General features: G+C 45.0%; 1 protein-coding gene across 1 annotated transcript; it reads left to right on the forward strand.

Moving 5' to 3' along the window:
* Nucleotides 1-22,132: 22,132 nt before the first annotated feature.
* On the forward strand, nucleotides 22,133-55,161 carry LOC147016730 (small glutamine-rich tetratricopeptide repeat-containing protein alpha-like). The gene is made up of 11 exons (XM_085847904.1): nucleotides 22,133-22,294; nucleotides 25,542-25,647; nucleotides 25,829-25,938; nucleotides 26,238-26,328; nucleotides 26,455-26,554; nucleotides 29,761-29,865; nucleotides 29,968-30,103; nucleotides 42,682-42,744; nucleotides 50,102-50,139; nucleotides 53,102-53,206; nucleotides 54,658-55,161. Exons 1-11 carry the CDS (start codon nucleotides 22,289-22,291, stop codon nucleotides 54,785-54,787), a joined length of 990 nt encoding a protein of 329 aa, XP_085704030.1. The 5' UTR covers nucleotides 22,133-22,288; the 3' UTR covers nucleotides 54,788-55,161.
* The last annotated feature ends 16,928 nt before the right edge of the window (nucleotides 55,162-72,089 follow it).

Raw genomic sequence — 72,089 nt, forward strand, 5'->3', positions numbered from 1 at the left:
TATTTTTTTTTTTAATCCTCAAAAATCTTCTCTGAAGTGGCTGAACAGATCGAGGAGAAACTTTACACGTATGACTGCCTATCCATGAGGAACAAAAGGTTCACAACAAAAGGTTCATCGGTCACATGATTTGGCAGCCATATTGGATTTACCCGAAACATATAAAAATCTTCTCCAGAAAGGCTGGATAGATCGAGGGGAAACTTCACACAAATGTTTCGCAAGCCATGGGTGTACAAGTTTGTTCATGAATAATTGATAGGTCACATGGTTTGGCAGCCATATTGGATTGAAGAAAAATATTAAATAATGTTTTCTCTGGAACCCCTAAATCAATCAACATGAAACTTCACAATTATGATCGAGTGATGATGTAAAATACACGTTTTAAATTTCAACTTGATCGGACATGTGGTCTGGCAGTAAGAATTATTTAATTTGTTGATCTAGGTTCCTTTTGATTTCCTGTTTTTTTGAAAAAGGCTCACTTTGCTGTGCCTGGATGGGTTTGAGGGTAGAGAAATAGCAGCTGAAATGTGAATCCTTTCCAGGTTCCTCCTGATGACTTCATCTTTGCTTTTTGATTGTTCGGGTTCCTTCTGATGATTCCAATTGCAGGAGTGCACCTATTTGGTCTTCCATTTGATTTGAATTGAATTTATTTTCATCCCATTCAAAATTTAATTGAATAATACTGAAAAACGTCATGGGTCAGGGTCAGGTGTCCAATCAAAGTGGGTTGCATCAAAGCAGGACGTCTTGGTACCCGGTCATCACTACCAGAAATTATAAAGTGGCAGTTCTAGTTATGTCTCTTATTAATTACGAAATAGACCAGTACACAAACACCACGGAAAATACACTCCACAAAACAAGTTCTGGCAAGGGTCTGCAATCTCTGATTGCTCTTTCTTGTTTCTCATGTTTAAAAGAGAGTCCGTTTATTGTATTAGAAAATTTATAAACATGGAACACAATGACCTTGTTATGAAAGACCTCACAATGCTTGACGTATTTGCAATCTGCTGTTGCAGAAGGTCCCCATGCTGTCTCCCTCCTCCCTCCAGCCCCCTGCCAAAAGTGATGTAAAATTGAGAAAAACAAATAAACCCTTTGCTCAACTGCTGAACATGTATAACATCTGAATGAATATTAAAACGGACAGCATGCTGGTGGCTTAATGTTGACACCAGACTGCCACACCAGAGGTGGCCTTGAATCCAGCCAAAGGAAAGACAATTACGAATTTGGATTCTAAATTATGACAAAAGACCACGTTTCAAAAATATCTTGTCAGTTTCAGATTTGTAGGTAAAAACCAAGTAGGTTCTGTTCGTATCTAAAGAAAGGAGGTAATCTGCCTGCCCTCCTGATCTGGTGTACACGTAATTGCCAATCCATGCTATCTGTGGTTAACTCTTCATGCCCCTACAGGAAGCTGGGATGCGCACTGAAATTCCTACCTACAAAAAGGCAGTGCCTCCCCTCACACCCTCTAAAAACCCTGCTCACCAACTACAGCATGTTTTAAAAAAATGAACATGAATATTTTTTATTCTGGGATTTGTCATTCATGTGTCTTTAAGCTGTTTTCAGAGAGCAATAAAATGAAGAATTTGAGTGGGCTAGCAGAATAGCCTCGACCTCGTCTCTGGGCTGTCGAGCCTGTGTTCGAATCCTGACCCAGCTATAAACTGTCATCCCGGTGTTTTGCATGTGCAGCGATTCATCAGTGTGTGCCGTCTCTCGGATGGATGTTAAACTGGGCATCCCATCTAACAGCATTAGTTTGTGGACGCTGAAGATCCCACTGTGTCCTTCGTGAAGAGTCGGTGGGAATATCAACAGCACCCTGAACAAATTACAAATTCATGCTCGAACCTCCAAGGGGCACTGCATCAGTGGCACAGCTGCGCCCACGGAAATTTTGCTCTCCGCAGCAATGCGCTGCATACCAAAGAAGAAGAAGGGTTTGGAGACAGTTTTTGTTGGACCTTCGAGGTAACACAGGTAACCGACGTTGCCGGACTGACCCTGGCTGCAGACACCCCTGCCAGCTGTTTTGGACCATTAGCCTGATTCGTCGTTGGCTACCTGGGCATTTGGTCAATTTAATAAGAATTTTTTTTTAGATCCTCGTGGAGGATCTCTAAGTCTAACTCACGTTGTTGTTCTTCTGCTTCTTCTTGTGGACTTTTTCGTTTCACAGCCTACAGTTTTCATCGAAACTTCCTGAAACTTGGCATATATATATATATATATATATATATATATATATATATATATATATATATATATATATAAAAAAATACCCTGTGCAGACAGGAACCACCTCCGATTTTGAAAAAAAAGTTATGACGTCAAAATATCTCCGCCAATTGAAATCGCCGAAACTAGGCAAGCTTTTTGAATTCTGTTTGCAGGAATCGAACAGGGCATTAGCAGGGATGAATTACCGCACATGATTCATCACTATGACGTCATATCAATTTTTATGACGTCATTCCTATTTTTTGACATTTTTTGTTTCACAACCCAGCGTTTTCATCGGATCTTCGTGAAACTTGCCATGTATATGCAGAAAGCCCACGCGGAGGCAGTAACTATCTCCGATTTTGGAAATTCTTTCGGCAAAAAAGTTGACATCATAATATCGCCGCAAATGGAAATCGCCTATACCATTATCTCCGAAACTAGGCAAGCTGTTTGAATTTTGTTTGCGGGAATCAATCCGGGCATTAGCACGGATAATTAAATTTATCGCAAACCTGATACATCACAATGACGTCATATTCGTTTTTATGACGTCATCATTAAGAGGACGAGGATCTTAGCTCATTTGAGATTTTTTTTTATTTTTTATTTTATTACCAGATTACTCCATTTTGCTTTGATTACATTTCGATTGGCGAATCCAGCGTCAATTATGGTGGCATTGTGATGGAAAATACGCGATCAAGTATCAAAAAGCATATACTCGCAATGATTATACTCCACTGAAATATGACAAAGATGTTGCTTATGTTATCGAGTTTCATGACCGGACGTTCATTTGGCTTAGGACGTGTTTATTGTTCAAAAATTCAGACCAATTGCAAGGAGAATGCTTGAGGCCACTCCATTTATATTGCCATTGCATCTGTCCTTGGACGGTTCGTGTTGCTCTGTGTCTCGTTGTGTGCTCGTGAGTGCCACGGCAAGTGTGGTAATGGCAGATGGAATAAATGACTCACCTGGCCAGCCATTTGTCACGAAGAGCACAACGATGAATTATGATTTCTTCTTTTATAAACGCTCGGTGCAAGCTTATGGAGAGAATGCGATATCGATTGATTATGCTGTAATGTCCGATGGTATTCATGAGTGAAAATCGATCTATCGATTATGCGATAATATTCTGAGCCGGATAATGAAGTTCATCAAAATCCATACAGAACCAATTTTGGAAACAAGATTAAATAAAGGAGAAAGAGGCAAGTACATGTTGGGTCTTCAAATTGTCAATGAGAAATCATGTTGCAAAGCTATTGCTCATAAAACAATTATTATATATATATATATATATATATATATATATATATATACATACACATACATACATACATTACACAACTTCGCAGCGAGAGCTGTCGGGCTTTGTGTCAGGATTATGCAAATAACACTGAACAACAAAAATTTTTTACTGGAGATGTGTAAAGTGATTTAGACTAATTTGGGTACGCTGATTTCAAAAATCATAACCGTTTTGCTGTATCACGTCAGGATTTTCAGTAACAGAAATATTCCCATTGCCTAGAAGTCAGGATTTCAATGAAATTTACAAAAATTCATTTATTCATTTATTTCATCATGAATGCTTCAAAATTATAGAAATTACAGAAAAACTCCACTAGAATGTAATTAAAAATGCTTTAGGCATTTGGCTTTGCGTTTGTGCTGCTCTGTGTCAGTTTCACGATGCAGGAACCAGCAGAAATCGCCCATCATGTTCGGGTTGTGCCGCCCTTGGTAACGCGTCTCCATGAGTGAAATCTCTTGGTGGAATCGCTCACCGTGCTCGTCCGAGACTGCTCCCAAGTTGTCAGGGAAGAAGTTCAGGTGCTGGTGTAGGAAATGGATTTTCAGGGACATCCTGGAGCCAAGTTTCCTGAATGACTCCAGCAGCTGCTGCACTATTTCTTCATAGTTGTCCGCGCACTCGTTCCCCAAGAAGTTGTCCGTCACAGCTTTGAAGCTCCTCCACGCTGCCAGCTCTTTGGGGTTTAGAGTTGTGGGAAAAGTTTCGTCCTTCATAATCTGTCGGATTTGCGGTCCAACAAAGACACCAGCCTTGATCTTGGCCTCCAACAAGGTGTTGCCAAACTTTTCCTTGAGGTATAAAAACCCACGCCCATTCAGATCCATTGCCCGTACAAAACTTTTCATCAAGCCGAGCTTTATGTGGAGTGGTGGAAGGAAAACCTTGGCTGGGTCGACAAGGGCGACATGCTTCACATTGTGTCGACCAGGTACATGCTCTTTTCGCTCTTCCCAATCTTTCTTCGTCCAGTGATTCTTGTCGTCTCTGCTATCCCAGAGACAAAGGAAGCACATGTATTTCGTGTAGCCTGACTGCAGCCCTAACAACAGCGCCACCACTTTCAAGTCTCCGCAGATGTGCCAGTTGAAGTCATTGTACTTGATGGAATCAAGCAGCTGCCGCATAGTCTCATAGGTCTCTGTCATGCCGAACGCGTGAGGCAGTGGGACTGATGGTTTCTCGTTGTCATTGTGGAGCAAAACAGCCTTCAAGCTGTTCTTCCCCGAGTCGATGAAGAGGCGCCAGTCTGCAGGATCGTGATCACACCCAAGTTCTTTCAACAGACCGTTGATGTCACTGCAGAATGTCATCGTGTCTTCCATCTCAAAGAACTCAGCCATGTCTCTGTGACGTGCTCTGAACAAGGATATCTTGGTGTTAGGTTCCAGTAGATTCCACTGCTGCAGCCTTGATCCAAGCAGCTCTGCCTTCGCCTTTGACAGCGAGAGATCTCTTACAAGATCATTTAAGTCTCCCTGGTTCAGAAGGTGTGATTCTTGAGTGTCGGGTTCAAAAGGTTCATCATCACCATCCTCTTCACCACTGCTTACAGCTATGTTCTGATCAGCTGGAGGTGTTGGAACGGGGTTCTCGTCATCATGAGGCACAGGTTTACGAGCAGAGACGCAGTCAGCGTACTTGATGTGACCTTTATTCTTCTTGTTGAAGCCGGCGATGCTTGTGCAGCAGAAATAACAATCATCATGATGATTCTGCGGCTCACGCCATATCATGGGCACCGCAAATGGCATGCTCGCGCGCTTGCCCACCAACCACTGAGTCATGGTTGTGTGACAGCTTGTGCAGCAGATGTGTGGTGCCCAGCTCTGTTCTTGGTCCCCCACCTTACACCCGAAGTAGTGAAAGTAGGCGGCCTTCATTTTCACTGCTGTAGATATACTTCGCTGTTGATCTTTTTGGTATACCGACCACAGACATAACAGAAGTTGTCAGGATGATTGGTACAGGAACGCCTACTCATCTTTATCTGAAAGAAAGAAATATAACACAAGTTAACAACAATTGTACGAAATAGACATGTTAAAGACATATGTAAATTTCATTGAAATCCTGACTTCTAGGCAATGGGAATATTTCTGTTCCTGAAAATCCTGACGTGATACAGCAAAACGGTTATGATTTTTGAAATCAGTGTACCCAAATTGGTCTTAATCACTTTACACATCTCCAGTAAAAAAAAATTTTTGAAATTTGTTGTTCAGTGTAATTGGAATAAGCCACGAAGGATGAGTGACTTGGTGGTTGAGTGGATAAAGCCATACATGGTACGTTAGCGTTACTGGTTTGCGTTCGATTCCTGTAGCTGATCATCGGGAAATTTCTGTGACGTGGGGCAGATTGTGGAGAACTATCCAGGATTGTTTGATTCTTAGTCACGGTAATGTTGCCATCTTGTCTTGAGTGTACCGATGCTCTCTCAAGAGTGTGGGCATCCACCACTCAACCACCACAATGAAGAGGAGTTAATGAAGAGACAAAGGAGAGGAGATGAGGCTAACATTCTCTCAATACCTTGCACGATTGCCCGACCGCGCCACCAGTACGGTTTTGGGGGATGCTCCACTGGGCGATACCTCCCTGACAGCTGGCGCATCGTCTTTTGCTTCGTGGCACTTCATGCAGCTTGCGTGGGTCCAGAGAACAAGACGTGACCATCAGGCACAAAGGGAGGGACTTGGGTGGAGTTATTCGCGCCCCATTCTGCACGATGATAAAGTATTACGGGCTGCGTGTGAGTCCGCCATTGTACACGTGATCAGCGCGCGGATCCGCCCGCCATCGAGCATGCCCCGTACAGTGCGTGCAGGTCTGCCATTGTACACGTGGTCAGCGCGCGGGTACGCCCGCCATCGAGCATGCCCCGTACAGTGTGCGCAGGTCCACCATTGTACATGTGGTCAGCGCGCGGATCCGCCCGCCATCGAGCATGCCCCGTACAGTGCGTGCAGGTCTGGCATTGTACACGTGGTCCGCGTGCGGGTACGCCCGCCATCGAGCATGCCCCGTACAGTGTGCGCGGGTCCACCATTGTACATGTGGTCAGCGCGCGGGTCCATCGAGCATGGTGTTCGTGGTTATCAGAGGTGGTGGGATGCACGGTGCCAGGGAATTTAGGGAAAGGATTGGATATAATTATTAGATGGAGATTTGGAAATGGGTTGGAAAGGGCGTGGCTGCGTGCGCTTTGCAAGTTGCCAGCATTTAAGGTGCCATTTCTTCCATCTCCTCAGTACGTGTTCAGTGCAGCGTGGGCGTCGTATTGGGTGCGCTTTCTGTCCAGTGGGTGGAAATTACCGCTGCACGTGCGTTTGACAGGCTGTGATTTCTGCAGGGGGGTGTCTGGTGTAATGCCTGTTTGGCCTTCGCTGAGGACCAATCTCACATGTCGCTGGGATTAACGCACTGTCCCATTGTCCCCCTAGACAAAAGGGAAGGGTCTGTCTGAACGTATATTAGTGGAATAACTGTCTGGGGACCGCTGTATGATAGTTGCTATTGCTTTTGAGGGATGTGGTTCCTCGAACCGCAGAGATATATATATATATATATATATATATATATATATATATATATATATATATATATATATATATATATATATATATATATATATATATATATATATTGCCTGATGAAGCCAGCTGCGAAGCTGGCGAAACGTTGCTTGATAAAGCGTCTAGTCTCACTTTTTTGCTCAAATTAGCGGAGTCAATCTAGTTTTTTTACTTTTGGTTGGAAGCGCTTTCTTCTTCTTTAAAAATGTGTCATCCCAAACGCCCCATTCTTATCCAACATATACTGTATGTGTGTGTATATATATATATACATATATATATATATATATATATATATATACACATATATATATATACATATATATATATATATATACATATATATATATACATATATATACATATATATATATATATATATACATACACAAATATTTATGGATCTACTGATCCGGGTCACAAGGGGCTTCTCGGACCCACTTCCCGACCTTTGATCCTGAAGCGCACAAGCCGCAGATTACTCCACGGCACAACAACTTGCTAGGCAACTACGGATGCCATTTGAGAGGACTAATATCCAATTCCTGCATTACCTTTCCGGATAATTATTCCCCCAGATAGGGAACCATGCTCTCAATGCCCCACTACTGTCAATCAAGAATGGCCGAGCAATACCATAAATGGGACATTAGCTAATGACTAACCATAGTGAAAAAGTGGGGCACAACTCCCATCCAGTATTTACACACTTGTGTCTTACCAATGGAGAAAAGATGACCAGGCAGTTTAGAAAGTTTATAAAAACCAAAAGCACACATATTTACAGGCAAAACAGTTCACAAGAGAAAAGACCTGACACCTAACACACAAGCCCCTTCGTCAGTCAACTTAATATGACTATGTACATAGGTGCCTCAGTTACTCCAGAAAATTAGACAAGAGGGACAGACAAAAAGAGATGACGAAGGTGGGGCTTGTTGGCGACCGACCCTTCACTCGCTCACCAGACATAAGACTGCAAGCTTACGTTTGTCCCACCATGAAACAGGGAGGGGGAAATTGAAGAGGCGGTGATGATGTGCGCCATTGTAGAGAGAAATGCATGTGAATACTTGTGTTGCAACAGAGGAAATTGTGAATACGAGTCAGTAACCTAGCCTGAACCGGTCGAGGGTGCAATCGTTGAATGCTATCATGCGTTCGAATTGAATGAATTATAAATAGGGATATAAAGAGAAAGAGGGTACGAGTCAGTGTGTCAGCCGGCGTGTCCAGGGAAAAAAAAAAACTCTGCAGCTGGTCAGCACTTGCTACACAGAACCAGCCTGTTCATTCCCACAGTGGTTTGCTCTTGCAACGGCTTGCTCTCGAGAGTTCAGCTTGATTCTTCGATGTTCCCTGGTCGCATACTAGCCCCGGTCATAGAATTCTCCTGCTTATAAAGACCCTGGTAGAGGCATGGTCTGGGGGCTGACAGCTCCTGATGCAGCTTCCTCAATGGTCTACTCTTGTTGCCAGGTGGCGCTCAATGTTCGAGCCCATGGTCCTGCAGCAGCGTTGACGGCCAATGCGTGCCGTCCCTCGAATGGACGTTAAAAGGGCGTCCCGTCTGCCAGCATTCGTTGGTGAACGTTAAAGATCCCATGGAGTTCTTCGCAAAGAGTAAGCAAACTATCGCCAGCATTGTGCACAAATTCCAAATTCCTGCCCTAACCAGCAGAGGGCACTGGTTGAAACTGATCATCTCTCCTGACCTAGTCAGCACATGCCCTCATCTCAGCGCGTGCGTGCCCTTAATTTACTGCATTAGCAGTACAGCCGCGCCCTCATCCAATGATGCTGCACCGCAACCTTGTGCTGCATATGAACAAAGAAGAATTTCTCCGAAAGTAGTTCATTTGCAGTTTTCTTTTACTGCTCCAGCAAATATAACTCTTTCTCACACCTCCACTCCAAACTCTCCTGTTCAACGTTGTTTCATTGAGTGAAATACCAAAACTACTTACTCAACCTCCTTCTTAATGCACATAAAACTTAAATTTGCTTTATTTGACTGATTCTGCACTGGCTTTTGAAATGAAACTAAAGCTCGAGTGCAGAAAGTGGAAAGTTTACGATGATGGAGTGATGGTAAATAGCTGGCGATTCTAAAGACAAATGAACAAGATTAGCAAAAAAAAATAAAAAAGAGGCAAATATTGTCAGTATGGATGAATAACAAAGTGATGGTGAGCCACCAGATTAAGAGACTGAATTTTAATTTTTCTTTGAAGTCTAGGCTCATGGAACAGCAGGAAGGTATTGTGGCTTTGGGAAGATAGGGAACATACGGACAGTAGGACAACAGGTGGACATAATAACCAAGGGAATTAATGATGAAAGAGAGAGAGAGAGGAGAGGGCAGGAACTGTGAGTAAAAGAGCTTGCATTGGGGAGGGTTTCTTGGATTAGATGAATAACATAAAAAGAGGAGATTTCATATGCAGAATCAAAAGGAACAAAGGAGTGGAGGTCAGCAGGGAGCTTGCATTTGAGGCGATTAACAAGCTACCAGTTACTGAATGAATGCATGCAACGTGATGGAGCTGGGAAAGGGCAAAAGAAAGGACATCGGGTACAAACCCAAATAAGATGTGTAAACCGAGGCAAAAAAACAGACATCTACATCGAGACATTTCTGAAGATGAGCACCATGGAACAGCACCCAAAAATGATACTGTGCAATAGGTACTTTAGATCCGAAAACCTTTTTTATGAACGCTAACCGGATCTTGTGCCTCACCCTCTTAATGCGCTCTTTTTCATAAGGAACCTCCCATCTACTTTCTCAACAACCCTCTCGAAGAGATTCAGTCGCTCAAACTCTTGGGTCTCACTCTCAGCCATGTTCTCTTTTGGGCAAGTCGCATTTCAAAATTGACCTCTAAAGCCTGACAACGACTGGGCATCCTCTGTGGTGCAAGATCCTTCCTTGACACACCTGAGCTCCTACACACCTACAAGGCTTTCATCCGCAGCATGGGTGCTGTGGAAACCAAGGCTTTCAAGATCATTGGAATCTCTCATGATGAAGCTGAGTCTATGGGCCTATCACTTTGCCATCACCAACAGGTTATATGGTCTCTGTCTTCTTCCGCCTCATTTCTGGTTTTGCACCCTCTGCCCTCTGTGGTTTGTTCCCCCCTCCCCCCCCCCCCCAGATATCTGAAGGACACATGCTTTCCACGAGCAACCCCCTCCTAGTGAAACTGCCAAAATCCAGAACCACTGCTCACCTCCACTCATTTATTACTCTCTTTTCCCACATGTGGAACCACCTTCCCCACTCTCTTCATTCTCATTCCTACATCCAGGTCTTCAAGTCAGCTGTTCACCATTATCAAGTCATCCCCCATCCAAAACCACGATATTTTCTACACCCATTAAACTGAACCCCACCCCTCCCAAAAATTTTGCTTGTGTATCCATCTTGTCCACCCCTTGCATTCTCCCCTAACCCTCATCGTTACCTGCACCCCTTGTTTGTCTGTCTCCATCTACTTCTTCTCTCCACCTTGCTTTTGGCGTTTCCCTTTCTCCTGCTGCTTCCTTTGTTATGTTGTGTCCTGAACTGTTCTGTGTACTCTCTCTTCCACGAGCATTCGCCGTGTATAATTTTTTTTAAAAAATAATAAACTCAATAATTAATCACACGATACACATGGCCCTCCGTATTCGCGTATTATGGGAATGCCTTCTCGGGGGTAACCTCGCATTATATAATCATCATTTCCCATAGTGCATGTATTAGAATAAGCATGAGGTAATTTAATTGTGATATGGGGATATGCGTCGTTACGTGTGTCGAAAGCTGACTTCCCTCCCACACGTGTGTGTCTAAAACCGTTTCTCCCTTTAAACCCTTTTTAATGATCCATCCATTGCAATCTGTCTTTTACGTTATGTACAGGTGAATCCGGCCTTGTAATGCCGAAGAGGCACTACTTTTGGCACCAAAACCCGAGCCTCGAACATTTGGAAAATGTTGAGAGGCTCGGGGAAGGGATTTCCCAATGATTTAGAGCTAAACCAGTGATTGGTGTGGGGAAAACAGGACAGTGTGATGACACAAGGCTGGGCATCCTGGGTGCCCATGTAAAGCCCATACACCCACAGTGGGGGCAACAGTCTGGTTGTCCAGAGGTTGCGTTGTGGTCTGGTTAGAGTGCAGTCCAGTATGCACGGCAAGGAGAGCCAAGCTGTGGGACCTATGCAATCGCTTTTTCCACCTCTTGCCTGCAAGAGAAACGGAGCTCCCATCGGTGCAACGTACACTGGACCCCTCTGAGCAGGCTACAGAGCTGTTGACTCTATACAGAGCATCACAGAACCCGTACTGGCCATAGTTGATATTTCCATGTTGTCCTCCTCATAGTCCATCTACTGTGGGCCTTTTCAGGAATTGTTTACTTTAGGCTCTTCCATCCGTACGAAACCGGGGGCACAGATTTCAGCATCGGTAAATAAGTTTGTATATCAAATGCTTGTGTGTTTCCTGTTCACCCTCCCCTCTTCCGTGAATACACACATGAATGAACTGGGTCTCGTTTGAATATTTTGAGTCACCACAATCGCAAAGCCTTACAGGCTTATAGTTACAAGTCCAAAAAGGACAGACTTGGCAGAATGACTGGCGTTCAAGTCCAAACCCCTCCCCAATCGAGTTTCTTCTCCATGGCTAGTCAATCATATGTACGAAGTTTCAAATCGATCTGGTAAGCCATTCTGGAGAATAAGATTTTTTTTTCCCAAAAAAATATGGCTCCAGATCACATCATAAATTTCTGAATCATCAGACTGATGACGTCATCAATTTCATTCTCTCAACAATTTCTGTATTGATTTCAATTATGATGTCATTATTAGGGCATCGCTGATGCCATTGTTATCAAACGATACTCGCTGGCAAATGTTTGGATCCTGCAGGGGTCCTTCTGGCATGCCCAGAACCGACAGGGTGCGATATGACACCAGCTCTGATGTACGCACAGATACTCGAACTGGTGCGGGCGAACCAGGTCTCCAAGCCTGCCACGTGTGGGGCAGTGGACAAGCATGTTGAGAGTAGGAGGGGGGTCAGACCACCGGTGGGGGTGGGGAAGGTGGGGCAGGAGGTTCTTGTGGCTGCGGGGTTGGTAAGAAAGAGGTGGTTTCGCTGCAGAGAGATTATAAAAAGGCAGACCAATGTGGGCCGGTATCAGTTTGAGCCCCAATTCGTGATTTTCAAAATTATGTAATCTGTCCCTGAATGCTCGGCGCTCATGCCCAGAAACCCCTAGTAAAGCGGTCCATTGGAGCAGCCAGATGTATTGTTGTGGGCCGGGTATCGGCGGCGAGCACGACCGCTAGATGGAGCAGTAGAGTCGGTTCCACCGAACACCCGGAATCTAGATCGTACCTTTCCGATAACTCCGAAGGTACGGGTCCCTTACAGAACCATGAATCGTCAATAATTCAACCGCGTGGGACAGGGTTATTTGCCAAACTTCAAAATACCTAGAGGCCCACGTGGCGAGCTACCGAGGAATTCACACCCTCGACGGAGCTCGAACGGGATTCTATCTATAAACACACACTTACCGATATAACTGTTCTACAAGGACCTGAATGCTGAGTGCAGTAAGCTTCGAGATGCGTAACAGTATATCATGTGTGCCAGATAGAAATTATAACATAAAATGGCTCACAGAGCTTTTAAATAATTTGAAAATACTTGGAACCATACATGCCAGAAAGGGGTGTGCCTCTGCATAATGGAAAGTTTGGAGAACATTCTGATCGACCCATCCAAAAAGTTGATATGTTGCAGTCCATATTACAAAAACTCCCGGCCATACGGGCCGTGAAATTCCCGAAGGTTCGTAGACAGGCACGTTCTAAACAAACTTTTGTGCTTCTTAACACCGATGGGAAGGTCATCTGGTACTTGTTGATGCACAGGTTAGAAGTTTAAAATGATTATTATATTTAATAATCATGTTTGGGAAAATGAAAAATAATCATGTTTGGGAAGAGGGGTGGGGGTGGGAGTGGGAGTTGTGTGGGCTGTGAGTGCCATTATAAATATTGTTTCTTGGTCGGTTCTAGGGCCACAATAAATACTATATTAGATTTTTGTATATATTGGTGAAAGGAGGATAGTCCATTCACGTGAGTGTATATATATATATATATATATATATATATATATATATATATATATATATATATATATATATATATATATATATATATATATATATATATATATATATATATACACACACACACACAGGGGGCTGCAAAAGTAGGTACACAGTAAAGATTATACCAGTATTATAATCGTGGTGCTAGGATTAATTTAATACTAGAATTCATTTAATTCATTAATATCATTATTACCATTTTTAATTTCATAATTTTTTTCTATAATACATCTTTTATTTGCAGGTAAAGTGGAAATTTAACGATGGGTAGTAATTTAACGGACGAGGAGCGTATTACTGTATATATATATATATATATATATTATAACCACTGCCAACACGAGCTAAATGTATTAACAGGAAATAGTACGAACCCGACTCCTCTCATCCATGGATATTTCCCATATTCCGATATTTCCATTTAGGAACAGAACAGGACTAGATGTAGAAAATCTTCATCTGCTCTGCCTTTCCTCTGTTCCTGGAAACAATCTATCCCAGGCAAATTAAAATGTCCCATAATCATTACTCTTCCCTGATCACATGCCTTTCTGAATTCTTCACATATCCATCTTTCCTGCTATTCCCTCACACCAGGAGCCCTCGGACCTTCAGAGGATCACCTTCGTGCTGTGGCTCTGACTTCAAGAAGAAGCAAATGATTCTCATCATCGACCCCACTGCAGTCCAACTATGGAAGAACGACAGACGATGGACTAGAGTGAATGTGCAAAGTCGTGCTTCTGGAGATTACATTTTTTTCATTAAGAAAAACAGAGATTCAGGCATTTTCAGCCATCTGAATCTCCTACCTCTACTTGCTGAAGACATTGAACTAAACTAGCTCCCACCTATCTGCATCTGCCCTTCATGCAACATTACAATCACCAACCATCACAACTCAGTTCTCTGCACAAGATGTAACAAATGGCTCAATCTCAAATGTACAAGCATATCTGCATACAAAGATTACAGCTCGCAATGGACATGCTGCTGTCCTATACACATCCCTGCAGTCATTCAGTTGACCCTACAAATCACAAACCAGTAAATTTCACCTGAACATTCTACAGCTCAACATAAACAGCATTCAAAACAAAATAACAGAACTCCAAAATTTCATCAACAAACACAAAATAGTCCATTGGGACCATACTCTGTACAGAGCGTTGGTGCTGCCGAAGCAGTCTCCTTGGCTATTGGGCACAATCCTGGACAGGTCGCCACTCTGACGCAGGATACTTGAATGACTCGGTCATCCCAGCAAGCTGGTACTCATTTTGCCGACCTCGGAAGGATGGCAGGCTGAGTCAACCCCCTGGTGAATTAATTCAGCGGGAAACGAGGCTTGAACTCAGGACCCTCGGATCCCAAGCCGCCACCCTAACCACTGAGCCAACACCAGGCTACAAACACAAAATAGACACAGCATTTATTCAAGACACTAAACTCAACAAGGCCTCCAATTCTCCTACATCTTTCCAAATCACTCTTTCATCAAAAAGGATCGACCAGGCAAAAGAGGTAGTGAAGGACTCCTCATGCTCATCCACAAAACCTTTACCCCACCATATCCAGCCCCAAGATGCAAGGGCTACACTAATTTCAGAACAATTAGACCATTTAAATATCCTTAATGATTACAACTCGGCCATGAGACACCCTCCTGCCACATCCCCTAATTTAACTCTCTACTCTCCAACACTCAAGGCTACCAGATCTTGGCCCACTAGTTCCAACGGATCACTTACCAATCATCATGATACATCAATTCAACCCCAAATCCATCTAGAAAGATCACAGAAGAACATATACCAACTTTAACTGGCCTATCATCACATAATACATAAAACAAGCTTTTACAAATTTTGACTTCCTTGCGTTCAATTCCATAGATGCAGAAATATAACATTTTAACAAAAATTACAGAAGCATCCAAAATTTTTATCCCAAAAGGCCACATTCTAAATTTCAATCTCAACTTCACAACAGAAATAAAACAATTCAATAAACAAATAAATATTCTCAAACAAAAGGCAAACCTCAACCTTCATGACCAACAGCAAATTAGTATTTTAAATACAATTACCACATTCATCAACAGCCAAAAACAGAAAAATTGGGAAAAAAAATCAGCAGCAGCCTCAACCATAAAACAAACAGGAGAAAATTCTGGCCGACTATATCAAACATACACAACTCAAGTACCAACCCACCCCCATCACACGAATTAGTAATCATTCAAGAGAGAACAATCCGAAACAAAAAGCAGCAATCAGACAACCTCATCAACCACGATGCTTCAATCAGTCATAAACCCACCATTCCCAGATTAATCACCAAAAGGCTAAGGAAATTGAAACTTTACAATGAAACTCCCACCACCTTTTACCATTTCATTAGTTACAAAGCCAAAAACCCAACTCTCCAGCACCAGACAACATCTCAAATATGCACCGAAAACATCCAGGTCCTTTTACCATTTATACAACAACTAAAATATACAACTACTCGTGGACACAAAATAAAGTTCCCTCTATATGGAAAAAAGCATTCATTAAACCAATAGTGAAACCAAAGAAACCTCCCAATAATGTTGCATCATATTGGCCTATTTCTCTCTTCTGAACCCCCCCCAAAAATACTGGAAAGCTCAACCAAACTAATATCTCCCCTTTTATTCCTCAAGCCCCATCACAGCATGGCTTTCATCCACTACACTCAACAACCACGTATCTCTTAGCATTAACAGTTAACACAATACATTCTAGCCAAATTCAACAAAAAAAAAAAACCCCTAATGAGAACTGTTCCTCATGGCAGCAGATATGAATAAAGCTTTTGACACCATACCCCGCCATATTCTGATAGATAAAAATCCTCAACACCAACATGCAAACCAACAATAAGAAATAGCCAACAAACTTTGTCCGGATCTCAAGCTCAAATAAACAATTACCGCACCCTCTCTTCCTTCGGACTTCAACCTAACAGGGTCCCACAGGGCTCATAGTGGCCATTTAAGATGTCAATATATGAACATTTAAGGGAGTTCTGAATACCGTTGGGAGTTGTGAATACGTCAGATGGATTTAGAACACCCCCCAAAAAACACCCAGTATAGACACTATGGGCTAAAAACCATTCTAAATCTGAAATCTGAATTGTCTCATGGTGGCCATTTTGGAAAACGTCCCCTATCAGCCATTCCCCATTGTTTTAAGAGATGTGTGGAAACTCATTTTAATGATAATGTCCCAAGGTACCTAAATCCATCTTCAAACTCAGTTCTCCACAAAATAGTTATGGGGTCCCAGGAAGGTAACCCCACTACTTCATTCGAGTAAGGATAAGGCAGAGGTTGTGGGCAAATTATTCTCGAATGTTACCAAGGACTGTAATAATGACACTGGCTTTAGGTCATATAAACAACAATTTGTGAAACAACAGAAAAACATCATCTCTGACTCTTCCTGTTAATTCCCCATCCCAAGACTACTCGCTTAATGCAGAAAACAAATAATAGTGCCCATGGTCCAGATAAGTTAACCGATGTAATGTTTGAACACATGAATGACAGTTATTCTCGAATTATACAACATGGTTTGGTCAACAGGCAAACTCCCCTCTGACTGGAAACATTCCATAATTATCCCAATCCTTAACGTTGGAAAGGACCAGCCAAATCCAACCTCCTATTGTCAAATTTGCTCTCACGTATGTCCTTTGTAAAATAATGGAGAAGATAGTCAATGAATGTCTAGTATATTTCGTAGAAAGAAATAATTACCTTTTGTACAAATTTGAAAGTGTATTTAGGAAAGGATATAGTACTCTGCCACAGGTATGCTAGAAAGAAGGTATGCTCTATTGCACAAAAAAAAACAAACAAACCTGTACAGTTGAAAATGTAATTGTCGAAGGACTGTTCCAGCATTCATTCCAAGTGCCTTTTTGGCACGAGGGATGTGGAGAACACCTGCTGCTAAGCTTCTACATGACCTAATTGTCTCAGGCAATAATCATTCAGCACCTGCAAAGTCGTGCACCCTTAGGTTTTAAAGGTGATACAAGGCATTCTGAGTAAACTTGAAGCAGTCTTTCTCTAAGACACCAGTGTGTGGATCATCCAAAAAAAAACCCACACTGGTTACATTCTTTAACAATTCATTCCAATGTCATACATTTAAGAAAAATGAGAGTAATTAAATCATTGGACACCTTCAAGGAGGGTCTTCCATTTGCCATGTTGCATGGCTCTTTAACGTGAGTAGAGGAACTATTTATCACCTTAAAAGACGTTATCAAGCCATTGGATCAACAAGAGATATGCCAAGAAGTGGACGTACCAGGATAACGAACGACTCCCACTCAGGACCGACACATTCGCATGTCCAATGTACGAAATCGGTTTCAAACTGCCAAGAATACTTCAAAGACACTCCATGTGCCTTGATGCAGTGATTACTGCCGGAGGCGAATACACCCGGTCTCCAGGTGAAAAGATTCACCACAACACAGCATTACATGATTCGGTTGCAATGAAAGGGACATGTAATTATTCAGCATTTATATCTGTCAGAGATTTGCACCTGATTTGTGTTCCATAATATCACGGAAATAAAATGCATCAACAACAGTCACGTGTTAGGTTTTTATGGCAGAGTATATATTGTGATGGATTTTGGGAACCCCCAGGGTGTCACATACCAAATCACAAAAAGAAATAGTGGAGTAATTTTATGGTAGTAATTTGTTTACATAAACCTAAGTCCAACGTTTAGTCTGGGGGGAAATATACGTTGTGCTTATAGCAAGGCTTGCCCCGTTGTCCTCTCTTTCTTTCTAAACTATTCTCAAACTCGAACGACAAACACCACTCAACATTCATCCACACCACAAGCTTTTGTACTTTTTAATAATTTTCTAAAATTTGTAGAATTTGTTTTTCATTTAAAAGTTCTGGGTTACGATGTGTAAATAAAGGTGGAAAAAGCCTGATTTAATGCAATTTAATTCCAGGCAATAAGCTAACAAAAGGTGAACATTTTGAAAAGGAGTGTAGTCTTTCTCGAGGCACTGTATATCGTGACGTTAAGGTGACCAATTCTATCAGGATAACAAACCCCCTCTCCGTATTTTCAGGAGAACTTTTTGCCATTGTAAATGTCGTTAAAATGGATGATAGATTTTGTTCCTCTAAGTGCAGTCATTTTTTTCCGATTCCTTGTCTGCTATAAAAGCTTTCAAATCCCTCCAGGTGTGATGTACAGGATGTCCTGTCACCCCTTGTAAAAAGTGTGACATTGTCTTTTATCATATTAGCCAACACCACTGAAGGGTTCTACAAATTATACCACGTACATTTGCAGTACTCTTTTCCTTTATACACACGTGCAAATACCACCTGTCGCTTTGCTGATGGGAATACGGAGGGCGGGGGAGAGAGAGGAGGTGGAGGGGGAAAGAGAGCAGAAGGAGGGAGCGAGGAGGGGTGGGGAAGCAAGAAAAGAGGGAGAGTGAGGAAGGGTGGAGAAAGGGAAGGCAGTGAGAGGTGAGAGGAAGGGAAGGCAGACGTGTGGTGGAGCGTTAATTCCGATTCACACTGTCTCATCAAAATGCTTCTGCATAGAATAACAGCGAAGATGGAAACAAAATAATGTCTGAAATCAATTTCCCCACGAAATACTATAAATACCGCCCAGAGACAAACACCACCCGGACATGTCTGGAAATAAACACAGTCCGGAGACAAACACCGCCCGGACGCGTCCGGAGACAAACACCGCCCATACGCGTCCGGAGCCAAGCTGTCCAGAGACAAACCCTGCCCAGACACGTCTAGAGACAAACACCATCCAGATATGTCTGTCCAGAGACAGAGAGAGCGACAGATAGAGAAAGAGAAACAGAAAGAGGTGTGGGAGGAGGGTGTTGCACTGTATTGGGAGGGGGTAGAGCAAGGGTGGGAAAAGGAGAAAGAGGGGTGGAGTAGTTAGCAGAGAGAATATGTTATGCTTTATGAACAATGCACACACATAAAACACACACACACGGAAATTTTTCTGGAATCAGCAGGTTAGAGACAGTTTGATTACCGAATAAAGCATAGAGCACGTACTGTATTCAACCAAAAACCTTGAGTGGCTTTCACTGAAAAACAACGTTGCATTTACTGTATATAGATGTTTCAGGGATGTGTTCACCAACATTAATTTCGTTCAGGATGACGGAGCACGAACCACTCGCTCAGGATGACGGAGCACGATCCACTCGCTCAGGATGACGGAGCATGAACCACTCGCTCAAGATGACGGAGCACGAACCACTCGCTCAAGATGACGGAGCACGAACCACTCGCTCAAGATGACGGAGCACGAACCACTCGCTCAAGATGACGGGGCACGAACCACTCGCTCAAGATGACGGAGCATTAACTACTTGCTCAAGATGACGGAGCACGAACCACTCGCTCAGGATGACGGAGCACGATCCACTCGCTCAGGATGACGGAGCACGAACCACTCGCTCAGGATGACGGAGCACGATCCACTCGCTCAGGATGACGGAGCATGAACCACTCGCTCAAGATGACGGAGCACGAACCACTCGCTCAAGATGACGGAGCACGAACCACTCGCTCAAGATGACGGGGCACGAACCACTCGCTCAAGATGACGGAGCATTAACTACTTGCTCAAGATGACGGAGCACGAACCACTCGCTCAGGATGACGGAGCACGATCCACTCGCTCAGGATGACGGAGCACGATCCACTCGCTCAGGATGACGGAGCACGATCCACTCGCTCAGGATGACGGAGCACGATCCACTCGCCCAGGATGACGGAGCACGAAGCACTTGCACAGGACGACGGAGCACGAACCACTCGCTCAGGATGACGGAGCACGAACCACTCACTCTGAATGATGGGGCATGGCAAAAGTTCCCACAGTGAGTGAACGATTCACTCAGAATGACATAGTGTGGTACCGCCCATCGACTGGAGGGTACTCGGCAAGTGGATTAAGCACTCAAGCAAGCACTCCAATGAAATGGTTGATAAGGAACAGCTGGAGAGGCTGTGGCTACATACCATATAGGATCCCTTTCACTTTAGAACCAGCCTTCATGCACCCACAGCAATTAAGGAAATAAAATGAATTTGTTCAAATATTGACTTTATCCACAAAAGAGTTGCTGTTTAATGTAGAACAACCCTGGAGACGGCAAAGTTTAATCACCCGTGAAATAAACATTGCAGATTATCTGCCATGTTGCCTGTTCATCTGTGCATCTGTTGGCGGTCCATGCAGACATTATAACCTTATTTTAAAACGTGCATTTTTCACCAGATTTGCTTTGATTCCTTGTAGAGCACCTCACAAAACCTCCAAAATATACACACAGATCTAGCAGATGCTATGGATAAGTCATCCCTCTGGGAAATAGGGCGTGAGGTCGAGCAGTGAATGCATTAAATCATATCTCTCAATGAAACTGGTTAATTTTGGCACATTCTTAAATCGTTTATTCACTCGATATAATTCTCTAAACAGGAGAAAAAATAAGTTTAACGCTTTGGAAATTACACATTTTCTTCTGTATATATGGAGGAGGGACCATGGCCTTGCTTCCTGAAAGTAAATCTGTATATCGGTTTAGTTTCAGACTTATTATTTCTTTAAATTATCAGATTTCACTCCGTATATTTCGACACTTATCTAGGCCGGACGATATCTGACGCTCAAAGCCGAAATAATATTTCCATGATATTCATTAATCAGTCCGTGAGAGTGGATCGTGGAAAATGGCATCATATAATGCATTAAAATCGCTTTAAGCTCCTAATTTGAAAACTGTAGCACTTACAAAAGCAATGTATGCAGCGATTCATAGCTATGATGAACAGGCATTTAATAATACGAGTGAGGAAAGTGGAAAAAAAAACCTTTATCGTTAAGAAATCGTTGCGGCCTGTTCCAAGTCAAGGCATGGTTGAGCAGGCCAAAAAACATGGCGGCTTCAGACCCCGGCGAGGTTACCAAGGATACGCGTTCAGACACCACAGAGAGTGGTTACCAAGGATACGCCTTCAGACACAACAGAGTGGTTACCAAGGATACGCATACGCCTTCAGACACCACAGAGAGTGGTGACCGCGCATGCACCTGATAAAGGATATAATTAAATAAGGCAGCTAATTATCTTCAAAAGGGGTGTTTTAATTAACCCAAACACCCAATTTTCACTGTTGCACTTCCTTGGAGTTTTCTTAGTACACATGCAAAGTTTCAGGCTGCAAGGTTTCATGGTTTTGGAATTAAAAGAACTGTCTCTCTCTGTTTCTGTTTCTGTCTCTGTGTCCCTCTCCCTCTCCCTCTCCCTCTCAAAACGGAGAATGGAGATCCATGATTAGTAATTCCTTCGCATATACCAAGACACTATTTGAAAATAAAGAAGAAATTGTGCTTAATGACAGCAGCTCAACTCTTGCTCGATTCCAACGCCGTCCGACCTGTTTGGCAGGTATATGTGGTGACTGGCACACACATGCGCAATGCAGTCGTTAAGTTACCTACAACCTCGATGTGGACTCCACCTCGTCTCCTCTACCTCAATCACGTGATGTGACGTGAGATTGTGAGGTGATGCGATTAAGGCGGTGAATAACCAAAACGCTGTTCAGTAGGCTGCGGTATTATTTCTTTCCCTTTATTGGATGCAAAAAAATTTTTGATTAAAAAACACAAAAATCGGTTCATAAACTTTAATGACGATGTAAACTTGATAACTGTTGAATTAACAATGGGTTGTAGAAGAACATCGTCGTAGTCACGTGGTTTAATGAATCACTTTGCGTTCTATTCGAGGCCTGCTCGGTTTGGGGGTTGAGGCCTAATCGGCCTCCTGCCCTTTGAAGGAGGACGGGAAAGGAGGAAGACGACATGTCGGTAAATTTAACGGGGGATGTAATTACACGTCTTGTTATGAACGTGGAGAGCGACGGGGCTCGATGGTTGTTTAGTGTCAGAATGTTATCGCCTGAAGTGAACCGTGTTCCATATGTTACACCTCGATGAACTTGTGAATGATTACGTGTGGAGCTCCACCTACACTAGTCCTGCGCTAGTTAGCTGTGGAGCAGCACTTTCCCACGTTAACTACTTACTAACACGATTAGGTGATTGTGCAGTGAGTGGGTAATAACCATTTAAACAATCCCCTCCAGGTATCTCTTGATGGGAAGAAGTTCTAACGGTTCTCGTTATCATTTCTGGATACCTGGTGTTGGCTCAGTGGTTAGGGTGGTGGCTTGGGATCCCCGGGTCCTGAGTGGGGGCCTGGTGTTGGCTCAGTGGTTAGGGTGGTGGCTTGGGTCCTGTGTTGGCTCAGTGGTTAGGGTGGCGGATTGGGATCCTATGGTCCTGAGTGGGTGTCTGGTGTTGACTCGGTGGTTGGGGTGGTGGCTTGGGATCCCCGGGTCCTGAGTGGGAGCCTGGTGTTGGCTCAGTGGTTAGGGTGGTGGCTTGGGATCCTAGGGTCCTAAGTGGGGGCCTGGTGTTGGCTCAGTGGTTAGGGTGGCGGATTGGGATTCCCGGGTCCTGAGTGGATGCCTGGTGTTGGCTCAGTGGTTAGGGTGGCGGCTTGGGATCTCCGGCTCCTGAGTGGGGGCCTGGTGTTGGCTCAGTGGTTAGGGTGGCGGCTTGGGATCCCCGGGTCCTGAGTGGGGGCCTGGTGTTGGCTCAGTGGTTAGGGTGGCGGCTTGGGATCCTAGGGTCCTGTGTTGGCTCAGTGGTTTGGGTGGCGGCTTGGGATCCTATGGTCCTGAGTGGGTGTCTGGTGTTGACTCGGTGGTTGGGGTGGTGGCTTGGGATCCCCGGGTCCTGAGTGGGAGCCTGGTGTTGGCTTAGTGGTTAGGGTGGTGGCTTGGGATCCTAGGGTCCTAAGTGGGGGCCTGGTGTTGGCTCGGTGCTTAGGGTGGCGGATTGGGATCCCCGGGTCCTGAGTGGGTGCCTGGTGTTGGCTCGGTGGTTAGGGTGGTGGCTTGGGATCCTAGGGTCCTGAGTGGGTACCTGGTGTTGGCTCAGTGGTTAGGGTGGCGGCTTGGGATCCTAGGGTCCTGCAGTGGCTGCCTGGTGTTGGCTCAGTGGTTAGGGTGGTGGCTTTGGATCCTTGGGTCATGAGTGGGTGCCTGGTGTTGGCTCAGTGGTTAAGGTGGCAGCTTGGGATCCTCGGGTCCTGAGTGGGTGCCTGGTGTTGGCTCAGTGTTTGGGTGGTGGCTTGGGATCCTAGGGTCGAGTGTGGATGCGTGGTGTTGGCTCAGTGGTTTGGGTGGTGGCTTGGGATCCTACGGTCCTGAGTGGGTGCCTGGTGTTGGCTCGGCAGTTAGGGTGGTGGCTTGGGATCCTAGGGTCCTGCATGGCTGCCTGGTGTTGGCTCAGTGGTTAGGGTGGTGGCTTTGGATCCTTGGGTCATGAGTGGGTGCCTGGTGTTGGCTCAGTGGTTAAGGTGGCAGCTTGGGATCCTCGGGTCCTGAGTGGGTGCCTGGTGTTGGCTCAGTGTTTGGGTGGTGGCTTGGGATCCTTGGGTCCTGAGTGGGTGCCTGGTGTTGGCTCAGCGGTTAGGGTGGTGGCTTGGGATCCTTGGGTCCTGTGTTGGCTCAGTGGTTTGGGTGGCGGCTTGGGATCCTCGGGTCCTGAGTGGGTGCCTGGTGTTGGCTCAGTGGTTAGGGTGGCGGCTTGGGATCCCCGGGTCCTGAGTGGGTGCCTGGTGTTGGCTCAGTGGTTAGGGTGGCGGCTTGGGATCCTATGGTCCTGAGTGGGTGCCTGGTGTTGGCTCGGCGGTTAGGGTGGTGGCTTGGGATCCTCGGGTCCTGAGTGGGTGCCTGGTGTTGGCTCAGTGGTTAGGGTGGCGGCTTGGGATCCCCGGGTCCTGAGTGGGTGCCTGGTGTTGGCTCAGCGGTTAGCGTGGTGGCTTGGGTCCTGTGTTGGCTCAGTGGTTTGGGTGGTGGCTTGGGATCCTAGGGTCCTGAGTGGGGGCCTGGTGTTGGCTCAGTGGTTAGGGTGGCGGCTTGGGATCCTAGGGTCCAGTGTGGATGCCTGGTGTTGGCTCAGTGGTTTGGGTGGTGGCTTGGGATCCTACGGTCCTGAGTGGGTGCCTGGTGTTGGCTCGGCAGTTAGGGTGGTGGCTTGGGATCCTAGGGTCCTGCATGGCTGCCTGGTGTTGGCTCAGTGGTTAGGGTGGTGGCTTTGGATCCTTGGGTCATGAGTGGGTGCCTGGTGTTGGCTCAGTGGTTAAGGTGGCAGCTTGGGATTCTCGGGTCCTGAGTGGGTGCCTGGTGTTGGCTCAGTGTTTGGGTGGTGGCTTGGGATCCTAGGGTCCTGAGTGGGTGCCTGGTGTTAGCTCGGTGCTTAGGGTGGCGGATTTGGATCCCCGGGTCCTGAGTGGGTGCCTGGTGTTGGCTCAGTGGTTAGGGTGGCGGATTGGGATTCCCGGGTCTTGAGTGGATGCCTGGTGTTGGCTCAGTGGTTAGGGTGGCGGCTTGGGATCTCCGGCTCCTGAGTGGGGGCCTGGTGTTGGCTCAGTGGTTAGGGTGTCGGCTTGGGATCCTTGGGTCCTCAGTGGGTGCCTGGTGTTGGCTCGGTGGTTAGGGTGGTGGCTTGGGATCCCCGGGTCCTGAGTGGGTGCCTGGTGTTGGCTCAGTGGTTAGGGTGGCGGCTTAGGATCCTAGGGTCCTGTGTTGGCTCAGTGGTTTGGGTGGTGGCTTTGGATCCTTGGGTCCTGAGTGGGTGCCTGGTGTTGGCTCAGTGGTTAGGGTGGTGGCTTGGAATGCTAGGGTCCTCAGTGGGTGCCTGTTGTTGGCTCGGTGGTTAGTGTGGTGGCTTGGGATCCTCGAGTCCTGAGTTCAAGCCCCGTTGGCTGCTGAATTCATACACCAGGGGGTTGACTCAGCCTCTCATCCTTCTGAGGTCGGCGAAATGAGTACCAGTTCCATTGTGTTTCCTGGTAGAGGGGCACTGCATCAGCGACCCAGTCGCGCTTCAAGAAATGATAGCTACCCCGGCAGCTAAGCTGCCATACGACCACCATTCCTGGGTGTCGGGATTGGTGATTGGTTACGAAATCTGGTTCAAACCTTTAGAGGACGTTTATTTTGTGGTTGAACGTGAGCTTCTGATATTCGTGTTTGTGTGTTAGGAGGGCAGGACAGACCTGAGACGGCTCGCCTTCTCCATCGTGACTTTTCTGAACGACCAACTGCATTCGGGGTCTCTGTCAGACGACGTGCAGGAAAGTCTGGAGGGTGAGCGCATTGTTTTCCAAAAGTCTTTTAAGTCTTGATGCCAAATCCGTACAACCTGCTTGGCACTCGTTGGCAATGCTGTTATGACCGCTGACCTGAATGCCAGACGTTTGGCCGATTGTTCTATAAACCCTTGCTCTATTTATTAATTAATTTTGTTTTCTCTCACCTGTACCCTAAGTGGCCACGCAATGTCTGGAAACGGCATTCGGAATTAGCATGCAAGACTCTCACCTCGCTACGCCCAGGTCTCTCGTTGACATCTTCTATGAAGGCACGGCTTCATTGCCGGTAAGTCGAGCAGTTTTATTCGTGGAGAACGGAATTGGCATTGTGAATATGTTTCCCCACAATGAATGCCAAGTGACCTTGAGTCCTGGATTTCCATCATGTGGGTTTGATGAAGAGTTCATCGCAATGTTCCCCAGAGAAGCAAAAAAAAATCGTACTACACCCCTAATCACTCGGCCCAGAATCTTTCACCCTCGTCTCCATCATCCTTGCCTCTGATGGATTGTTGGTAATTTTTTTTTTTGGCAATGTTGGCAGCACTTTGTACTACTTTGACGATCTTTATTTCTGGTTATTAGGAGCAACAAACTGCAACACAAGCTGATGAGAATCAGGCTGTGGAGCTGAGTACTGAACAAAGGGCTAACTCGGAGGAGCTGAAGAACCGAGGTCGGTTAAAGCGAAGTAGAGACTATTGACAATCCACACTTGTTTGAACAAAAATGTTATTTATATGGACAATGTGTAGTCTTTGTATTGTCTCTCGTCATCCATCGCTTTACATGTGCTCTTCAGGAAACCAACAGATGAAAAATGAAGCATTTGACAAAGCTGTGGAATGCTACTCGCAAGCAATTGCCATCGACAGAAGGAATGCTGTTTATTATTGTAACCGGTACTGCATTCCTTCCTTTGGGTTTGGGGTGGGAGTCTGGAGGTGGAATCGGTGTTGTTTGAGGGGTATAATTGCCTCCGCCACCAAAGATGGATGGAGGTTATGTTTTCACATTTGTTACTTACGAAATCTTTAGATTTCGTAAGTACATTGATGACTTCCGTTTCTGTTTGTTTGTGTGTTTGTGTGTTTGTTTGTTTGTTTGTAGGCACGATAACTCGAGAACGGAAGGAGCTACCAATGTCAAATTACACCACGTGATTCGCGAGGGTGATTGCTAGCGCTGATTAGATTTTGGTCAAAGGTCAAGGTCACAGTGAGGTGAAACATTCGATTTTTGATGGTTTGGTACAGAATCATCGTAGAAACTTCTGGTTTGCATCGCTACCTTCTCTCGAGACAGCTTTTATTAGACAAGGTCAGAGGTCAAGTTGATGATTTCGTAAGTACCAGTCTATGACTGCTTGTTTGTTTATCTGCGAGCAGGATATCTCAAACGGTTATGGACGAATTCGGAAGAAACTTTGTGGACATGTTGGGTGTGCGACGAGGACTAATTGATTCGATTTATTCGATTTACGGATCCGGCTGGATACGAGCATTTGTGAAGTGATTCTTCACCGTTAAGAAATGGGGCCAAAAACGATATATAGCATGATACCTCAAAATGGTGTGTACGGATTATGACAAAATTTGGTGGATGAGTTGTGCACGTGACAAGAACAAGCCGATTTAGATGTTGGTTAAGGTCCGGATGTAGCTCCGGTCGGTGGGATACAAAACATAAACTGTTCAGCTTGGCGGAAGTATGTGCTCTACCGAGTGCCATTCTAGTTATTACCCCGCGCACGTGAAGCGAAAGGCAGGGTTAAGCAATTGGTTTATGTCTGTCCGTATATCTGTGTTATCGGTTTATGATCGAGGAATAATTTATTTAAATTCAATGTTATATTTTGAACATGAATAGGAAGCCAAGTTTGTCGTTTTAACGTACTTTGGCTCTGAATTCCTCCCGACCGCACATGCACAAATGATATTTGTACTCTGCCTGCCTGAGAGTCAAACAAAATTGAAAATAATTCCAAACAGGAAACTTACTGTTTTAAGTATGTTACACAGAACACAAACAACAGGCACAAATGTAACATGTTAGAATGTTATGTAATAAACACTGGGGAAAATGACTGTAAATCCCGGAATGAATTAATTTATACGCCTTTAAACCTCTTCAAACCTTTCTTTAAATTGAATTATACATTTGAACACTATAGAACACAACTTGCCTTCATAATACTTCCAAGAACCACATGCTATATATTGATATATAGCATGAGAAGGTGTGGGTAAAGAAGTAAATCGGGGTAAAGAAGAGCCCACCATAATGGCTATGTACCGATCAATAAAGCCTTCATCCCCTAAATTGCAACTCGGCGTCATCTTGTTACTGTGTATCAGGATGGTTGGTGTATTAGACTGCTTCAGTAGTACTAAACTTCTGGATATTTTAAAATCATTATTTTATTTAAATTGAAGTACAGGAGGGCCTTGCCGTCCATGGGTTTCCCTTTCGCAGATTCTCCCTTTCGTGATAAATTTATGAGGGCAGTGTTTGTGGAATGCGGTCAACGTGCTCAAATAATTGTGGGTTGGTGAATTGTTTTCCACATTTATTCACTTAATTAACATGGGATGTTAACACAATAACCCCCTCAAACCCTCCAACATCATCATCACCATCAACTCTTCTTTGTCATTGCCAATATGGACATCGCCATGGCATTCTTGGATCAAGTTTATCATCATTATTAAAGGTAAGTTTCATGATCTTAATAACTCAAAGAAATTTAACTGTATGTTCTTAACACAGGAAAATAATACTTTATTTTATGTGCATAACCTTTTGAACCCTGAGCTCCTTGGACCTTCGGCTCCCCCACCCTGTGCTCCCTGGAGAAAAATCCGGCTGCTCAGGTATATAGTAGAGGTTTGAATAACGGCTGGTAAAACGGCTGTTCGGGTTCATAGGGTTAATACAAGAAAATAATACTTTATTTTCTTATGCCCCCGCTGACTGTTGCTGGAGGCATTATGTTTTCAGGTTGTCCGTCCGTCCTTCCGTCCATGCTAATTTTCTCTTTTCTCTGCAACCGCTTATCCGATTGACACATTTGTCACCGTAGGTGTAGTTTCAACCTGATGGGATCCATGGCCTGGCAGCCAGAATTATTTAATATTTTGAATCTGGGTTCAGGAATTGAAATCAAACTTTGCACAAGTAGGTATAATGATGTAATTATGTGGGTGGAGGCATATCTGGCAATGTTTAAGAGTGCCCTTCTCGTATTCTTAACTTTTTTTATCCATGAAAATAATCAGCACAAAAAAATGCACAGACATGTTAATTAAGGGTACAGTTTGGACAAATTTTAAAGTTGAAGTCCCTAACCAAATTTTCCCCATCATCCCCTAAATTTGCAGTTCACAGGAATTTTCAAGAATGTAACCCCTGTGAACAGCAGGGCCCTCCCTCATGTAAATACTTCAACACTGCGTGGGGTATCGTGTTCTATGAACTGTCTAGTTTTTGTAGCATTGGTGGTCATGCAGAGGTATAGAGAAAGTGAATGTTTTATTACCTCTGCCACTAAAGTTGGAAGGAGGTTATGTTTTCATCCCTGTCTGTCTTTTTGTTTGTCTTTGTTTGCTTTCCTGTTTGTGTGCAGGATATTTCAAAAATTTGTGGACAGAGTTGGATGAAATTTGGTGGGCAGGTTGGGTGTGTAACAAGGACGAACTGATTAGATTTTGGTGAAGATCTGGCTCCTAAATTTTTTTCAGTGATTCTTCACCAATGAGAGATAGGGCCAAAAACGATATATAGCACGATATCTCAAAAAGTTGTGGACGGATTCGGACGAAACTTGGTGGACATGTTTGGTGTGTGACGAGGAAGGATTATTTAAGTTTTAGTGATGGTCCGAATCTGGATCCGATAATTTTTAAGATGATTCTTCACCATTGAGAGATAGGGCCAAAAATGATATATAGCATGATATTTCAAAAATGTATTGGGCCAGATATGTTCTCATGGATCAGGCATTGTATAGCGGAGGTATGCACTCTACTGAGTGCCCTTCGAGTTTATTTATTTATTCATCCCCTTCCCCTCTTTTAGGCTTCATCTTCTCACCCCTTGGCCCCTTTAGTGCTGCTGCTTACAACCGGCTGGGTAACTTTTCAGCTGCAGTTTCTGACTGCCAACAGGCGATTTTCTTTGACAGTCGCTACAGCAAGGCGTATGGCCGCATGGGGTAAGAAAGGACGATGGTGAACTCGTTGTGGAAGAATGTTTGAATATTTTGTGATTTGCATATTTGTTTGTAATATTTGATTCTGAATTTTTTTTGCACCAGATTAGCTTTCAGCAGTTTGGGAAGGCACAGTGACGCTGCTGAATGTTTTCGAAAAGCGTATGGACTTGAATCTGGAAACGAAACATACAGGAGTAACATGGAGCAAGAGGAAGCGAAGGCACAGGAAGGAAATTTGGTGTGTTCCTGTGTGCTATGATTTTGCCCAAGGTTTGAAATTGTAAAATATTGGGACTTTTGGTAACAATGAATGCCTAATCTGACATCGCTGATGGAGGGCTATTTTGGATGCTTGGTGGTAACCCCATTTGCAAATGCGAGAGGTGTCTGTAAGTTCTGAATTGTTTTTAATACCCTGCTAAATGTATTGTTTTATAACTGTTTTTAATGAACAAATCAACAGTTTTAACTTTGTTTTTTTTATTCTAATTGCACGGCCGTAATTCAAAGGGGAGCACATGCGCATGAAAATACAGGCATCCCTCGTTATACGCCTGGGTTATGTTCCAGTAAACCGAGCTGTTTCGTGGTTAGCTGTTTCTCAACATGATGTTTTTGGGGTTTTTCCCCCAATTTATTGTAACGATAAAATTACCCAAAGTAAATTAAACACAAAATTAACATACTTCCATAGTATTTATAATGATTTAATTACAAATACTGTGCAGTACAGCTTGCACAAATAAAAAATAATTGGATACGCTGATGGCAAAGACCTCAGGGGTTTATTCAGCGAGAGGGGCAGGGTCGCCAAAGTCCTCGCTCTCTCCTCCGCTAACATCACTGCCCTCCTCGACACTCTCATTGGCTATGACGACGGCACGGCTGGTCTACGGAGTGGTGGTGGCACGGCTGATAGGCAGAATGGTGGTGGGGGCACAGCTCGTTTAAATTGCAGTGGAGGTGGAAGATTTCTTTGCTGTTATAAAGCTGTCATCCGTGAGCTGGAAGGCTTTTTGTTTCTTCTGTTGATACAGAACTTTGTAGGAGTTGATGGCACCGCAGGCAGCATGGGCAACCTCTCTACACCTCTTTATCTGAGCATCGTTTTCTTGCAACAACTCCAGAGCCTCATCAAACAGGGAGAGAGCCTGCCCTAGGTTCTTGACTGTGAGGCTCTTTTCTAGATTGGGGGAGTGTGGCTTTCTTCTCTTCCACCGCTCTCATCTACTCCAGCTGGAGAAGCTCCTCGTCTCATTTTCTCTGCAAGACTATCGAGGAGCTTGTTCCACATCACTGTTCGACCTTCGTAAAGCCAGCCTTATGTCCCAGCTACACTGTGTCTTTGTTTGCCTGCTGCACGTTCCTTGGATCGATGTCCCCCTTATCAATTCCAGTGGATTTGTGGACACATTCTGGCCACACTTTATTTATTTATTTATATATTTTTTCCCACACTGTGTTCGTAGTTGAAGTAGTTTCCTCATCCCATGCCTCGGTAATGCCGAGTGCCTTCTTGATATAATACTCCCACCAAAACTCATTGATTGTCGTATTGTCCCACTTCGGTGAGCTGGCCCATGGTGCAGCAGAGGTAATAGCTCTTGAATGTGGCTATTATGCTTTGATCCATGGGTTGTATGAGGGACGTGGTGTTGGGAAGGAAGAAGAGCACTTCATTGTTACGTGTCCATTTCTTCTTGCGTATGGCCAATATGGATTGCGCTAAAGTTTAATGTCCAGGTACTGTAGCTATGTGGCTGCCTCAGGGGTGAATTGGTGGAGACCTGAAAGTCCTCCCGATAACTTCTGCAAGGGAAGTGGTTACCTGTTGTTGGCTTAGTGGTTAGGGTGGTGGCTTGGGATCCTAGGGTCCTGAGTTCAAGTCCCATTGCCAGCTGAATTAACACCAGAGGGTTGACTCAGCCTGTCATCCGTCTGAGGTGGGTGAAATGAGTACCAGAGTAGCATCCAAAAAGGCTGCACATGAAGGGAAGGGGTATCAACAGATTGATTAAATCTGGTATTGGTGTGGTGCAGGCATGATGGGCCGAATGGCCTCCTGTGCCTTAATTCCTTGTAAATCCTTGCAAAGGACAGTGCGAGGTGATGTGCTCCATCGTCTGAACTTCTCCGCAGTCACAGAGTGCATCCGGCCTCATCCTCCATCAGTGGAGGGTACTACCACAAAGACCCTGTCCAGTGTGGAGCCTGTTGAGGGCTGTCCATTGCCTACGTGGCAGTGTGAAACTGGGTGGAGGAATGGTTGGATCATGTACAATATGTTTATTAGGTGATGTGGCAGCCTCCCAGCTGGCCCTCCACAAGTAGGCTTCGCATTGATTGGCTCCAGTAAGGAGCTCAGCACAGTTCCATGGTCGAGGCGACAGCGGGGATGTTCAGTGAGAAGGCGCTGGGCTGGAGTTTCAGTTGCCAAAATGCGGCTGAAGTATCTGGATGACAGCACATCCCTACAGATGGCTAGTGGAGCAATGTTGCAGAGACTAGGAAGCCACTCTTGAGGTTGAGAGTTCCATACACTTCTCATTTAAATGAACGTCGATAGACTTCATATTGACACTCACTGACAAGACTGGCACAATACTCTACCACTGATGGAGGGTTGGAGGGTTATTACTGCAAAGGCCCTGTCCATGCGTCCACTGATCCATGGTGGTTGGGTATGTGGGAGCATGCTCTAAAACCAACAATAAATTGTCTGCCAGGTTGTTGGTGGTGCAATATTCGGTGCATAGCTTGTAAAGGTGTAACCGGTTACGTAATTTTGAATGAGTGCGATTGTCATCCAAGCTTTTAAGGGTTAGAACGCCAGATGACTGGGAGGTGGGGCTTGTTGAAGCCTTTCAGCGCACAAGGATTATCTTGGTGATAAACTGTGAGGGGCTTCAGCTTCAAGTTCCCTTTGGCGTTGCCACCTAGAAGTAAGGTCAGCCTGTCCTTGGCACTGCCTTTTCTTCCCTGGAGATGAAGTTGCAAGAAGGCATTTTCTTCCATAAGTGGCCAATTTCATCAATATGAATGACCTGCCTTGGAAAATAGCCACCCCTCCTCAATCTTTTCCTATAGGATGTTGGGAAAGGCTTCAGCGGCAGCATGGTAAATACTGGCTAACTCACCCGCCAAGCGCAGGTTTGCACGTTGCTTAAACCTCTGAAACCATTCATGGCTTGCTCTGAATGTTTTAGCTGCTGTATCAGCCTCCTCTGGTCAAAAGTTGATTTTTTCACAGAATCCAAGAGACGTGCCTTCGCCTTCACTATGACTGGAAAGAGGGGTCTGATGTCTGATCCTCCATCCAGGTTGGTAACAGCTTCTCCATGTTCTCCATCACAGGGTCCCTTGTGTGAGTAATCAACTTTATGCTGGTAGATGCCAGATTTTCTGCAGCTTTCTTGATTCCCACCTTTTTAGTGATAGTTGTGATGGTAGAGGCTGAGTGCGTCATAGATTTTAGTCAAGCCTTCGCCACTCTCATACCTCCTGATGACCTCCAACTTTATATCCAAGGTCACAGCTTTACGTACTTTGATACTGAGAAGTGCAGTCAGTGATTGAGGTGGACGTTTGGCAGGCATCTTGATGCTATCTATTTTTATCAATGTGATTTTTTTTTTTTTCAGGGGTGCAGACATACAGGTATTATTTGAGTCAGTAGCTCTACAGTTGTCAGTCACGTGATCATATGCGGTGAGGTATTTTGAGAGTTGTTACATGGTGGTGAGGTGCTTTGAATTGTGCAGTGGGAGTGGTTTTTATACGCCCTATATATATATATATATATATATATATATATATATATATATATATATATATATATATATATATATATATATATATATATATATATATATATATATATATATATATATATATATATAGGGGTGTGTTATGTGATACCTGTCGTCCATTCATCCGTCCGTTCCTGTCCGCACTCTAACTCCCAAAGTTTTCAACTTTCACGTTTCATATTTGGTAAATAGGTACAGACTGTGGAGATGGTGTGTCGCGACATATGTTTGGCATCTAAAGTGGTTGCCATGGCAACCAGGATGCTGTTTTCCATGTAGTAGCACAATTCTGTATATACCTTCTTGTTCGGGCGTATATTGTGCTCACTTGCGCTCTTATTAATTATGCAGTGAGAGATATATATACTGAATTTTGCAACTGGAGTATGGGTGAACTTTTAAATTGCGTAGCGGGGACAGTTTTAAATTCCATTATAGGTGTTCTAGCGAGACCTTGAAACATTTTTCTGCCATTGTACGAAATCTGGTATCGATAATTATCGAGAGCCTTTCTTGTAGGAAAATGCAAAATGGATAACCTAATAGCGAGGGATTCCTGTGCACTGTATGGGGTGGTGAATATCGCAGTCATTTATTTTGAGGTAGCAATGTCTTAATTATTTATTTTTACCCTCTCCCAAGGAGAGGGTATTGCATCTGGGTGCATTTGTTTGTTTGTCTGTCCACACAGAATTTGTTCACCGAGGCCACAATGCCACCTGGTGGTGGCCAGTATTACACATTATCTGTTTTTTTTTTTTCAACCAAGTACCTCTATAATTGTTAGTGTTAAGTGCCATATGTACAATTACAATGCGAGCACATATGCACAGTAAACTAGCATGGCACTCGTAGAGCACATAGTCCAGTCTCGTGCGTTCATTCTGAATAAAATACCGTCGTTAACCCAACATGCTACTGTTATGTTCCATTGCTATTATGGCCCATATACCGGTATCATCCATGCACCCTATTGTGTCACATAGTTTCTTGGCATGGGTATGAATGTCATAAATTAAATTCTTCACTCGTATTGGGTCACAGTTCACACATGACGTTTTAGATTTTTCAGTGAAAGATTTCAATTCAACAAATTATGGCTGGAATACCACTTCACCGATGACATCATCGTTGTCACCCTATTTTACTTACTCCTTGGGGAGTTGATATATGCTAACTTTCAAAAAAATTTTCGTCAAGTGGTTTTAGAGAAAAGGACGTCTATATTTTTTCATTTAATCCAATATAGCTGCCATACCATGTGACCTCTGAGGTCAGAGTTAGCAATAAAAATATTCTCCACGGAGAGCCCCTCCTATGTTTAAAGTTTCGCATCAATCGGACAAGCGGTTGCAGAGAACCATTTTTAAAGCGAAAATGTGTAGATGCGTGCGCGCATGGGACACACACACACACACACACACACACACACACACACACACACACACACACACACACACACACACACACACACACACACACACACACACACACACACACACACACACCAATAGTCTCACATCCCCTTTGGGACGAGACTAATTATGTACTATTAGAATGCGAGTATATCTATGAAGAATGTGAGTACTGTACATCTATAAGGTACGTGTATTAAGAATGTGAGTGCGTCCACACCCTACAACTAGAAGGGCATTCGGTCGAGCGCATACCCTCCGCCATGTAATGCCTGATCCACAAGAACATATCGGGCCCAAAACATTTTTGAAATATCATGCTCTGCAGTACTAGATCGTTTTTGGCCCCATCTCTCAATGGTGAAGAATCACTTTTAAAAATTCCAGTAGTCGGATCCGGATCTTCACTAAAATCGAATCGGTTCGTCCTTGTCACACACCGAACCTGTCCACAAAATTTCATCCAGATCCGTCCACAACTTTTTGAGATCTCCTGCACACACACACACACACAGACAGACAAACTGACAGAAAGGGGTGAAAACATAACCTCTTTCACCTTCGGTGGCTGAGCTAATCAATTTGCAATTGGTCACTGGCTTTGACACAAATACAAATTTTTATTATGGACCCAAGGAATCAAAAAGCGACATATATTAAACAGTTCCAAATGGAACGGCTCTCCGTCATTGGAGCATTTAAATTGCCTCAGACGTGGAATCCTGTACAATAAACCCAAAAAGTTCTGTTTGTCATCGTCATTGCATCGTCTACATCCCAAACAAACACCACAACACAAACACACCACCAGATAAAACGAGTTCTGGTGAGTGTCCGCAACCTCTGATTGCTCTTTCTCATCATAATTTTATACTTGATGTCTGGCTTTTGGGCAGCATTTCCTTTTCATGGATAGTATTTTTGTAACCAACCAAAGTTGCTCTTTAAGGTATTAAGCGTCAACCACAGTGTGGATTTGCATCACATATAAACCGCTCCAGTAGGGACAGGTAGATTGCCTGAATTACCTCCTCCCTGAAGGTGAAGGTCATTAATGAGCGAGCTGAGTTTTCACTGACGTCCGATAGTGATGCGGTAACGCTTCTGAAACTACCTTGGTTTCTGGAAGCTTAGAATCCAAATTCTTAATTACTTTTTCTTTCAGCTGGATTTGAACGCACAATTTCTGTGATATGATCATGTCTTCACTGCTCAGGCACCACTTTTGTCAGTCCTTGATTGTCTGAAATGCAACTGATGCAGAGGTAATGTGGGTTTTTAGGTCATCTCAGTAGAGATGACCTAATAAAGCCAGTCTCGAAGTCTTCCGACCGCCCGTCTGTACGTCCGTCCGTCCACAATCAAACCGAGTGGAGACAAATAACCAATAGTGGAATGGATAGAGGTCGATGAGACGTGCACAACGATATAACTTTCAAGGTCGAGGTCAAGGTCACGAGGCTGTCAAAGTTGAGAAAATCGTCGATTTCAAATCGTATCTTTCAAATCAAATGGTATTAGTGATTCAGATACTACGGACTATTATCGAGAACAGCACGAGACATTTTTTTGAAATTTGCTCTCGTTCCGATTTTATAGCCCTTCAAACTTCGCTCTGATTCTTACATGTCCGCTGCTAATTTGAAGTGGTCATCCGGAGGCCGGCGCCAATCTCTGAAGATGCTCCGGTTCCTGCGCAAATTTTTGCATATTTTTGCCCCGTATGGGCCGTTCATAAAGTACATAAAAAAAATCATTAGTGTAATTATGTCATAATCGCGGAATTGCCCACCCGAAAGTCGGCTGCTGGCTACCCGCGTGCCTGAACGTTTTAGAGAGAGTTTACAACACGGTCGTTCATAATAACGTTCCAGAATTCCCATATTACCGACCATTTTGTGGAACCCCAGGTATCACATAAATTAGCATTAAAGCGCGTCTGCTGTTGTCAGGATCACTTATTCAGAAAAGTGTCTCCTTCAACATTTATTTGAAGTGACCGACTATTCTGGCGATCTGCATTCTACGACCAGATCCATGAGCCATGGAATCGATTATTATAGATGCCCCTAGTTTGATTTTGCTTCTGTCGACCTCTGGCAGAGATGACCGGCACTCCGGCTCGGGGGTATTTTTTATTTATTTTTGATACTGCTTCTCGCATATTCCCATTTTGCACTTTGCCATCAATTTAAGCGAAGGTTGGCAGCAAAGCTTGTTAAAATGTTCTTCCTATTCCCTTGCCATTATGTTTTTCTTGTTTTCAGCAAAGTAATTTGCATTTGTCCACTCTTGACCTGATGCTGCTTCCCAGCAGCTTTAAAGCTGACTGTTTGCTTGTTTCGCATTGGCGTTTTATCCACTGGTATTGTTATCATTATTATTATTATTATTTTCTCTCTTGCTAATGATGATGCAAATCAACAACAGCTGTCCAAGGCATAAATATAACTTGCAAATCCACTGAGCATTGCATGTTGTCCCATTTGGGTGGTGTTTGTTGAGACAACTGCAATGCCGATGCAATAAGTTGTATTGGCCAAGATGATGGTTTCCAGGATCATACACGATCACTAGCATACCTTCATGGTAAATGATATTTATCCCCTGATTTGCAGCATATCTATTATATAAATCTCATCGATGGACCGATTTGGTTGATGCACTAAGAACATTTAGCATATTTCCATATGCTCAAAGCCGTTGCGTATAATGATAACACCAGTATAACACACCTTTCTATAGTGCTCTGTTAGCAGGAATTTGTTCCAAGTCAATGATGAAACTCATCAGTGGCTCGCCTAGACCTCCATCTTAAAGATGGTAACATTTTAGTGTGGTTCACTTCTTGATTTCTGTACATTGTACAATAGTCCACTGTGCCACGGTAAAGAAAAATAAAATTGTGAACATAACCTTGAAAGGTCAAAAACAACTGTTTTTATGACAGCTTGTTGGTTGAACTTTCTTTTCACCATTTTAATATTGATGGCCAGAGCAAACTATTATTATCCCCACGGTTTTTTAAAAAAAACGGGGGATATTGTAATCGGCTCCTGTCTGTCTGTCACACGATCTCCTCCTAAACGGTTGGGCAGAAATGCACCAAACGTGGTAGTCGTGATCACGACATGGCAAAAAGGTGCAGCAGCAGTATCAGTGTTGGCCCTGCCCCCTGGGGTAGGGTCAAAAGGTCAAATACCAAAATATGCAATGACAGACATTTTAAAACTTTTTTTAATGAAACTTTGTATATGCAATCAACATTGGGGGGGATGCAAGAAATATGTAGGGATTTGTTTTTGGATGGGAACTTAGGGTCACAGGTCAAAATGGAGAAATGTGTTTTTTAACTTGAAATTTGATATCGGGTCAATCCTCGTGGAACTTCATGCATCTTTCAACTTTGATTAGGTGGGGAGTGTGGGGATTTGTGATGGCACTCCATCGACTTCACTCGAGTTCAACATGCGTTGTAATGAGAAATCTTCATGTTTTGATGTACAGTAAATGGAGATGTGTTGATTATTTATTTATGCATGTATGTATTTCCCTTTTAACCTGAAACTTTTTTGGGAAATCATGGAACACTACCTGAACCAGAAAACCACAATCTACCATTGAACCTGCATTTGTTCTGAAGAAAGAATGGTGCAATAATTATACTTGATATCAACCAATAATTAGTGCAAAATGACACTGACTGTGATACCCAACAAGAAATCCAACAAACGGTTCTGAATTCCTATCAAACAATGATTTTGCACTATAGTGGGGCAACTTAGCTAAATATAACATAACAATTGTGCATTTTGTGAGGAAAGCACCAAATTTGGCACACGAGTAGCCTAACATATTATGAACAGATTTGGATATTGGGCCATCTCAAATTCAGCCGCTGATCGCTGTGGCAGCCATTTCCACTGCCATCAAAAATTTTGAGATGGCCCAATATCCAAATCTGTTCATAATATGATAGGTTACTTGTGTGCCAAATTTGGTGCTTTCCTCACAAACTGCACAATTGTTGTGCTATATTTGGCTAAGTTGCCCCACTACAAGGGATTCTAAACGGGGTAGAGATCGAGCTGTCAAGTTGGGAGCAGCAATTCACAATTATTGCTGCATCTGATGCAATTTCAATGCTCTGATGGCAACGAGCTGCTCCATTTGAAACTGTCTGTTTGATATATATATATATATATATATATATATATATATATATATATATATATATATATATATATATATATATATATATATATATATATATATATATGTAGCTTTTTATGTCTGCGGTCCGTAATAAAAATTTGTATTGGTATCAAAGTCAGTGACCAATTGCAAATTAATAGTAGGATTCTATAATTTGAAAAGTAGAACATTAATCGTAAGACAAACCTGCAGTTTAGCAGCACTTTGACTCTGAATTTGGCAAATTTTATGGAACCTCATCCCATGGTAAAGCGTACAGATGATGTGTACAGATTATTTAATGTGTATATGGGTGCGCATGCGTACAGATAATTAAGGTAATTGTTTTCGTCTGTCTGGCAGTCAAACAGAATTGAAAATAATTTGAAACGGAGAAACTTACTATTTTTAGGGATGTCATAAAGGACACTAACAAGTCACGGAGAACTAATGTAACGTGTTAAGTAGGGTTGTGTAAAAGAGGGTGGTGCATCAGAAGTGGTAAATTTTCGATTCAATTTCCACAGAGCTGGTTTGTTTTTGATTTGTTATTTCTACAGCATTTAAAACATTTATTTTATTTCAATCAAGTTAGATATTTGAACACTGTAAAACACAAATCACCTTGTTTGCACTTCCAAAAAGGCCCAGTTAGCAAATAACTTTGTTTGCACTTCGAAAATTTTTACGCTGTCTCGACTAATCAAATTGTCCCGACCAATCAAATGGGATGCCCCGTTTTAATGTCCATCGGAGAGAGGGCACACACATTGATGAATCATCCTGCCTGCGAAACACCGGGATGACAGTTTATAGCTGCATTGGGATTCGAACCCAGACTAGACAGCTTAGAGGTGAGTTTGCATACCTCCAGGCCAAACTGCCAGAGCCCATTTTTATTACTAGCCAATTTATTTTTATTTTCTTGACTGTTAAGCTTGCAATGGCACAAAATTTGATAAATGTAGCACAGGGAGGAGTAAAGAAAAGCAGTGAATTTTAAAAGAGAGACTAAAGTTATGAAGGGAGAGGCTGCGGAATGAATAGAGAAAATAACTTCCTTAATTGCATTAAGGACTAACTGACAGTTTGCCAACTCTCATCAACTTTGATTCTTCCCTCTCGGTTGTGCTCGATCTGTCAAGTGTAAAACAATGTTTTTTTTTTTTTTATTACCCCCACCACCGAAGGTGGACAGAGGTTAGGTATTCACCCCTGTTTGTTTTTGTTTGTCTGTCTGCTTGTGAGCAGCATATCTCAAAAAGTTGTGGATGGATTTGAACGAAACTAGGTGGATGAGATGGGTAGGTGACGAGAACAAGCCAATTTGATTTTGGTTCAGGTCCGGATGCAGATCCCGACCAATCAGTGAGGTACAAATCGTAAACTGTTCAGCCTGGCGGAGGTATGCGCTCCACCGAGTGCCGGTCTAGTTTAATGTTTTTCTCTCAAACCTTTTTTTGTTGACAAGTCAAGGCTCTTGGATGAGCCAGAACAGAACAGAGTGGGAAGTGGGGAAGCACCAACAGCAGCATAAAGGGACATGATAGGAGGACACCCATCTTACTCTGATTGTCCAATTATGTTACTTCAGTTCTGTTTTATTTCATCCTCACGCTCTGAAAAAAAAAAAAAACGGGGAATATTGCTTTCTCTCTGTCCATTCATCTCCTCCTAGATGGTTGGACAGAAATTCACCAATCTTGGTGGTTATTATCACGACATGACAAGAATGTGCAAGAGCAACGTCATCCCCCCCCCCCCCCCCCGTGGCAGTGTCAAAAGGTCAAAAACTGAAAACAGCAATTACGGGCACACTTTAAAATTAAACTTTGTACATGCAATCAACATTGGGAGACACATGAAATATGGAACGATTTTTGGGATTTGACCCCTGGTTCATACCCCCAGCGCAGCGGATGGTGACGAAGGGTCACAGGGTCAAAACGGTGATTATTATGATTATTATTATTTTTTTAACTCAAAATCTAGTATTGGGTTTAATCCTTGTGGAACTTTTTGCCATCTTTCAAATTTGCTTTAGGTGGGAAACATGGGGATTTGCAACGGTGCGCCATCGACTTCACTCGAGTTTATTTTCTGCATTTTTGTTACATGAATTAATTTATTTGGATGCAGCTGGTGGCTACTTGGCTGCATCACTTTCTGGGGGCACAGCTGTGCCGCTGATGCATTGTCCCTGTTACCAGCAAGCTGGTACTCAATTTGCCAACCTTGGAAGGGTGACAGGCTGAGGAAACCCTCCTGGTGTTAATTCTATGGTACAACAGGGTTTTGAACTGAAGAGCCTTGAAGATCTTCAGTCAACTATGTTGACTGTTCAGCCAACATCAGGCTTTTTGTTTCATAATCTACATGTATTCTTGTTTTCTGTTTTTAATCACATATGGAAATATTTTTCCCTTCTTTGTAAAAATGGTGATTTTTTTTTCTTTTCTTTTCTTCCTCAACTGCTTTGCGCTGAGTTGAGCAAAAAAACCCCCAAAAAACAGATGGAATGTGAGCAGCTTCAATGCTGGTGGAGAATTTAAATATCGTTGCATTCAATTTAACCACACATTGTGAGTGCAGCCATCGAGTAGTCAGGTGGCACACGGCAACTTAAATACAGGAACCCTTTATTTGCCACTTGAGAGATTCCAGGACATGGCATTTTTTTCCAGCTCAGGATTGTGGCTGGATGTTTTTCCCCAAAAAGTTTATTCTCTCAGCATATAGACTAGAAAATAAATGGCTTTCTGCCTCATGACAGCTTGAAGATGGCAATTGAGAATATGTTGCCGTTGTGTCATAAATCAGCAAAGAAATGCAACATGTGGGACAGTGACAGCAATACCTTGCATTGGCCGAGAAAAGCACGCACGCACGCACTTGATTGGTTAGAATATACGTACCCGTCTATTGGAGACACTATCTGCCTGCCTCCTCAGAAAGCTGCATGCTGAGCACTTTGTCACGTGTTATTTTCTGAAACTACCGCGTGTGTGCTGCCCTCTCACATTTGGTGTTTTCTGGTTTAGCTGGCAATGCTTTTCCTTTTATAATTATATACTTATAATTTATAAATATAACAATTATATGATTATAACCTTGTATCGTTAACCGAATATCGATTCACATTTGTTTGGATTGAAGAAATTTAGCAAAAATGAAATGCAAAACAAATGGTTATTTCTCCTTTTACCTCAACTTGCATATTTATTTATTTATTTATTTTACCGACCATCGATAAATAAGGATAGACGTAACATATGTCCGCATTTGTTTTGAAAATTTGAAATGTGACAAGTAGAACATTAATGTTGTGAGCTCTAACACTAATTTTCTCATGTCTCTTCCCCTCCCCCATCACCCCACTTGCTTTTTACCCTCTGCAGGCAGCAGGACCACCTGGTTTCAACATTTCCGGTTTCTTAAATAATCCTGGTTTCATGGCGATGGTGAGACCTGTGGTTGGCTTCTTGTTAACATCAATAATGCATGTTAAGTATCATAATATAAGAGCTTGACAGGTTGAATTTGTGTTGGAGAGCCAAGTGCTTGCCACCAAGTTGTCACTCCCCTTTTGACATCTGATATTTTGAATAGCCGGCCCACTTCCCTCTGCTTGTAACCCACGGACTTCTCCCAGCATCACTTACAGCCTTCATATGGAAAGCCAATTCCCAGATTGCATGTTATGTCAACCTGTTCCCAAACATGCTTCTTTCCTTGGCTGGCTGTCTCCCAAAATATTCCAACCATCTCTTGTTTCGATTAATTGAAGCATTCCATAATTGATCATTCATCTTGACGTCTTAACTGGCATTTCACAACATTTATTTATTTTTCAATGCTCCTGTTGGAGCTTTTTCATGGTGAAGTATTCATGTGAAATTGAAAGCATACCTCCATTCCTTACAGAGAATACTATATATTATTTCTGTTAACGTCTGCGCGTAATTTGACGTTTCTCCTCTGAAACTGCTGGATGGATTGTCGCCACTTTCGGCATGCAGGTACTCTGTGGTCTAATGTACAGCATGGGCTATGTGAGATCGTGCCAGACGGACAGGTTTAGGAATTTTTGGCGATTTTCTAATTTTTACATTCGTTTGCACGGCGACGTGTGACGTCACCGCTAAAGGCGCTGTCACACCTTGACAATTTAGCCAGCAATGGCAACGTATAAAAATGTATGTAAAACGTTGGCGTACGCTGAAATTTTCATGTTTTTTTTTAAAGTTTTGGTCGTATTCATAACGTGTTGGTCGTATGCATAACATATTAGTAACGGGCACAGAACGTTTCGTTGTCTTATAGATAACTTATACCAACGAATGCTTAGCGTGTTGTCGGCGTTCACAACCTATGCCCAACGATAGTTTAACTTAGGCATAGCACGGCAGCATATCGCCGACGATCACATGGCGAAGCCTGTTAAAAAGCTGCCGCACGCCGATTTAAATCATAACCGCCTGAGAATTGGAAGTGTCAACCACGCAGTTACACCTTGACGATTTAGCTAGCTTATGCCGACCTATGAAAAATGTGTCTAAAACTCTGGCACACGTCTAATATGGTATGGGTAAGTTGTGTATACGTTAAGAGCACACTGAAAAACGATGAAGTACGCTGTCATATTTCGTGGTACGTTTAGTACGTCGTGAAATTTCAAGCATGCTGAAAATTTTACGACGGACTCGCCGTATGGCTCACAGGTTCCGCTACGCTGGGAATAAGTTGTAGGCACGATATACGATCGTTGACACAAGTTCCTTGTAAGTTACTCATAAGTCGAAACACGTCGAGGTAATGTTTAGCATACCCGAAACTTATTTTCTTTTTCTCTCCTTGGCTGCGTGAAGGCACGTGACGAAATATCTGAAGTTGTTGTTGTTTTTTTTTATTTTTTTTTTATTAGTCTATCACGAATTTTAAAATATATTCGGACATTTGCTTTTAAGTTTCGACGTGACAATATCCTCAAACAAAAAATATTCACAGAGGAGGAACTAAGAATAAGACATGAGCAAATTGAAGAGGCAATCGGGCGTGACGTAACGGCACGTGACGAAATATCGGAAGTGATTGTTTTTTTTTGTTTTTTTTTTTCAACGCTGCCAATACGCCATTATACAGTAGCTGTAAATTAGAAACACGTTCAGTAAGTTCTGTGGTCGTCCGGAAGACGTCAATCAAATACGTCTACATACCTCAATATGCGTTGGAGGTACGTTACACATTGGTTCAAAGCACGTGACTCATAGGTTAGAAATAAGTTTCGGGTACGCTAAACATTACCTCGACGTGTTTCGACTTATGAGTAATTTACAAGTAACGTGTGTCGACGATCGCGTAACGTGCCTACAACTTATGGCCAGCGTAGCGGAACGTGTGAGTCATACGTTGGCATACGTCGTAAAATTTCAAGCATGGAAAATTTGAGGACAACCGCAAAGTACAACGATGAAAGCCAGCGCACTACGACGTATGGCAGTGTTTTTCAGCGTGCTCTTGACGTATACAAACTTACCCATAACGTATTCGACGTGTGCCGGCGTTTTAGCCCAATTTTGCATACGTTGGCTAAATCGTCAAGGTGTGACAGGGCCTTGAGAGGTGTAATGACATCATCGGTCATTCGCTGACGTCATTACGTCTGTCGTCGACAAATCGTCACCGCTGAGAGGCGTAATGCCACTCCGATAAAACAGTGTCTGTAATGTAAAACCCTCTTCTGCACATACTGACTACCTCAGAAGGTGAATTTGACACAAAAAATGTAAAAGAAATTGTTTATAAAGAAATTCGATAAATCGCATTGTGAACACCGGATATATTGATGTCCAAATGAACCCTCACTTTCGAAACTTCGCGCAGAGCGCGGGTTTGGCTAGTTGTAGTAATTTTTGTAATTAGGAGGACGCTCCATTGGACGTGGTTAAACTGGTCTCGAACAGTGATGAAATTCCGATATTTGCATGGAATGAAACTGAAAATACCTGAAAAAGATGTGCCATTTATGGTGATCCCCCTCATTGGATAAAACTTTATGGCATAGATATTTTAAGTGTAATCTGTTCACCATTCATGACAAATCCAAGAGTCGATTCCTACAAGCTCTTGAGATGAGGAAACTAGTGAGGTGGAGGGTACTCTAAGACCGTTGCAGATCGAGAAATGGTCATGGGTCGGGTCAGTGTGTGACATTGATTGTAACCAACTAAACATGACCAAAGTAGTGACTCTGCTAGTGAAGTTCTTCAAAACCAATTGTGCATTTTCATGCAAATCGAACTGTTCTGTTCTTGCGTATGGCAGCTTGGCTGCCGGGTAGCTATCATTTCTTGGAGGCACAGCTGTGCCCCTCTCCCAATACACTGGTACTCGTTTCGCCGACCTCAGAAGGATAACAGGCTGAGTCAACCCCACCTGGTATTAATTCAGTGGCCAGCAAGGCTCAAACTCAGAACCCTAAGATCCCAAGCCAGCCAGACTAACCACGACGCCAACACCAGGCTTTGCTGATCCAACTGCTTATGTGTGTGTGTATATATGTATATATATATATATATATATATATATATATATATATATATATATATATATATATATATATATATATATATATATATATATATATATATATATATATATACACAGTGGGGAGAACAAGTATTTGATACACTGCCAATTTTGCAGGTTTTCCCACTTACAAAGCACGTAGAGGTCTGTAATTTTTTATCATAGGTACACTTCAACTGTGAAAGACGGAATCTAAAACAAAAATCCTGAAAATCACATTGTATGATTTTTAAATAATTAATTTGCATTTTATTGCATGAAATAAGTATTTGATACATCAGAAAAACAAAACTTAATATTTGGTACAGAAACCTTTGTTTGCAATTACAGAGATCAGACGTTTCCTGCAGTTCTTAACCAGGTTTGCACAGACTGCAGCAGGGATTTTGGCCCACTCTTCCATACAGATCTTCTCCAGATCCTTCAGGTTTCGGGGCTGTCGCTGGGCAACACAGACTTTCAGCTCCCTCCAAAGAATTTCTGTTGGGTTCAGGTCTGGTGACTGGTGAGGCCACTCCAGGACCTTGAGATGCTTCTTACGGAGCCACTCCTTAGTTGCCCTGGCTGTGTGTTTTGGGTCGTTGTCATGCTGGAAGACCCAGCCACGCCCCATCTTCAATGCTCTTGTTGAGGGAAGGAGGTTGTTGGCCACGATCTCGCGATACATGGCCCCATCCATCCTCCCCTCAATACGGTGCAGTCGTCCTGTCCCCTTTGCAGAAAAGCATCCCCAAAGAATGATGTTTCCACCTCCATGCTTCACGGTTGGGATGGTGTTCTTGGGATTGTACTCATCCTTCTTCTTCCTCCAAACACGGCGAGTGGAGTTTCAATCAAAAAACTCTATTTTGGTCTCATCAGACCACATGACCTTCTCCCATTCCTCCTCTGGATCATCCAGATGGTCATTGGCAAACTTCAGACGGGCCTGGAATTGTGCTGGCTTGAGCAGAGGGACCTTGCGTGTGCTGCAGGATTTTAATCCATGACGGCGTAGTGTGTTACTTGTGGTTTTCTTTGATACTGTGGTCCCAGCTCTCTTCAGGTCATTGACCAGGTCCTGTCGTGTAGTTCTGGGCTGATCCCTCACCTTTCTCATGATCATTGAGGCTCCACGAGGTGAGATCTTGCATGGAGCCCCAGACCGAGGGAGATCGACTGTTATCTTGAACTTCTTCCATTTTCTAATAATTGCGCCAACAGTTGTTTCCTTCTCATCAAGCTGCTTGCTTATTGTCCTGTAGCCCATCCCAGCCTTGTGCAAGTCTACAATTTTGTCCCTGATGTCCTTAGACAGCTCTCTGGTCTTGCCCGTTGTGGAGAGGTTGGAGTCTGATTGATTGAGTGTGGACAGCTGTCTTTTATGCAGATAACCAGTTCAAACAGGTGTAGTTAATACAGGTAATGAGTGGAGAATGGGAGGGCTTCTTAAAGACAAAACTAACAGGTCTGTGAGAGCCGGAATTCTTACTGGTTGGAAGGTGATCAAATACTTATTTCATGCAATAAAATGCAAATTAATTATTTAAAAATCATACAATGTGATTTTCAGGATTTTTGTTTTAGATTCCGTCTTTCACAGTTGAAGTGTACCTATGATAAAAATTACAGACCTCTACGTGATTTGTAAGTGGGAAAACCTGCAAAATCGGCAGTGTATCAAATTCTTGTTCTCCCCACTGTATATATATATATATATATATATATATATATATATATATATATATATATATATATATATATATATATATATATATATATATATATATATATATATATATATATATATATATATATATATATATATATATATATATATATATATTTGTGTTTTGGTGATTCGTTCACTTCATCTTGTCTAATTACCATGGACGATTAGACCTATACAAAACATACCAGCTAGTTTTCGAAAATATTTTCATACAAACAACCGGCAGGCTATACGTTAAATTGGTTCCAAAAATCCCAACAGCAGCGTATACTCGTGTGCGGGCATGTGACGTACACCATACAGCACGTGACATAACAACAGGGCGAACTTATCAAGGCGATACAAAAAGAGGCAGTTTTTTTTTTCCCCAATTTTAACTGTGATATCTTTAATTACAGTTCTTTCACATATTTTACCGACACATCTACATCTAATTCCAAAGGTGTTTAAGGGACTGGCAAATTGTCTTCCGTAAAGCCCACAAATTCCTCATATTTTGTGTCTCTGTGAAACAGCTGAAGCAGCTCAGAGTTTGCAAGTGTGGGTCTGTCGCAATCCATATCGTGATCACTCTCGTCCTCTTCTTCTCCAGAAATCAGCCTACTTCTTTCATCAACTTTCAGTTTAAATTACTTTTATTGACAGCAGAGGTGTGGTCAGTTACAGCAGGGTTAAGCAGCCAGCTCGTGCTTGCCCAGCCAATCTTTCCTTATCACTGGTTTTGAATGGAGTGTTTGCTTGAGTGCTTAAGTCACTTGGCGAGTGCTCTCCAAGAAACTTGGTAACTGAGCACACCCCTGACATTGTGTGGCAGGAACTTGTAATGGAATGGACATTTTTGTGGAATGATATAAAATTATGCCTGGTGTTGGCTTAATCATTAATGGTTAGGGTGGTGGGCTTGGGATCCGAGGATCCTGAGTTCAAATCCCACTCGGCTGTTGAATTAATACCAGGTGGGGTTGACTCTGCCTGTCATCCTTCCGAGGTCAGCAAAATGAGTGCCAGCTTGCTGGTATCCTGTTTCGGAGTGGCGATCCATTTAGGATTGTGTCCAATAGCCAAGAGACTGCTTCGGCAGCACCAACGATCTGCACAGAGTCTGGTCCCAATATATGGATATAAAATTCAACGGCCTGCAGAGTATTTAAACATTTTTAATCGATGAGCAGCGTGGTTTCCGGTCACATCGGTACCAGAAACCACGCTGGTTTTTAACACGTCGGTGCAGTAAATTTTAATTATTAAAACAAGTTTTTCTCAAAATAATCATTTTAATGTCAATGGGTCATTTACCGCAGTTGCATTTGAAAAGAGCCGTTCATTGGCCAGACATCAAAGCTGTGTCTGCTGCTGGAGATATGGAGATCGCCTACCTCCCGGTCATGTGGAGAGGAAAGCTGGCTTGCAGTGTATGGTCGTGTACGGTTTATACGTGCCTGAATTTTTCACGGAGCACGTTTTTCTCCCAAGTGTGGGGTATACCAGGGAGCGTGTTATTTTCGAGACAACACGGTAGTTCTGTCAAGTGGTGTCAGACTTCTGGTGACATTCATGATCAGATTTCTCTTAACATTCCTCTCCTGCACTACTTCCCAAAGCCAGCATGTCTTCCTGGACTCCCACATAGCCTAACTGCAACTTCCACCAGGCAAAGTGATGCTATCGAGTTTCTGACACTAAACATTATTCCCATTATTGGTTCCCTTCCTAGTGGAAAACGCAACGGATGACAGCGATCTGAAAAAAAACAAAACAAGAAAAAAACTTATCGACGTGACAATTCGAAAGGAAACAGCTTGGGCTGCTTCGGTAGAGATGTGCCACCTTTATGACACTGCTCCATCACACATGTCTGCCGTGTGCTTCTGATCCATTGCTGTGACCACAATAGTTGCCTGACTTCTTCCATTCGACATTTCTCATTGCCATACCAGTGTCCATCTCTGAGCAAAGGGGTTTTTCAAAATATCTTTTTAAAGTACACAGTCGGATTACGACTGCTCCAAAGGCATCAAGAAACTCGTCCATTGTTGGAAAAAGAAATGTGCAACTCTGGCTGGAAACCTGAGAGTAGAAAGGACGAACATCTTTGTCCATTTTCACTGGTGCAGGACAAGTCTTTCACGGTCGGGTGGGACCTTTTGATTTCCTCGTATCGAGCCTCGAATCTTGATTACAAAACATGTTCAGCGAGTTAAATGAACTATTAAACCAATCGGAGGGAGAATCAAGAAAATGCACAAAAAGGCGCTTTTGACTCGAGACCAGATAAAGAAAACACCGGAGGCAAGGACTAGTCTTAAAAATGAATTTCTTGTAAAATCACTTCTTCCTTGACCTCTTTACCTGCTTTGTATCCCGAACATGTCCCCCTTTATTTATTTTAATGGATTGTGTGTTTTGCATCTCAGGTTGCTCAATTATTATTATTATTATTATTATTATTATTATTATTATTTTCCCCTCTCTCTTTTGTCTGCATGATTGCCTTTTTTTGTTTGTTTTGTCTCGCCCAGGCTACATCGATGATGCAGAGTCCACAGGTACAGCAAATGTGAGTAGTAGTAGTTGCACCAGGGAGCTTGGACATAGGAGGCCGTTTGTTCCATTCTGCCTGTGCTGTATTCGCATCCCATTACCTTTTTATTGATTTTCTTATCCCCTTGTGTACTAAACCTAATCTAACTTAACCTGCACATCGATTTTACAATGAACTTGCATACCACGTTTGATCACAAGGGAAGGAATTCCACATAAGCTGCCAGCAAATGATGATGGCCGACTCTTCTTGGAAGTGGGATGTTTAATATTCACAGCTTCGATAATATGGGACAACTGGCTCTATCTCTTTCTGAAGACTGGTGCATCTGAGATGCAGCTCCCCTGCTGGCATGATAGAGTGAATGGTCCTGATAATCCTTGTACTATTTAATGAATTGCAGATGACTCATAATATTGGTATAGTGCCTGTCTTTTTCTTTTTCTTCCAGACACACACACACACACACACACACACACACACACACACACACACACACACACACACACACACACACACACACACACACACACACACACACACACACACACACACACAACATTTAAATGAGGGTTGATTTTTATTTTACCTCTGTCACTGCAGGTTATGTTTTCACCCTTTTTTCTGGTCTGTCTGTCTGTCTGTCTGTCTGTCTGTGAGGTGTGAGCAGGATATTTAAAAATGTTACGGACGGATTTGGACGAAATTTGGAGGACAGGTTGGGTGTGTGACGAGGACAAATTGATTAGATTTTGGTGAATATCTGGATCCAGATCAGAATACAAAAATTTAAGTCATTCTTCCCCATTGAGATAAAGGGCCAAAGATGATGCATAGCATGATATCTCTAAAAGTATGGATGGATTTGGATGAAACTTTGTGGACTGGTTGGAAGTGCAACAAGGATGAATTGAGCTTCGGATCTGGCGGAAGTATGCGCTCCACCGAGTGCCGTTCTACTTTTAATCGTAATGATTCATTGCATTTTATTTTAATTTTTTTTTTTGTTTACGTCGTCAAGGCTTGTGGAAGAGCTAGAACACAGAACAGGTTAGGACGCAACATAACAAAAGGAACAACAGAAGGAGAAGGGGGAAATGTCAACAGCAGGACCGGGGGAAGAAATATACGAAGACAGACAAACAAGGGATGTGGGTAACGATGAGGGGGAGGGGAGAATGCAAGGGGTGGAAAATAGGGAGGGTGGTTTAACGGGTGTGAAAAAGATGAGGGTTTTGAATTGGGGACTGTATGATATGGTGGTGAACAGCAGTCTTGAAGACATGGAGGGAAGAATGAGATTGAAGAGAATGTGGAAAGTGGTTCCACAGGTGGGAAAAAATGGGAATGAATGGGTGAAGGTGCACAGTGGTTCTGGATTTTAGCATTTCACAAGAATGGGGTTGCTGGTGGATCACATGCATCCTGCAGATACCCTGGGGGTACAAAGCACGGAGAGGGCGGAGGATGCAATACCAGAAAAGAGGTGGAAGAAGACAGACAGAGACCACCGACCTGTCGACGATGGTGAAGTAATAGATCCATACACCGTTTCATCGCGATTCCAATCATCTTGAAGACAAAGGTTTCCATGCCATCAAGCTGTGCAAGATGTGAGGCAGGTGAGCCAGGCCATAGGAGAGAGTAGTACTTCATCAAGCTGCAGATAAAAGCCTTGTAGGTGGATAGGAGTTCAGGTGTGCCAAGGAAGGACTTTGCATGATTGAGGATGCCACGTCAGTGACTGGCTTTGGCGGCTAACTTTGAAATGTGGCTTTTCCAAGAGAGATCATTGGTAATAGTGAGACCCAAGAGTTTGAGGGACTGAATGTCTTCAAGAGGGTTGTTGAGAAAGTAGATGGGAGTGTTTGGAGAATGGTCCTGACAGACAGACAGACAGACAGACTGTGTGTCTGTCTGTCTGTCTGTCTGTCTGTCTCAGGATAGAAAGACATATTCTAAGTGTTTCACCAGAGCTTGTGATTTTTCTCAAGGTCTGAAGAGAGGGAAGATTCTGCAGCCTACCGATCTGAAGGACGGGGGTGTCATGGCAAAGGGTGGAGTCATCAGCAAAGAGATAAAGAGGATTTTCCAGAGTCAGAGAGATCTTTTATGAATATTAGGAATAGGATGGGGCCTAGAACACTACCTTTAGGCACTCCAGCCTTGACAGGGAGAGGAGAAGAAAGGATTCCGTTGAGAGCTACACGTTGGCTACGGGAGTGGAAGAAGTCTGTTAGCCATGTATGGAATTGGTCTTGGGTGCCATAGGCAGACGGTTTGGAGAGCAACGCAGGATGCCAGAGTATTGAAAGGTCAAGATATGTCGAGAGAGACGGCCCTGATCTCGTCTGACATTGAGGGCCTCCACCATTGAGTGAGTCAAAGCAACATGCCCAATGTAGAGTGACCTGATCTGAATCCAACTTGATGATCTGAGATGTCACTGGAGAAAAGGAATGATTTTATGGCGACTACGATGATGGAATCCATGACCTTGCTGATGATTGGAAGGAAGTTAATTGGTCTGTCGTTAAGTGGATCCGTTTTTGCACCTTTTTATGTAATGCAGTGATGTTGGCAGACTTCCAAGCAGATGGAAGATGACCGAGGGCAAACGATAGGGTGAAAAGGACAGAGAGAGGATGTGTAAGAGCAGCAGAGCAGGTTTTTTTTTGAACTTGTAAACTGATGCCATAGTTTTTTGTTTTTTTTTTAAGTTTTTTTTTTGGATTGCCGAGCCGAGCGTTCTATCAATGGTGATGAAATGTTAAAAGCGAAATCCGAATTGTGCTGTCGTGATCTTTTTATCCAGTAGATTTTGGAATGAACATCGACCATTTTGTGCCGTGTCGAGCCTCGAGATTTGACTGGATGCTTTGTTCCAGAAGGGAAATGGTTGAAGTATGCACCATGAGGACAACTTCTTTAACAGATACCAAGTATAAACCTGATCTAACTTCCGTGTGCATTGCAGGCTTTCTGGAGTTGCAGGTGGTTTGAGTGGCTCAAGTAGCTCAAGTGTTGGTGTTGGTGATGGGGCAGGTGGCGGTATTCCAGACATGTCTGGACTTCTACAAGTGTAAGTCGAGCACCATGGCTTTACTTGTTTGTTGTGAGATGTTACAAATGTTACACGGTTAATGAGCCTTTTAATAATTGCAGGTTATTCTTCGCATTCTGCGAAAGGTTATGTATTGGTCGCTGTGTATTTATTTATTCCGGGTGTTAACAGGCTGACTTTTTGCGGCATACTATGAAAGTTGAATGGGCTTTTACCCAGGGTTTTAATTTTGTTTTTCTCGGTTGACAAATATTTGCTTCTGCCCAAGCAAAGCCGAAACCGATATAGCGAACTCTGTTACAGAGCATTGTTTCAGCCATAGGCATTTGTAGTGTCAGGGTCATGCTGTGCGGTTTGCCATCCCTCTCCCAGCAGTAGTTGGTGTTTGGCTGAGGATTAGGCAAATTGTAAATCCATTGTTTCACGTGTCCACCAACAATCCTGACGGACACAAGCATTCCTTCCTTTTTTTTTTTGGGAGAACATTGCTTGGTTAGCAAGTGTCTCAAACTTGTCTGGGAACTGTCAGCACAAATAGTAGATGAGGATTTTGTCTGTAATGAATGTTCATTACTTGCCGAATTTTTTTTTTTTGCCAAGTATGTTGGTCTGTAGTGTTTGTCTGTCTGTCTGTCTGTCTGTCCATCTGTTTGTCACATGATTTTTGGCTAGTTTTCAAGCAATCGTTCTGAAATTTCTTTTGTGTATGTCGTTGACTAGCCAAGGACAGCAACAATTAATTTTGGTGAATATCCGAATCCGGATCTGAGAATTGTTTTTACATGATTCTTTACCATTGAGAGATGGGGCCAAAAACGATAGACAGTATAGTACAATATCTCAAAAGGTTATGGATGCATTCGGACGAAACCTGGTGGGCAAGGATGCGTGTGTGAAAAGGACTAATTGATTCGATTTTGATGAAGATCTGAATTCGGAATCGAGAATTCGGATCTTCACCAAAAGATCTGGATTTTTTGATCCAAGGACAGCGAAACTTGCGAGACAGGTTGGGAATTTTGGTGAAGATCTGAATCCAAATCCGGATCTGAGAATTTTTAAGTGATTTTTTTTTTTACCATTGAGAGATTGGGCCAAAAACTATGTATCGCATGAGATCTCAAAAAGTTTTGGACAAGTTATGACAAAACTAAGTGGATGAGTTGGTTAGGTGACAATAACAAGCCAATTTGATTTTGGTTAAGGTCCGGATTCAGATCCGAGCTATCGGTGGCGTACAAAATGTAAACTATTCAGACTGGTGGAGGTATGTTCTCTACCGAGTGCTGTTCCGTTTCGTGAAGTGTCACTGAGTGATTTTTCATTTATTTGTTTGTCGCACAAGATTAAAAAATATATATTTAATTGCATTTTTATTGTTCCATTTTATCTACAGCTCAGACCAAACTTTGATATGGAAATTGACCTGTCACCCATGTGGTATGATAGACTGGCCTGTGCTTTTACAGGGGGCAACAGTTTGCACAACAAATGCAGCAGCAAAACCCGGAGATCATTGAGCAACTCCGGAACCAGATGCAGGGTCGACCACCAGGCAACGTACAAAACAATTCGGAGAAACCACCCCCGCAATCCTAACATCTCATCCCCTGAACTTCGCATGCACTCACAAACTGATCTTTTTCTCTGTTTTATTTTTTGTTGTTTTTTTTTGTGCAAATGTTCTTGCACCTTTCGCTCGTCGCTCAACCATTTTTGTTGAACCCAATTGGAATAATCGTACTGCGTCTCATAAAGAGGACATGCGAGTGGAAGGTTTGTGATCCCATTTGGCCATATATGTACCTGGAGATAATTTATGAACTTAGTTATAATGTCTCTGCCCCCATACCCCTCCCCTCCCTCCCCCAACACCCCTTACTACCCATTCAATCCCCTGCTGTACCCAATCACCATTTCTGAATGTTATTTTACTTTTGGTTGGCATGTTTTAATAAATATGAAATAATTTCCTCTGTCTCCTACTTGTGCATATTTTCCACATGATTACATCATACGGATTGGTGGGATAGCCAAGTACACACACTCATCTCTAAGCTGTCTAGCCTGGATTTGAATCCTGACCCAGCTATAAACAGTCATCCTGGTGTTTCACAGGCAGGGTGATTCAGCAATGTGTGTACCGTCCCTTGGCCAGCCGTTGAGTTCTGTGTCCATAACTGCGAGCATTAGTTGGTGGACTTAAAGATACCATGGTGTCCTTTGCAAAGAGTAGGCGAGCTATCGCCAGCACCATGGCTAAACTTCTTCCCTGGCTCCGAGTCGGAGTGGTGACCCAACCAGGATTGGAGCCTCGTAACTGCTTTGGCAGAACTGACGCTCTGCATATGGCATGGTGCATGATGATGCTGATTATGAAGTCTTTCCTGCAAAACTTTGTTATTATAACTAATTTAAACTAATTTAAAAAACCCAAAACCTAAATAACTAATTTAATGTGTTGAATGAGGGGGTCAGACTGCATCAATGGTGGTAAACTTCCAAAAAAATTTTTTTTCTACAGCCTTTAAAACCTTTGTTCTATTTCAATTTAATTATATATTTGAACACTGTGGAACGCACACCACCTTGTTGGCACTTCCAAAACTTCCAGTTTAGCAGTACTTGGACATATTATACCATTTTACGCTATCCAGACCAATTAAATTTGCCGCTCTTGCTCTCAGCATTGGGGAATATCAAGATTCAGACAATATGGCAGCTCGTAGGAAATACCGATCATGCTCGGAAATGCAAAGCAAGAGTTGAAAAGACCCTTCCCACGCCCTTTTTCTGAAGACTGCGTGGCGTATGGTGTGCCAAGAACTAATTATTTCCTTTCCTGAAGGGGAGAAGAATTGCCTTTGGTTGTAGTTTCTTCTTTCTTCCACTTTTATGTGAGGCTTTTGGTTTACCGCACCTGGAACTCTGAGTTTGCCTCGTTCCTGCTGAGAAGTGGAAGAACAGTGAGGCCATGTGCTGAGATTGCTGTTTGCCTGCCAGTTAACCAACAATATAATCTTAATACAGGTTGGTAAGTCTTTTGTATGGGATCATCTTGTCAAGTGTATAGGAAGAGTTGAATTTATAAGTAACTTTCACTTTTGGGTGGGCCTTTAATGTTTCATGCATACAGGATCCTCAGATTCAAATCCCATTTGTTCATTGTTCCTGTTCATTCAAAAGTACACTCGTCTCCAAATGTCCTGCTTGTAATCCATATGGTCCAACGTCGGCTTTGCATCACTTTATGTGTAAAGAATTTTGTTTCTGTAAATAAATCCTGAAAATGCTCTCTCTCGAAAGTTATTGGAGAACTTGAAAAACGTACTGGTTTTTTTTTTTTCCCGATTCCTGATGTATAAATGTGTAGTTGGAGTGGTGGCAGTGTGTTGGGAGTTGTATTGACAAACGTGAAATGAAAAATCCCAAGGTATGGTTGGAGTGGCAAAAGCTCGCATCGGCAAAATAAATCCCAATGGACACTCGATGTGCACTGACTATATATATATATATATATATATATATATATATATATATATATATATATATATATACACTTGCCTTGAATTTACCTGAGAATCATTTCAAAATCCAGTCCCTGCGAATCTTCGTCGAACAGTAGAAAAGCGGTAACTAATGTGAGCAAAAATAATAATAAAGGTCAGGAAGGTGTTTTTATCGTTTTTTTTGTATGAAACGAGTTAAGTTACGCTAGAAATGAATAAAAACTCTGATTGTGCAATGTGAGGTTTTGGTTTAAATTTTACATTGAACTGTTGCCTGTATCCATGAGCAGGGGTTTATGGATGTTAACCCTTCATTACAACAAAAGGACAACTTTAGACCGTTAACTCTTTTTCTTTTGTTCCGACGAAGGGTTAATGCCCAAAATGTCAGCTTCTCCTTGCTGCCCACAGTGATTAGCATAACTACGATTTCATCCAATGTTCTACCTGTCCACTGACGCAGATCGACACTGGCGTTCACCAGCATTCAGCAAGATGTCTTCATTTTACTTGTTTATGTGAAATGCTTCATACATTATGTAGGTTTATATGACTTCTTTTTTTTTTAAAGGGTGATAAGTTTATGGATATGCAAAAAGAGAATTTGCAAGTTTTACTTTTGAGTAAATGCATATATCCCTGCTTGGCTTGCTTTTGGATACGGTGGACAAGACTTTGCTGCACGACTACTTTGTGTTTGGATATAGCCTGGGCTAGATGTTGATGTTGCAGAGTCCAAAAGGTGTATAAAGAACACCAACCTTCTTCAGAGAGGTTTTCCAGAGTCAATATCATGCAAACGTGGACCACATAGCTGGTGTTTTATTGCAAATATTGAAATGAGTGTTGTGGCCGTATAACATGCCTGAAGTTCCTTCGATGCTGAAAATCAAAATGTTCATGCAGTAATTGGAATCGGATATGGAAATGCAAATTGGTAATTGCTGAGAAGGTGCGAAGTTTACCTGAGTTCTCCTTTGGTCGAGTCACAGTCCACAGCGGATCGCGTACATTTTTACCTCCGCCACTGAAGGTGGATGGAGGTTGTTTTCACCCGTCTGTCGGTCTGTTTGTTTGTGAACAAAATATCTCAATGTTGCGGACAGATTGACAAGATTTGGTTGAGAGCTTGGGTATGTGACACGGATGAAATGATTCGATTTTGGTGAAGATCCACATCCAGATCCGAGAATTTAAAGTTATTTTTCACCATTGGGAGAGAGAGCCCAAAATGACAGAGCAAGATATCTCAAAAAGTTGTGGACGGATTCGGATGAAACTTGGTGGGCACGTTGGGAATGTAACGAGGGAGAATTGATTCGATTTTGGTGAAGATTCAGATGTGAGAATGTGATTTGTAACCATCGAGTGATAGGGCTAAAATCATATATATATATATATATATATATATATATATATATATATATATATATATATATATATATATATATATATATATATATTGTTACGGTTGTGGAAATTCACATTACACCATAAAGAGTCCTCAGGTGAGATATCTCTAAGTCCATGTGTAGTTAGCCCACACCCGTTGTATAGAGGGTATATGTGTGATTCATCCGGGCTGCGACGCTTTGAGTTAGCCATTTTTTCTCTCTATTGTTATTTTCGACCGTGAAGCCACCAACAACACAAACAGCCACTACCTTTACCTTCACAACTCCATCCCGCAAACACTGCTTCACCGCCATTCCCAAACGACACCATAACCATCAAACCACCACAGAAAACCCTCCACCACCTTCACAACCAACAACCACACCACCTGTGAACACTGGACGTCAGGATGTCTCGGGCCCGTTCGGCGATTGGTGCCAAACGCACCGAGCCGCAAGCGCGAATGGCGGCCTTTCTGGGGGAAAATTCGGATCCAAAATGCTTCACGGCCACTTCCCCTCCGTCCATTGGGCGAACGCGAGGCGGCTTGGTCCCGCCTCCAAGCGCGTGTATGTGAAGTCCGTTTAAGCAAATATGCGGATCAAGGGAGGTTCACGCCCCTTTTTGCCCAACCAATGGCTGAACAGAGGGTGGCGTGGCCCCACCTCCAATCGTGTTTTGATCCGCATATTTGCATATCGGCTCCTCCTGAGACCCTTAAAGATATGAGCGCAAGGCGACTCGCACGGAGAGAGTGGAACTGGTGGAGCTGAGTGGGGTGGGAGTTGAGAGCGTGAGTTGAGCTTGGAGAGAAGTTGCGGAGGAGTTGCAGGGAAGATGGCGGACCACGACGAGGTTGCGGTGTGGGGGTCGCTTGACTCGTCGCGAGATCCAGGCCAGTCAGCCATACCCCTCTCCCTGAGCATCAACGATCCCCCCTCCCCCCCATTCACGCTGAGATACTGCCGAGGGGGGGCCCCCGTTCCTTCCCCACCCTAAACGTGGTGCCAACGGGACCGCTCGCGCGGAGCATGCCGGAGAGGACTCGCCGACCACGCCAGGGCACGGAGTCGGGGCGCAGCGGCGCGAACATTGCGGCTTGCCCGCCATCGCGTCACGAGGACGCGGGTAAGACCTCCCCGGTCTCGTGGACTTGGCCGATCCTCCAGGATTCACATACATTTGGTCTACAGACCTGTCTGCCTCCTCGCCTATGAGGGTGGCTTTCTTTTTCCTTTGCTTTTGGTGTAAATGCTTGTGGTGGTGCCGTCTGTTCAGTAAAACTGTGTAAGTGTTGCCGTGTGTCGGTCTTCGTCGGTAGTAGCTCTCTTTCACTGTTTCTTTCTGTGACTGAATATACGTGCTTGCTTTTTGTCCATGTGTCGCGCAATAAAATGCTTGCTTGTTGAACTGTTCCCGCTCTGCTTCGTCTCCTTTCTTTTTATTGACTCTCCATCCTGCATCGCATAAGAGATTGGTAGTGAGTCAATCCCAACAAGTTCCCGGTAACTAATCTGAACCTTCGACGATAACTTCGCTCGGTTATCTATGCAGTACGGAACGAACCGCTTAAGCGGTTCGTGTCTGAAGTCGACCTGCGGCGAGGTACAATCGCCCGATTAACCATCCGCGTAGGTACTTAGGTAAGTCGAGTTTGGCGAACAACCCTATCCTGCGCGGGTGGCTAATTGGCACGATTGTGGTGAGGTCGAAAGACCCACCCATGACTAGCTCCCGGCGTTGTTCCGAGAGGGTCACGACTGAATTGTCCGTCCGGTGGGCGACGTGCCGCGATTCAAGTCACGTGGCCGACCGCACGCCGGCGGGCGCAAATTTGCAACTATATATATATATATATATATATATATATATTGTTAAGGCTGTGAAAATTCGCAAACCACCATTCAGGTCCCGTAGGTGACGTATCTCTTAAGTACATGTGTAGTTAGCCCCAAACCCATTGTTTAGAGGGAATAAATGTGATTCATTCGGGCTGCGACGCTTTGAGAAAGGCGTTTTTCTGTTCTATCTTTATTTTGAACCAACCACGTCTCAACCACCATCACACACCAACCACAATGCCGCTTCACAACAACAACCACACCTGCCTCTCAACAACCACACCATCCTCACCACTCCGCCAGCAACCGTCAACATCTCCACGAACACAAAAGGGGAACAACAACAACTCCCGCCCCGATTTCTCTGGTAAACAAGAATGACGGTTGAGGCTCAACTCCCACCCCAATTTCTCTGGTAAACAAGAATGACGGTTGAAACTCAACTCCCGCCCCGATTTCTCTGGTGGAATGTTCCCCCCCCACCCGCCCGCGTGCCGCGAAGGGAGGGGCGGGGTGCCAGGGAAATAAAATGGCGCACGGAGGCACCGCTAACAAAGAGAGTGACACCAGAGGAAGTCAGGTCAGAGGAGGTCAGGTCAGGGCGGTCGGTGAGAGTGTCAGTATCAGTCGGCGGTTCATGGTCTTCTGCCCGTCTGGGTCTTGGAGAAGCGGTCCGTAGAGCGCACCGCTTGTTGGAGCTTGCAGTCGGAGGGGAGTCAGGACGTCGCGGAGGGACGCGGACTGAAGGTGCCGCTCTGCCAGCTGTGTTGCGCAACCTGCGCGTTCGTACAAGGAGCGCCGGAGAGAGCTCGCCCACCAACGCACCACGAGGGTGCAGGTAACCTGCAACGGTCTTGTGGGACACGTTCGGTCTGCCAAGTCCCACGCCATAAAGGCCCACGGGCCCCGTCTGCCCCCTTGTCTTTGAGGGTGGCCTTTTCTTTTGTTTTTTTGTATGGATCTTGTGGCGCCGTGTCTTGTAAAGTAAAACTGTATAAGTGTTGCCGTGTGTTCGCGTATTCGGTTAGCTCTGCATTGTTGTTTTTGTTTTAAATTGATATATGTGTGTGCTCTTCGTGTGTCGTGTAAATAAAGTGCATTATGTTGAATTGTTCCCCGTTTCGCTGTGTCCTTTCCTTCATTTTAATCTCCATCTTGCTTCACATAAAGGGTTCGTAGTGGGCTTCATACGCCCGATAATTAATCGGAACCGTCGAGGTCGACGATAACACCGCTCGGTTATCCCGATAGCACGGAACGGACTGCTTAAGCGGCCCGTGTCCGGAGTCGACCTGCGGCGAGGTGCGATCGCCCGGTCTACCATCCGCGTGGGTACTTAGGTAGGTCGAGTTTGGTGAACAACCCTATCCCACGCGGGTGGCCGATTGGCATGATCGTGGTGAGGCCGAAAGGCCCACCCGTGACTAGCTCCCGGCGTTAGTCCGAGAGGGTCACGACAGAATTGTCCGTCCGGTGGGCGACGTGCCGCGATTCGAGTCACGTGGCCGTTCGCACGCCGGCGGGCGCGAATTCGCAACACTGGTGTCAGGAGTGGGATAACAAACTCTCCTGTCTCCAGCTAAATTCACGGGGAATCGGTCTAGGGGTGAGAGGAGCGACCCCCGATTCCCTCCAAATTACGAGCGAGCTAAATTAACCCGTTACGAGAAATAAGATGGCGTCTCAAGGCGAGCGGGAGCCGGGGGTATTAGAAATGGATTTAGAATGTGTAGAATCCATGGCCCAGGATGAGATCCCCGTGCAGGAAATGCTTGTTGTGCAGGACGAACTCCCCCAACTAAACGCAGAACCCGAAATGGGCGCGGCGGCGGCGTATGACGCCTCCCCTCCCCCTCTCTACCAAAGCCCCCCGATCCTCGCCGAGTCGGCTCAGCCGAGTGCACTCGACATGGCGCAGTTATTTGCAATGCTGGCGGAAATGAATAACGGATTAAACAACAAGATGGATGGAAATGCGCAACAAATGAACGAAATGAAAAACAACATGAAGGAAGAAATGAAAGAACTGCGGGGTGAGACGCAGAACATGGGAATAAGCCTAAAAGGAAGCTTGGACGAACTAAAAAACGAAATGAAAAAGGAAGTCGACACGATACGAGCGGAGGTGACCGTGTTAAAAAAAAAAGTAAAAGGAGTGGGGGTCGCAATGGAAGAGAGCAAACAAGAGAGAAATAAAGATGGTGGTGGGAAAGATAGACAAAGTAGGAAGAGGACTGGGAGAAGTAAAAAAGGGAGAAGACCAAATAAAGGAGGAAATAGGGAAGAACACGACGGCGATAGAGGAATTAAAAAGAGAACAAGGGAAAATAAAGGAGGGATTGGGAGCCGTGAAGGAGGACTGTGAGAAAAGACATCGGGAAATGACAGACAGAGTTGAAAACCTGCGAAAGGAGGTAAAGGCGGAGACACAGAAAGGATTAAAGGAAGTGGGGGAGGAATGTAGAAAGAGACATGATGAGGTAATTAATGAAATGGAGAGGAAAGCCGGAGAAAAGACAGAGGAACTGGGGGGACGGATAGAAAAAAACCGGGGCGAGACGGAAGAGCAGTTTAGGACAACGAGGGAGAAAATATCCAAGACAAATAAGGTGGTGACACAGGTACAAGGGGAAGTGGAGCAAATAAGAGAGAAAGTCGGGGAACTATCGTTAGAGACGATAGGGGAGGAAGTAAACGAAGTAATAAAGGGGAAAATAGAGGAAATGGAGAGGAGACTGACGGAATGTGTGGAGACCCGGTGTGAGAGGCAGGGTGACCTCCTTCGGGAACAGGGGGAGAGGATATACTCCCTCGAGGCGGATCGTGCCCAGGTGGGGCCGGTGTCACAGGGCAGAGAAGGAGGCTTGCCCGATGCGGGGGTGAGCATGCCAAGCTTGGGGAGGGTAGAGGCCGCGAGGTCTTTTGGCCTAAGGGGGGTACCCAGTATGACTGTTCTGGTGGGTGTGCAGAGTGCGAGTCCAATGGCTTGGGGGAGTAAGCGGGATGACGCAGTGCATGGACAGACACGGACAGGGGTGGTAAATTCCCCGGGCAAATGGCTTGGACCCTGCGGGAGTGAGGCACCATTGGGACTGGGGAGGTACACCCCCCCCCCAGGAGTCCCTTGGGAACTGGAGGGGGGACCTCGAAAGGACCGAGGGTGCCGCTACCCCCGTACGATGGCAAGACGGACTTGAGGGCGTACATGGCCCAGTTCCAGTGTGTTGCCAGAGGCAATGGCTGGAACGAGGTGCAGGGTGTGGCACAACTCACGGCAGCCCTGCGTGGCGCGGCCTTGGAAGTCCTGACCACGGTACCCAGTGAGGGGGTGACCCTGGAGGATCTCCATTCGGCCCTAAAAAAACGATTTGGCATGGACCAGCAGAGCGAGCTTGTTAAAGCTCAGCTCAACGGGCGCAAACGACGCTCCCAGGAATCACTGGGAGAATTGGCACACGACATTCGCCGCTTGGTGGGGATCGCGCACACCAACATGCCGCCGGAGTACCGGGAGGAGATTGCCCTGGACCATTTTCTCCGAGCGATAGGGGGCACCGATGTCGGAGCATTGCTGACCGTAAGGCGCCCGGACAACCTCCAGAAGGCAGCTGATACTGCCGCCTGCTGGGAGGCAGCCAGAACGCCATTGGGAGGGGCTGGGCGGCATGCGGTGGCAGTCCGACAGGTGGGCCCCGTGAACGACAGTGCGCTGGGAGCCGGGGCGACCCTGGGTGACCAAGCACGAATGGAAAAAAATGGTGCAGGGCATGTTCGACCGCCGGTTCGGGAGACCTGGGGAAAGGCGGTCGGGCCCAGGAAGGGCGGGGGATGGGCCATCAGGGGGTACCCCAATTCGGAACGGAGGGGGGTATAATTTGGCGTTCCAGAGGAAAACACCTTACCAGAGGAGGTGTTATAATTGTGGCGCAAGGGACCACCTGCAGCGGGAGTGCAACTCCCCACGCAGGGAAAGGCCCCCGCGAAGAGAAGAGCCACGTCCCCCCAGACCACTAACTCCGCCCCAGGTCAATAGGGATAGCCAGGCCCAACCATCACCCCCCCCCCCCCACCAGTCCCCGGGAAACTAAGAAGTGCCGAACATGTAGGGCCGTGTTCGGCAGACTCGGACGGAGAAGAGCCCTCACAACTGCGACAGGTCATCAATTGTGGCCAAATTGGCAATGGTAGCTTAACAATTCGGTGCAAAGTTGCCGGCGTAGGGGTAGACGCCGTTGTGGACACAGGAGCAAGCGCCACGATCATCAGCCCTGTGATCCTTGATTCGAGTGTAGACGGTTGGGATGAAATCCACCGTCTGCAAAACCATAGTTTGCAGATAGCTACCGGGGCAACGGCCCCCATCATAGGACGTGGTTTCGTGTCGTTTAAATTGGGCAACGTGAAAACAAGGATAGAGGTTTGGGTGGCGAAGGTGTGCGACCCATGTCTAATAGGGTTGGATGTGCTAACGGCCGGTGGTTGTAAGATCGACTTGGGCCGGGGGGTCATGCAGTTGGGTGGTGAGGAGTTGCAGTTAGGGGGCATGAGCACGGATGAGAGGGTGGAGCTGGAGGCTCCTGACTCCGTGGTCATTCCCCCCGGTGCCGAGGCGGTGGTCCCGGCCCGGTGGCGAGCACACCCAACGTGGCAGGGCTCCTGCAGCCTGGAGGAACTACCGGCAGGGCCGTCAACCCAGGGTTTAGTCGTGGGCCGCACCCTGGTAAGTACCGACGGGCCAATAGTGCCCGTGCGGGTGATAAATGTTACCACGGAACCACGCACTATCAGGAAGGGCACGAAGGTGGCAGATTGCACCCCAGTAAAAGAGGTCGCAGAGCTAAGGGACGATAACGTCGAGCCGGACCAGCACCAGAGGGAGTCTCCAGACTTGATTAGGAATTGGCCCGGTCCCATTTGCGAGATGGTAAATCGGAGTCGTGTAGATTTGGAGGATGCCCAGCGGGAGGCCTTATACAAGCTGGTCGACCGACACATGGGGATCTTCTCCTTGTCACCCGAGGATATTGGACGTACGGGCCTGGTGCAACATCAGATCCACACCGATGGGGCCCGGCCTGTCCGTCAGCCTGCTCGAAGGCTCCCATGGAGCAAAAGAGAGGAGGCTGATGAACAGGTTGAAAAGATGCTCAATACAGGTGTCATTGAGCCCTCGGGAAGTCCTTGGATGTCACCACTTGTGCTGGTTAAAAAGAAGGATGGGACCACGCGTTTCTGCGTGGACTATCGCCAGCTGAACAACGTGACACTCAGACTCCTATCCCCTGCCGAGAATTGACGATACCCTCGACGCCGTTGCAGGCTCTAAATGGTTCTCAACTTTGGACCTCAAGAGTGGGTATTGGCAGGTGGAGATGGATAAGACGGGGAAGGAGAAAACGACATTTTCCTCAGGGAAGGGACTGTATCAGTTCACTGTGATGCCGTTCGGTTTGTGTAACGCCCCCGCCACCTTTGAGAGACTGATGGAGTGTGTACTAGGCGGCATGCCGTAGCAGTCATGCCTGGTGTATCTGGATGACGTCCTGGTACACGCTAAAACATTCACCCAGGAGATAGCCAATTTGGACCAGGTGTTTGGGCGCCTCAGGCAGACAGGGCTGAAATTGAGCCCGGAGAAATGCACTTTGTTCGTGACAGAGGTGGCCTATCTCAGACACGTGATAGGCCGCGAGGGGGTGAAGACCGACCCCGGAAAAATTACAGCGGTAGAGGAGTGGCCCGTACCTACAACTGTCAAACAGGTACGGGGCTTTTGGGGACTTTGCTCCTACTACCGGCGCTTCGTGGCAAACTTTGCGGAGATAGCCAGGCCCCTTCACCGGTTGACGGAGAAGGGGTTGAGATTTAATTGGATTGGGGAGTGCCAGGAGGCCTTCCTCAAATTAAAGGGGTGTTTGACATCCACACCCGTTTTAGCGTACCCCACTGATGACGGGATGTATACCCTGGACACGGATGCAAGCCAGGAAGGATTGGGAGCAGTCTTGTCTCAGACACAGGGGGGCGTGGAAAGAGTGATCGCGTATTAGTCGGGCCATGAGTAGGCCCAAACGAAATTATTGCGTAACTCGCAAGGAGCTATTGGCTATGCTGTCTGCCGTGAGCCATATCCACCCGTACTTGTACGGGAGGAAATTTTTGGTTCGAACTGACCATTCCTCCTTGCAATGGCTCTTACGGTTCAAGGAACCGGAAGGCCAGATTGCAAGGTGGTTGGAAAAGTTGCAGCAGTACGATTTCAGTGTGGTCCATAGAGCCGGTAAGGCTCATGGGAATGCGCTCTCTCGACGCCCCTGTCTGGGAGAAAACTGCAGATATTGCACGAAACATGAGGAGAGGGACCAATTGGCAGACACCTAACCAAAACTCCCAGTCCGTGCGGCCCGGGTGGTAGGCCCAACGTTGCCACTAACCGCGGGAGAGGAATTTGGTGGATTGGCATGGAGCACGGCCCAGCGGGAAGACCCCGTGATAGGGCCAGTGTACAAATGGGTCCAGGAAAACAGGAGGCCCAGTGGGGAGGAGATCGCCCCATTCGGAGCGCGAACAAAAGCATACTGGGCTCAGTGGAAGACCCTAGAAATGAGGGACAACATCTTATATCGCAAGTGGGTGGAGATTCCTTCCAAACAAACTTCTTGGCTGGTGATAGTCCCTGATGGGTTTAAGGCCCAAATTTTGAAACAGGTGCACGGTACCCGCGCCGGCTTCCATTTGGGCAGGAGCAAAACAAAATCTCGGGTCCGCAGGCGGTTCTATTGGGTTAACATGGGGCGCGATGTACAGAACTGGTGTCGAGCATGCGACACCTGTACTGCGTAAAAGGGACCACCACAGAGGATGAGGGCCCCACTCCAACTACATCAGGTTGGGGCCCCCCTTGAGAGAGTGGCCATGGACATTTTGGGACCACTGCCCCCACTCGCCAGGGTAATAAGTACATCCTCGTAATTATGGACTATTTCACCAAATGGCCGGAGGCCTTTGCCCTCCCCAACCAGGAAGCATGGGTCGTGGCAAAGGCCTTCGTAGAAGGATTTACATGTCGGTATGGGATTCCGCAGGAGCTGCACACGGACCAGGGAAATTTTGAGAGCGAATTACTAAAAGAGGTGTGCAGGCTCCTGGAAATTCGAAAGACACGGACAACGCCCCTGAGACCACAGTCTGATGGCACGGTGGAGAGGTTCAACAGGACCCTGGTCCAACAGTTGGCCCTCTTCACCGCCACTAACTAGGAGGAACTGGGACGAACATCTCCCGTACCTCCTGATGGCCTATCGCGCGTCCCAGCACGGGTCTACCGTGTGTAGTCCGGCGCTGTTGATGTATGGACGGGAGCTGAGAAGCCCCGTCGATTTATTGTGCGGTCCGACGCCTGAGTGGCTTGATAGGCCCCTGGGGGAGGGCTATGCCCGTCGGTTGGAGGAAGGCATGGAGAAGGTTCATGCCTTCGCACGACACCAGCTCCAACAGGCGGGCATAAAGATGAAGCGCAGGTACGACCACCGGAGCCAGATGAGCAAATACCCACCGGGGGTGAAGATTTGGTTCTTTAACCCCAGGCGGAGGAAGGGCAGATGCCCGAAGCTCACCTCACTTTGGCAGGGCCTGGGGGTCGTCCTGGCGCAAATCAGTGAGGTGGTCCTAAAAATTAAAATTGGACCACGGGCCCTTCCCCAGATCGTCCACGCGGACCGCCTGAGACCTTACAAGGGCGACCTTACGCCCTCATGGATATGTCTTGCCGGAGGAGTCGGTGCTGGAACAGCCGCTCCCGCAGAGGCGCAAGGCTCGCAGAGCCTTGCAACGAGTTCACGAGCCCAGTTGGAAGGGATGAGATCCCCCCCTGAAAATAAGGATTTGGGGACAGTGACAGACAGTGAATGTGTAGAGGGGACGTAGCTTAGCTACGTAATGTTAAAAGGAACGTGCTGTAGTGTAAGGGACGGCGTGGGAGCACGAGTTAGTTAGGGGATGGAGATAGAAGGATGGCAGAGATCAGCGATGTGTGTGTTGAAAAGTTGTGAGGTGAGTACATGATGAGTGAGTGAGGCCAGCGGGTCTGTGTGAGTGGAGCGAATGTGGAATGCATGGTGCGATGAGTGATTGGGGGGAGGAGTGATTCCCGCCCAAGGGACCCCGGGGTCAGTGTAGAGTGAGTTAGCTGGGTTAGTTAAATTGACAAAATGGAAGTCGTTTTGCTGTTGGTGGGAGTGTAGGCTCAAAACCCGTTTGGAGGGGTGCAGGAGCCCTGTTGATGGGCTGGGAGCGTGGCTGCAAAAGGTGAGTATTGCTGAGTGGGTACCCCGGGCACCAGGCTAGTCAAGGCTACGGGCACCAGCCGTAGTAGGCCAAGGGCCCATGGGGGGCCGGGATAGCGTAGTAGGCACGGGTGCGCCCGCATGATGCGGGGGCCCGGGGCGCCGTTAGCCGCGTGGGCAGTGTTGTGGGCACGGGTGACCCTCGGAAAGGGGCCCGGGAAGCCAGCCTGCCACATGAGCGTTTCAGGGGAGTTGCCATGGAGGGCACTCCCCGGTGTTTAGGGAGCTGGTAGGCTCGGAGGCAGTGTAGTGCCCGGGGGTGCCATAGCTGGAGAATCGGCAGAGGGTCGTGTCTGCCAAGGGGAGCCACGCGTCCCAGCCATGAGACCGTGTGAGGGCACAGAAATAAAATTGGGGGGCGAGGCCCGAAATTGTAAGGACACCAACACAGGCGACGGGAATCTGGGTTTTTAGAACCAATAGTTGAAGCGCAAGGCGCTTGTTGAAAGCCCCGGGGTAGTTTAAGAGTTAATGGTTCGGGTAGATTAGGAAGTGTACCCCTCCGCACCATCCATCCCTTCGCTCTCGTTGTGGGCCGCTGGACCCACTTTGGGGTTAGATCGCTGAAGTCTGGGGAGGCCATCCTGAGGCTTGAATTGGGCCTCGACACAGGACGCTAGCTCTCCCTTGTTCCCCTCCGGGAAGGGAACGTAGGGGTTGGGAGTAGGCTAGGTGACGAGATAGGTTAGCCGAACAAGGACGATAAAGGGGGTTAGGGGACGAATTATAGTGGGAGGTATAGAAGAAAAAAAAATTAATTGGGGCTAAATTGGGTTTTACAAATTAAGGGAGTGGGTATGTACAGTGACAGGCAAAGGCGATAGGTGGGAGGGAGACAGGTAGGTAGGTCTGAGCCCGCCTTCTGAGTGGCCAGCACAACCGCACTCCCTCCACCAACCTCCATCTCAAGGCGAAAGGCAGGCCAGCTTCATCTGCTGGCTGTGTTACTTCAAGGCTTGTGCCGGCCAACTTCATCGGCAGCTGTCGTTTTGCTGCGAGGCCTGTACCGGCCGGATCGTCTGTAGCTGCTGTGCTACAAGGCCTGTGCCGGCCAGTTCGTCTGCCGGCTGTGTTTGCCTGCAGCGGCCTTGTTCTGCAGGCTGTGTTGCCTGCTCACCTTTGCCATTCCATGCCCACTGCCCTGTTCACCAGCCCCGTTCAACCTTGCTTTGCCCCCCCCCTGTTCATTTCCATGCGCGCTAGGATCCGCAAGGCAACAGTTTGCAAGCTGCAAGAACTGCCCTGCTGGCAGCTACAAATCGGGCCTGCATTGAGCAGCCCGTGCACCGTTTTGTTGCTTGCGTCAGTGCCCGTTCAATGTTCTGCAGGGACTTCTTTGCATGCAGCCGCACCAGGAGACTGCGTTTGTGTAGCCCATGCACCGTTGTGGTTCACTGCATTCATTTTCAAAGGGGAAGGCCTTGGACTGCGTGTGAGCAGCCGGCCACGTTCCCTGCCACCTGCATTGCTTGAGCCAGAGACTGCATGCGAGCAGCCTGGCTCCCTGCTAACTGCTTTCTTTTTGCAGAGTCCATTGATCCTGGGCCATGGTTTAGTGTAAAATTTGTAGGTTAAGATGTACTGTAAATAGGAGTGCGCCCCCGGCATGTCTGTCGAGCGCCGGAAATTTTATTTAAGTCGTCTGTGTGAGTGGGTTTGTTTAGTTAGTTACTCAGCCCTCAGGTTATTTATTTTGGGGACACGAATACCATGAATGTCGCACTCAGGGATCCGTAGGTAAAATGTACTAGGGGAAAACTACACATGATGGCACACGAGAATTTGACGACTCGGGACGAGTCTGTAAAAGGGGAGGCGGTAGTGTTACAGCTGTGGAAATTCGCAAACCACCATTCAGGTCCCGTAGGTGAGGTATCTCTGAAGTACATGTATAGTTAGCCCCAAACCCGTTGTATAGAGGGAATAAATGTGATTCATTCGGGCTGCGACGCTTTGAGATAGGCGTTTTTTTGTTCTATCTTTATTTTGAACCAACCACGTCTCAACCACCATCACACAACAACCACCAACCACAACTCCGCTTCACAACAACAACAACCACACCTGCCTCTCAACAACCACGCCATCCTCACCACTCGGCCAGCAATCGTCAACATCTCCACGAACACAAAAGGGGAGCAACAACAACTCCCGCCCTGATTCGAGTCACGTGGCCGTTCGCACGCCGGCGGGCGCGAATTCGCAACAAGATATATATATATATATATATATATATATATATATATATATATATATATATATATATATATATATATATATATATATACATCACGATATCTCAAAAAGTTGTGGACGGATTCAGATGAAACTTGGTAGAGGAGTTGGTTAAGTGACGAGAACAAGCTGATTCAAATTTGGTTTAGATCTGGCCTATCGATGGGATACAAAACGTCAACTAATCTGCCTTGTGGAGGTATGCACTCCAGCGAGGGGCCTAGTTGGTTTTGAAATGGAAAGCACACAAGGGTCGAATGACCAATAGACAAGGACAGGGAATAATAGTCGACAACAATGAGTGGATTAGTATCACGTGTGGACCAGGTGTGGCAGGCAGATGATCCCATCCTGCAGGCCGTTCATAAGACTGCTGGGTTTTGAACCTCATGCAGTTGATGTGGCAGTTGAGACAAACTTGATTTTCTGAAGCTTGGAATCCAAATCGCTAATACCACTGCCTTGAGCTTGATTTGAATCTTCCATCTCTGAGATGGTAGTCCAGTGTCGTTCATGAGTCAGTTTGGTTTTTACTGACACTCCAGTAATGACATGGAACTTCTCCTGAAACTTAGTACTTCCTGAAATGTGGAATCCAAATCCCAAAGACATGCTTTTAATTCGATTTGAACCCACAACCTCAGGCATGCCAGTCCATCCTCCTCTCCAATGGGCCACCCAGGTTTTTGAATGTTCAGTTAAAAATAAAAACTCATGTTTAGCCAAACAATTTAAAACTAAAAGTTATATTCCTGTCATCAGGGATCAGGTCTGCATTTCTATGCCATTCACTTTGCCTCCTATCGGTGGTTGAGTTTCTTCACCAAACATCAGCTCCAATCTTTGGTGAAACCTTTTGACCCCCCCCCCCTCATTATTTGTTTCCTTATCCCCTTGTCATTATTATCCTGCGTGTGCGAAGCGAAGGGCGGGGGTGGCATGGGTTAAACGATTGGTTCACTTTGTCCGTCTGTCAAAAGACGTCAGTTTATTTCAATTAAACGTAACACTGCAGAACATGAATCGGAACATGAACCTGCAGTTTAGCACAACTTACGACTTTGGCTCTGAATTTGGCAAATTGTACAGACTCTCATCCTGGTTGCACATGGGCACATGCACATGCGTATGGTAATTTTTTTAAATCTGTCTGCCTGTCCTGCAGTCGAACAAAATTGAAAATCATTCCAAACAGGAAACTTACCATTTTTTGCGACATCATAAAGGACATAACCGGCATGAGAAAATTCCGGAATTTATTCACCCAGGAACATTCCCGAGTTAAGCACAAATCCGTTGAGAAAAATAGGGGGTATGGGTGGGGGGGGGGGGTTAAGTCAATTGTTGGGAGTGATTTCACGCCGCCGACGATCTTTATAATAAAAGTATTCCGAGATCCCTAATACAGATTCCCGGCACTCTGCACTGACGTCATTGCCAGATTCATTAACATGACATTCGGACCACCTCCCCACATTACTCTTGAAACTGTCACAGCAGCATTAATCGAGCTCGAGGCGTGGTGTTCCGAGTGTGCAAGACCAAGGCCGCTTCTAAAACATGGCCGCATTCAGTA

Source organism: Eptatretus burgeri, chromosome 11 (assembly GCF_056783735.1).
Source record: "Eptatretus burgeri isolate ZD-2024b chromosome 11, Ebu_testis_v1, whole genome shotgun sequence".
NCBI classification, from domain to species: domain Eukaryota; kingdom Metazoa; phylum Chordata; class Myxini; order Myxiniformes; family Myxinidae; genus Eptatretus; species Eptatretus burgeri.

Bases quoted from the DNA above. Each gene is read 5' to 3' on its own strand.
- LOC147016730 (XM_085847904.1), top strand. The intron at 25,648-25,828 runs GTGAGCGCATTG...CTGTACCCTAAG, and splicing joins CGTGCAGGAAAGTCTGGAGG to TGGCCACGCAATGTCTGGAA. The intron at 53,207-54,657 runs GTAAGTCGAGCA...GTGCTTTTACAG, and splicing joins ATGTCTGGACTTCTACAAGT to GGGGCAACAGTTTGCACAAC.